Source organism: Taudactylus pleione, unplaced genomic scaffold (genome assembly GCF_031769625.1).
Source record: "Taudactylus pleione unplaced genomic scaffold, aTauple2 ptg000186l, whole genome shotgun sequence".
In the NCBI taxonomy this organism is placed as follows: Eukaryota; Metazoa; Chordata; class Amphibia; order Anura; family Myobatrachidae; genus Taudactylus; species Taudactylus pleione.
This window is the reverse complement of record NW_028284588.1, coordinates 13,216,475-13,288,563: the sequence shown is the minus strand read 5'-3', so window position 1 is coordinate 13,288,563 and position 72,089 is coordinate 13,216,475. Positions and strand designations below refer to the sequence as shown.

General features: G+C 43.4%; 1 protein-coding gene and 1 long non-coding RNA gene across 2 annotated transcripts; one reads left to right on the top strand and one right to left on the bottom strand.

Annotated features, from left to right (window-relative positions):
• Nucleotides 1-23,589: 23,589 nt before the first annotated feature.
• On the bottom strand, nt 23,590-46,806 carry NDUFS6 (NADH:ubiquinone oxidoreductase subunit S6). Its single transcript, XM_088476322.1, has 4 exons — nt 46,500-46,806; nt 31,596-31,649; nt 24,208-24,330; nt 23,590-23,720 (listed from the first exon to the last, which is right to left on the bottom strand). Exons 1-4 carry the CDS (start codon nt 46,683-46,685, stop codon nt 23,652-23,654), a joined length of 432 nt encoding a protein of 143 aa, XP_088332448.1. The 5' UTR covers nt 46,686-46,806; the 3' UTR covers nt 23,590-23,651.
• Nucleotides 46,807-51,255: 4,449 nt separating this feature from the next.
• LOC148519662 (uncharacterized) lies at nt 51,256-52,213 on the top strand. The gene is made up of 2 exons (XR_015878917.1): nt 51,256-51,745; nt 51,873-52,213. It is a non-coding gene; the product is annotated as an uncharacterized LOC148519662 (long non-coding RNA).
• The last annotated feature ends 19,876 nt before the right edge of the window (nt 52,214-72,089 follow it).

Here is a 72,089-nt window from a genome sequence, read left to right as displayed (position 1 = left end):
GTGCACTTGATAACTGCAGTGAGGTAAATGGGAGAATGTGAAGATAGTGACAGGCAAGAACAGTCCAGTATGCAGGTATGGTGAGCTATAACAGAATGCAGGTTTGGTGAGCTGTAACAGAATGCAGGCAGAGGTAATGAAGTCCAGCTGGGTGTGAGTGGAGGCACGGTGCAGGGAAACAGCAGGTTCAGGTACTCAGGCGGGGGAAAAGGTAAATGGAGGGTGCAGGGTGAGTTCAGCAGGTTGGAGCAGGCAAGGTTCAGAGTATTAAGCAATTTAAACAAAAATCAAATTTCTAATCAAATTTCTACTCTACAATATAGAGGTCCGTATATTGAGTTTTTTATCAATCTACCCTACAGGAGTTTAGAAACCTCTGTGAGAAGGCGGACAATGAAAAATTGAGGGACAATCTTTCCAGGGAAGAATGACGAGCAATAAAGGCCCTTAGGGATGATCCTGATATCACCATAAAACCGGCTGACAAGGGCGGTAGGGTCATCATACTCAACACAGCAGATTATATCCAAGAGGCTCATAGGCAACTGTTGAATGTATCACAATATGCTGTGCTGGGCGGCGACCCCACCATCCCATTTCAGAACAAGATGAGGAATTTGTTGGATAATGCACTTGGTGATGGCATAATTGATAAAGACACTTTTAAATTTTTATTTACAACACACCCCTTGGTACCCACTTTTTATTTTCTTCCAAAGATTCACAAGACACTACACTCCCCACCTGGTAGAACTATTATTTCGGGTGTTGGGTCACTAATAATATGTCTTATTTTGTGGACGTTTTTACAGTTCAATTCCAAACACTATGTTCATATATAAAAGATACAACACATTTTTTAAAACTTAAGGGCATAAAATGGAAAAGTAGCTATGTATTTGCTACCTGTGATGTTGAATCTCTTTATTCTAATATCCTTCATGAGGATGGAATTAAAGCAGTGGAGTACTATCTTAAGAATGATCCTAATATTACAGAAACACTTTGCAATTTTGTTCTTTCATGTATACATTTTATTTTGAAACACAATTATTTCACTTTTGATTCAAGGTTTTATTTGCAACGGTTGGGGACTGCCATGGGAACCAGGTTTGCCCCGCGTTTTGCGAACCTATATAGGGGTCAGTTTGAGGAACAAGATGTGTGGAACCAGGACCTCGGGGCGAACCTGGTTCTCTATGGCAGATATATAGATTACCTATTTTTCATTTGGGATGGTGATCAGGATCACTTCAATTATTTTTAGACAATTTTAATCACAATTCTTTTGGTTTGAAGTTCACTAACACTACTAGCCCCACATCTATTAATTATTTAGACATTACACTGAATATAGGGATAGATGGTGATGTCGTGACCAAAATCTTTATCTAAGAGGTTGACCATAGCAGAGATCTAAATGACAAAAGTAACCATCTATAGAAGGATAACATTCCTAAGGGACAGTTCCTTCGTATCACAAGGAACTGTTCCAAACATGAGGAATTTGTGAAACAAGCCATGGCCCTCCATACCTCCTTTTTAGAGCAAGGTTATCCCAAACATCTACTTGATAGAACACTCAGAGAAGTAAATGAGTTAGATTTAGGAAACATGATGCAGGGTAGGGAAGCCAAAGATGGGAACAACGACAGAGCCATGACATTTGTTACTACCTGTAACTCATATACTAAGGATATTAAGAAAATTATTAATAAAAATCTTCCATTATTAAAATTGGATGCATATATAGGCCCTTCCATCATACCCAGCAAAGCAGTGATTATTAAGAAATCAGACAACCTAAGGAATAAATTAGCTCTGAGTTATTTTAAAAGGACTGACATAAAACCAACCAATACTCTCAATTGGCTTCCACCAAAACCCATAGGCTTCCATAAATGTGGGGGCGGTAACTGTACTACATGCAAACACACTGAGAGGAAAATCATCAGCTTCAGGTCGTTTGTCTCAAAGGAATCCTTTCCAATCAAGGATTTCTTTAACTGCAGCTCTACATATGTTATCTATTCAGTAGAATGTAGTTGCGGCCTACAATATGTAGGCCGCACAACCAGATCCCTACACACTAGGTTCATGGAGCACAGGAGAAACCTTATTAAGAAAATAAGAACACATCCACTTTCCAAACACATGACCCTCTGTCAGGAGGAAGGGATTAACAATATCACAGTTAAAGCTATAGATCACGTTAGACCAACTAAAAGAGGAGGTGACAGGTACAATGTTCTATGCAAACGTGAGGCACACTGGATTTTTCGATTAAAAACCATGATTCCACAAGGTTTGAATGACATGGTGGAACTTAACAACATAGGATAGTTCCCATTTTTTCAGAAGGTCAACCTATGGCCATACAGTCCTCTCCCTGTAGGCATCTAGTTAGGTTGGTGGTTGTACCATACAGGTTATCTACTACATCTTGGCTATGCTCTTCTTGTGATCAGTACATATATTCAGATACATGTTTAAGATAGACCATTCTTTGATATATATATATATATATATATATATATATATATGTATATATATATATATATATTTATATTGGTAGATAGTCTTTTTCCTGTTTTAGGTTCTCTCTGTCCCCCAGTGATGCTTTTTTCTATCATGTCTCTTTATATTCAACACATTCAATATCTATTAAAATATGTAGCTATTATTGGCTATGCACATAGCCCTATGGCCCTAGGGTGTTTACCCATAGGGCTCTTTTGTTTCTCACTCCACATCATATAAACCTTAGGATCAGATTTGTTATGTTAATATGTTGATAGATACGTTTTGAATTGATGAACTTTAGAGTGTCCGTTTTATATGCTGTATGGAATGTGTTATATATGATATTGATTAGACTATAGGCTGATCCATCTTGTGGCCACATATCATACTGTACAATATTTAAAAGATATGTATGTGGACCATGTGCTAACATATTGGTGACCTATACAAACACTCAAGTGATTTGTGTATAGGTAGGTGAATATACATACATCTACATATGTATGAAAAATAATTATAATTATTCATGAGAAGCCAAAAAACTAAGATATACGGTAGCTTATGATTACACACAAAAAATACTATATATCTGTGAAAAATAAATGTGATATGGCTCTAAGGTGACATATATTTATATTTATACTGTATCTATAGAATTATAATAATTAAGACAAAATATGAAGTCTACTGGTGATGCTATTTAGGTTTATACTCTCTTTGTGTGGGTGGATGTGTACATACATGCATGCATATGTATGTATGTTTGTATGTGTATATGTATGCATACCTGGTGATGAGGTGACAGAATTCCCAATATTGTGTTACATTATAGAATGATGTATGGTCCCCTCTCTCTCCTCTTCTATATATATATATATATATATATATATATATATATAAACTTAATTTTTATATTTTTAGATCTGTTTCTATTCTTATTTCCATTTATTTATTAATTTATTTTATGTATCTTATTTATTATGATAGCTGCTTTTTAAATTGTAGGTTATTTATTATACAAAAACTGGAAACAGCACTGAAAAGGATGGCTATTATATTATTGACTATGATATATCTCCAAAATAACCTATTTGAGGAACAATATATATATATATATATATATATATATCTCTTTTTTCACAACCAATATCAATATTCCCAACGAATGATCATGAGACCTCGGTCAAAAAGATCTATATGTTGGTTAGTCCCTGGTGCTCCCCATAGTCAATATATAACATGTAGGTGAGAAAAAAGGAAAAGGACTCTTTGTGGGGGCACACGATAGGTACCGAGATGTGGCTGATATAGCCTGTTAAAAATTAACTTTTAATGAATGTATTTAAAAGAGCAATTATCAAAAAATAGACAAACTGATATATATATATATACAACAAGAAACATGTAATTAACTGGAGACTGTTGTCTCTAAGTACAGACAAACTAATATACATACAACATGAAACATATAATATACTGGAGACTGTTGTCTCTCAGTACAAAAATCTGTGAAGATATATTCCTCCTGGATGTTAATAAAAATCCAGGCGATATAATTGAAATAGTCAATTAAATGTATAATATGCTGAACCAGCAATATAATAGAACACCAGTTGAACACAGACCAGGCATGTAAAATGATAAATATAATTCATCTGTATTATATTCATGAATATAGTACTAATGCCTGCATGCACTCTGATAATTAGCCACAAAAATATATATAGATTCTTTGGCTGGTTGCTTACATACTGATATTTGGGTTATATGAATAACAATATTGCATTGAGGTTATTTATTATGTCAGCAATGCACCACTAAAGAGTTTGGTCTCCGCTGTAATGACTACAATGTTTACTTTACAAACCAAATCGTTACTACAAAGTGACAATGAGATCAAACGCTTTCAAGCAACTTTATTTATTCATTAGCTATTGAATACAATGTTACATATCTCTTTGACACTGTATATCCGGAACGAGGTTTGCAGCACACGAGACTGCGTATGTGCAACACAGAGCCGGAGAAAAACACCTGTTACTAATTGATGGCAGACTAGTATTTAAAGTGGCTGCTGGGACTTGAAGGCACACTGTATGAGCAAACCGCCGATAGGCTCAAGGTGGAGAAACGCATAACAAGAGTGCCCACCTGTGGAAAGGCTAATGGTTTATGGGCTGCCGCTCCCTCTGAATATGGTTCCCGGCTTCATCTGGAAACAACACGGTGACTGGTAATCACCACGGTCGGCTTTGTCACATCTATCATGTAGTACCGTGACTGATATAAGGGATACCATTGGGGCTTCTATTTTCTGAGCAAGACGATTACTCACTACACATGCATATTGTTTAAAATCTCTACCAGCAACCAGTAGATGAATATATATATATTATTTTTTTGACAAATATTTTGTTTCTCTAAAGGATACAAATTATCCCTTTCAAATGGAGTTATAACTCGATGATCTTATGCTACAAACATTTTAAAACCAGACTCCATTTTTGATTTCGTGTAGCTAAGCAGCTTTGTTTGGTGTTTTTTAGGAGCTGTAGCACCATACCATTGTAGTGGTGCATGCTGAATTTATTGTATATTTATATTATTGATGTATATGTTTTTTATTTGTATCTATTTTTCATAATTAATTTTTTATTTTCATTTCATTCATATTGTTTTTGTTTTTATTTGTTTATTTTCACTATTTCTAGTCATGATTCTTTCTATTGTATATTATGTGTTATGAATATGTGTCGCTTTATTAAATTACACCTTTTATTTGACTAGCGCCCCACGTATTTTCTTTTTTGCATTCATCTCTTTTGGGATCATTCAGTTTTCCCCAATTGTGGTGGCTGGCTGTCAATTAGGTGGACTCTATTTCAAGTATATATATTCTGAGATACGGTTTATGACTATTTTATTATATAGATGCAAATTTTTTTTGTATCTACTGTATCCTCACAGAATCACAAGTGATAAAATTAGCTCCACTTGTGGATCTTTTAAAATGTGTCAATGACTAATGAATACACCTGTGCAGCCGCTGGGTGACCTGGAAACTGTGTGGGGTCCTGTGGACCGAGATTGAGAACCACTGGTCTAGTGTATGGCCAGCTTTAGGCTTGAAATGTTTCCCAACTAAATAATGGTCTCAAAACACAGTGGCTAACTTCCAATTTAACATAAGTTCTGGTGAGGGGTTGGAACTGGGACCGCATATTACCAAATGTCTAGTTTCACCTATACCCCCATCTCCCCGCAGGGAGGATTAAATAAAAGGTGCCCTGGCAATTAGTGACTTCCCCAATAATGATTTAATTCATGGAGGGGACTAGTCACAGCAGTGAAAGCACGCCTCTGTGACTCCTACTGAGCAACTACCACCCTCTATGTGCATACACAGATACAAATAAACGTATTTGTTTCTTCCACCATCCATCCAGCCTCCTGTATTTCTGTTCTACCACAACACATCCACCACAACACACAGCCATCTGCTCCCCCCATTTTTTTCCCTCCTCCCTCTCCCCACCAATACGCACACACAACCAAGGAGCGCACGTACCCTCCAATCTTACCATATTTTTTTTTTCTATGTGACAGTCACCAGCTGGTGTTGTGGAGGAGCCTCCGTTTAGGCCTAGTAAGAAAATTGATGTGGAGTAGGAGTGGGTGGGTAAGTGGAAGTAGGGGGTGGGTGACTGAGGGCATGTTCTCATAGTTGCAGGGTCACCATCAGTGTGAGTTGTCACCACCTAGGGTGGGGGTTTAGTGTGCCTGCACTAGGCTGACAGCCACATTATACTGTATAATATACATTTTGCATCGCATTATGATGTACATCTTTGTCTATTGTCTGCCTTATTTTCAGTATAGTAATCCATAAGTGTAGCTCTAACTATTTCAGACATGTAAGGTAGTCTGTATTATTAGCACCTTCTTGTATTTAATGTGCTTTCCCACTATTAGTAAATATTCCTGAGACAGACTTAACCAAAAGACAAAGGACCCGAATCAGAGGTGAGTGCTATGTTGATGCCGCACACAAATGGGCGATATTTTCAGCCTGCCGGGAGATGGAGAACCAATTTAGACCTGCAGAAAGGCCATATTAGTGGCGTTCCTAGGATGTAAAGGGCATTACTGAGTGGGGCATAATGTGGCTTAGGGGGAATTACAGTGTGGGGCATAATATGTTGTAAGGGACATTACTGTGTGATGTAACGTGAATGAGGGGTACTACTGTGTAGTGTAATGTGACGAAGGGGCACTACTGTGTGGCATAATTTGAATTGTGGGTACTACTGTGTGTCCATGCCCCTCCCCAGCAAGCCCACAACTGTATTTTTCCGGAGCGCACCCTCCATGCTTCTATTATGGAGTGGGGGCACCTAGGTCTTTATGTACACAGGGCACTAAAATGTGCAGTTACGGCTCTGCTTTGGTGTGCACAGATGTGTCCTTCTCTGCGTTCAGTACCCCTACCCTAAAAAATCCCTACAGTGAACACTATCTAATCCTCTACAACTGCTAAGCTAGTCCTTGGTCAATTGGGAAAATACCTTACCTTTTGTTTGGATGTGATCTACACTAATGAAGTCCCAGCTTTACCTAACACAATCAACCAAATACCAAATGTTTGACTAAGGCACATGTTTAATTCTCCTACAGGATGTGCTCTTTTGTGTGTATTTTAATACAGAGAATAACATACACTTGTATGTTGTTCTAATATTACTTATATGTGTAAGAGTATAGACTAAGCAGTGGGATTAGTTAGGAATAGTAAGGGGAGGAGTCCATGCCAGGAGCCAGATGCTGACACCGAGGTGAGTCTGTGTGCTTTAAAATGCCAGGGCTTATTTTTAGTCCCAGTCCGGCCCTGTTGGTTACTTTGTGTCTTACTGCTTTCTAAACAATCAGACCGCTATCTTACAGTATATGCTGTTTGTGAGCATTTTCTTCTTAAGTAGGAGGAATCGTGTGTCATAGCATCATCTTACCTCTGCTCTACTATATATGTTCCAGACTCCAATGGCACAACTCCAGCAGATAATTGACATTGCGCATAGTGACCCAAGTCTAGTGTGCGGCAGCTCAGCCATGGAAATCCAAACAATGACCGTGCTGTTGTATCCAGAGGCAGTTTAGAGCTCAGTAATGTGATTTGCAAGCAGAGGCACTCTGTGGTCCCATTCTGTGAGCTTGTGTGGCCTTTCACTGCACGGCTGACCTATTGTTGCTTCTGAATGTTTCCAGGGCAGCTCTAGCATGGCAGAAACTAGAGAAACTGACTTGATGGAAAAGTGATGCCCTATGACAATGGTACATTGAAAGTCTCTGCATTACCCATTCTACTGAAAATGTCTGACTACAGAGATTGCATGACTGGTTCTATGCACTTTTTTAGCAATGTGTGTGGCTGAAGTGGCCAAACAGACTAATTAGAAGGGTTGCATATAGTTTTCGCCATATAATGTACTGCTGTCCATTTATCTCACACTATCTCCTCCTCTATTTTTAAAGGAAAAATAAGTTGTTGGAGGAAAACAGGAAGCCAAGTTTAAGCAGGGAAAATTAACATAACCTCAATAGAATTGTGTAATTTGCCCACACAATCAATACTGGCTACATGCAGACCTATATCATACTTGCCTACCCTCCCGAAATGGTCGGGAGCCTCCAGAAAATCGGGTGTCGCTCCTGACCCCCGGAAGTGGGGGAAAGTCTCCCGGCCGGCGCAGCCCACCTGTACCCCCCCGCTTGCGTCTGCTTTCCCCCCGCCGGCGTCACCACTTCCCTGGTCAAAGTGGCTAGGTCGGGTGAGCTGATGACGCGATTCGCGCTGAATCGCGTTATTGTGGCCCCGCCCCCAGCTACACAACGCCAATACAGTATATGCGTTGCGAAGAGGCAGCCAGTTTGTCGGCAAGTATGATGTAAATATGTGTTTGCCTCTAAAAGTTCCAAAAGCTGATCAGCCTTCCCTACCTCTGCGTCTTTTCTCACTTACAGTTCAGGGAACTTCCATATAAAGGAAGAGTTTCTGATAAAAACACATTTAAACCAGACAGCAAACGTTCTTTAAAAATTACTAGAAGTGCAAATCTGCAATACACAATTAAATATATATTTACAATAAATTAAGGCATATGTTACCTAAAGATCACTTCACAGACAGTTATTTTTGTATGTAATTGCCAGAAGGCAATTTGTGGACTGTTTTTTTTTGCATAGGTGATATTGTGATATACTGGAAGTGATGTGCTCTTCTGTAGAGCTCTGCTTTAGTGCTCTTAATGTGATTGCTTCATGCACGACTAGTATTCCTTGTGAGAAATGCAGTGCAGTGAGACCGCATGTTATTATTTCTAAAGTTTAACATAAGCAGTCAGTTTGCACCTTATGCAAATTGTCTCTCTATGCTTCCTTATTTAAATAAAAGTAACTGCTTCAAATATATATTAAGGGGGATGGGAGGTTAGGATTAAAAGTCACAATGCAAGATGATTCATATTTTATATAAACAAGTAATTTTCAATCTGGTAAAATAACATTTTGAAGCAGAAAGAAGGCTGGCCTTTTTGGCTTTGGTAGTTTTCCATTCAGCCTAAAACATTGAGGCACAACCACAACAAATTTTTAAAAAAATATATCATCCTCTGTGAATAAGCAGCTCTGTATGGATGTAGCACAAAATAATTATAGACGGAGAGCTTTGCATTTAAAAATGTAAAACCATAAGAATAACATATAAACAAAGGATGAATGTTTATAGCCTATTTTGAGAATATGCGGTTCCAGTTTTATAAGGTGCAGGATTCAATCAATATGCCTTTCTGGAAGACGCCATCCACCAGGCCCTAGTCTAGGCTGTCCCTAAGTTCCTACCTTATGGATGTGTAGATTTATTCTCCCGTCTGGTCTCCTTAGTGGCCCATCTGGCGGAATGGGTATGAAATACCGCTGGCCGAATGGCCGGCGGTTCGATTCCCGTCAGCAGCAGCCCGACAAGAGCAGAGTTAGAAGCAGCGGAAGCCCGACAGCGCTGGAAATCCCGATCGTGGATAGGTAAGTATCCACTAACCTAACCTAACCCTCCTTAGGGTTGCCTAACCCTAACTTCCCCCCCAAGTGCCTAACCCTAATCCCCCCTCTAAGTGCCTAACCCTAACCACCCCCTTCCCCGCTGCCTAACCCTAAGTCCCCCCCGGGGGTGCCTAACCCTAACCCTCCCTCCCCCTAGCCTAACCCTCCCGGGGGGGTGCCTAACCCTAAGTCCCCCCCGGGAGCCCTAAACCTAACCCTCCCCCCCGCGGCTGTCAGCTTGCGGCGCCCGGCATCACTACGATCGGGATGCCGGGCGCCGGTCTCCCGGCGTCGGGGAAATGCGGGCGTCTACATCTAGACGCCCGGCATTTCACCCTTGCCGGGATATGACAGTCGGGAAGCCGGCTGACGGTATTTAGGCAGTCGGCTTCCCGATTACTTCCCCATCTGGCCACTTCTGGTATCTGCGTTTCTGAACTTCCGGTTTCCGCTGACTTAAAACTAACGCGTTTTGTGCATGCACACTTCGTCAAGGATGGTTGACATGTTAATAACACTCCTTAATTATGCTAAAAAAAAAATTTAATTAAAAAAATGGAAGAAGTTTTCTGTAAGTAGTGATAATAAAGCGGTAACCTCATGCCTAAATAAGTGAAAACTGGTATTTATTTTTTATTTTTTAAAGTAGTTATGAAATGTAATCAAATTTTTTAATACAATGTATGTATATATATATATATATATATATATATATACACACATACATACACATACATGCATACACATACGCACAAATATATCCAGCACTCACTTGACTGAAAAAGATAGAACGGGTGCCTTCCGAAATTGGTCAACATAGCGCTGACCATCCACATAGAAATCCAATACGGCGGCACTCTTGTACAGATGATGCTTACATCATGTTTAATGCAATGTTTCAGCACTTTATTGCGCTTTTTTTCAAGAAACATATATTCTTGAAAGAAGCGCAATAAAGCGCCAAAACATTGCATTTAACAACATGATGTAAGCATCCTCTGTACAGGAGTGCCGCCGTATTGGATAGATATATATATATATATATATATACTTGCAATAGCCAGGCACTCCTTTAAAAATGGCCAAACAACTACCTGGGTGCTCCTGCTTTATAATACAAACTGTCCTTGTGGTAGTACTCCGTGAGAAGTGCAACACCATGCAGGTCACTCCAGGACTTTCCAAATAGTAGTTTAATAGAATCGACGTTTCGAGACCACACAGAGTCTCTTTGTCAAGATGCAAAACAAATATAAGAACAATACAAAATGCTTGCTTACCTTATATACCCAATACAGTAGTCTAAGCTTCCGACGGAGGTGAGAGCAGCGTGCACGCTGGTCTGGAGTCGCACTCCAGATGAGGTCAACGCACGAGGAGACTGGTTACCATGGTAACACCAAGCTCCGTCTCCCTCTCCGGCGGATAGCTAGAAAAAAAAGAGTAAAAACATTGCAGTCAAGCAACTATATCCACTCCCCATATATATTTTTTGATACCTGTATACATGCACGCATGTATCTACAGATACAAAAGGGTCAATCCGATAAATCACTCCTCCTACCAATCAACAATGCGTGTGTAAAATGCAACAATATAACAAAAAACGTTTATATCACTTAACTACTAGAAATCTATGTTTAATACACAAATGAAATACTACAAAAGAGCTACCATTACTTATAGAACAAAAAAACACAATGGATTGTGATGTTAGCCACATTTAGGGAAAACTCCTACTGTATACAATATAATTATACTGCCACACAACCTATAGAGAGTTCCAATTAATTTTTTCATTAAGTCCATATGGGTGCAGAATATTCAAACGCAATATCCACCTACCTGCTCTGTCACCCCCTCTAATTGTAGGGGGGACGTGGTCTATGATCATGTATCTTAGGGATGCCAATGGATGTTGATGTAATTTAAAATGTTTCGCCACTGGCTGTTCTATTGTTTTACCAGCTAGTGCGTGTCTTATCGCGGAACGATGTAGAGCCATCCGTTCCTTAAAAGCCATGTCTCTCTCAAAGCTCTAGGAATAACAGGACTCGCTGTCGAGTACAGTGTAGACCACATAAAAATATTTTGCTCTTTACTATTCCTAGTGTCCTTGGTGTTTTTAAGTAACTGAGATCTTTCCATATTCAAAATTTAATTTTTCATAGTTTTCAGATGCTGTAACCTATATCCTTTGAGAGCTTTGAGAGTGACATGGCCTATTATTGCTAGTGACCAGGATCTTCACTGCTTCAAAAACACCAGGCCACTAACTAGCTACAGAAGGGGACAAAATTTAAGGGACATTTTGGTTAAAGCAGACGTCACGAGTCGCATACCAAATATAGGCCCTTTTGGAAAAGTAAAAAAACCTGGTTGTTACAAGTGTCCATCATGTACCACCTGTGGTTTTTTGAAAGCTGAATTGGAATTCAAACACGCACATTCTAATAGGACTATTTACATCAGACATGTCCTCAATTGTTCGTCTCAATTTGTAATATACTTTATAGTATGCCCGTGTGGCATGTATTACGTATGGATGACCACGCGTGCTTTTAAAGAATGGATGGCTCTACATCGTTCCGTGATAAGATGAGCACTAGCTGGTAAAACAATAGAACAGCCAGTGGCGAAACATTTTAAATTACATCAACATCCATTGGCATCCCTAAGATACATGATCATAGACCACGTCCCCCCGAAAATTAGACGGGGGGACAGAGCACGGGACTTACTAAAATTGGAAGATAGGTGGATATTGCGTTTGAATACTCTGCACCCATATGGACTTAATGAAAAAATTAATTGGAACTCTCTATAGGTTTTGTGGCAGTATAATTATATTGTATACAGTAGGAGTTTTCCCTAAATGTGGCTAACATCACAATCCATTGAGTTTTTTTGTTCTATAAGTAACGGTAGCTGTTTTGTAGTCTTTCATTTGTGTAATAACCATCGATTCCTAGTAGTTAAGTGATACAAACGTTTTTTGTTATATTGTTGCATTTTACACATGCATTGTTGATTGGTATGAGGAGTGATTTATCGTATTGACCCTTTTGTATCTGTAGATACCTGTATACATGTATGCATGTACATGCACGCATGTATCAAAATATATATGGGGAGTGGATATAGTTGCTTGACTACAATGTTTTTAATCTTTTTTCTAGCTATCCGCCGGAGGGGGAGGGGGAGCTTGGTGTTACCATGGTAACCAGTCTCCTCGTGCGTTGACGTCATCTGGAGTGCGACTCCGGACCAGCGTGCACGCCGCTCTCACCTCCGTCGGAAGCTTAGACTACTGTATTGGGTATATAAGGTAAGCAAGCATTTTGTATTGTTCTTATATTTGTTTTGTATCTTGACAAAGAGACTCTGTGTGGTCTCGAAACGTCGATTCTATTAAACTACTATTTGGAAAGTCCTGGAGTGACCTGCATGGTGTTGCACATCTCACGGAGTACTACCACAAGACAGTTTATATATATATATATATATATATATATACAGAAAGGGGTACAATGGCAGCACTCACGGGTCCTTCAAGAGAATAACTTTTCTGCCAAGCTGTGTCAATTCTTGTTCAACGTTTCGGTCGGATAGACCTTTATCAAGTTCTTATATTTTTAATTCTCATTTCACTTCACCAAATTAAACTATTTTGTGCAGATCCATCACATAAAATTCAGATAAAAAAAAAAGAAATAAATTGCAGGTTGTAATGTAACAAAAAAGGTAAAAAGCCAAGGGGAGTGAATACTTTTGTAAGGCAATGTTATATATATATATATATATATATATATATATATACATACATACACACACACTATATACAGTCAGGTGCATAAATATTGGGACATTGACAGAATTTTCATATTTTGGCCTCTATTCACCACCACAATAGCTTTGAAATGAAGCAAACAAGATGTGCTTTAACTGCAGACTTTCAGATTTAATTTGAGGGTAATTACATCCAAATCAGGTGAACGGTGTAGGAATTACAACGGTTTCTATATGTGCCTACCACTTTTTAAGGGGCCAAAAGTAATGGGACTATCAACTCAAAAGCTATTTCATGGACATGTGTGGGCTATTCCCTTGTTATTTCATTATCATTTAAGCAGGTAAAAGGTCTGGAGTTGATTCTAGGTGTGACATTTGCATTTGGAATCAGTTGCTGTCGACTCTCAATATGAGATCCAAAGAGCTGTCACTATCAGTGAAGCAAAGCCATCATTAGGCTGAAGAATCAAAACAAACCCATCAGAGATAGAGCAAAAACATTAGGTGTGGCCAAATCAACTGTTTGGAACATTCTTAAAAAGAAAGAACGCACCAGAGAGCTCAGCAACACCAAAAGACCAGGAAGACCACGGAAAACAACTGTAGTGGATGACAGAAGAATTATTTCCCTATGGACAGATGAGACAAAGATCAACTTGTACCAGAGTAATGGGAAGAGAAGAGTATGGAGAAGGAAAGGAACTGTTCATGATCCAAAACATACCACCTCATCAGTGAAGCATGGTGGTGGTAGTGTCATGGCGTGGGCATGTATGGCTGCCAATGGAACTGGTTCCCTTGTATTTATTGATGTGACTGCTGACAAAAGCAGCAGAATGAATTCTGAAGTGTTTCGGGCAATATTATATGCTCATATTCAGTCAAATGCTTCAGAACTCATTGGACGGCGCTTCACAGTGCAGATGGACAATGACCCGAAGCATACTGCAAAGGCAACCAAAGAGTTTTTTAAGGCTAAAAAGTGGAATGTTATGCAATGACCAAGTCAATCCCCTGACCTGAATCCGATTGAGCATGCATTTCACTTGATGAAGACAAAACTGAAGGGAAAATGCCCCAAGAACAAGCAGGAACTGAAGACATTTGCAGTAGAGGCGTGGCAGAGCATCACCAGGGATGAAACCCAGCGTCTGTTGATGTCTATGCGTTCCAGACTTCAGGCTGTAATTGCCTGCAAAGGATTTGCAACAAAGTATTAAAAAGTGAAAGTTAGATTTAGGATTGCTTAGTTTGTCCCATTACTTTTGGCCCCTTAAAAAGTGGGAGGCACATATAGAAACCATTGTAATTCCTACATTGTTCACCAGAGGCTCACTGTTTCAATCTATTTCCACATATTTAGATGCACTTTTTCAACCTTGCATTAAAGCCAGTCCTGGGTATATTCTTGACACCACAGCTTTTCTGAATCTATTGAGTGGTATCGTTGATATACCACATAATTGTTTTTTATGTAGCTTGGACATCTCTAACTTGTACACCATTATTCCTAACTCTGATGGTTTAGCAGCTGTGAGATCACTTATCAGTGGGAATGCTTTATATAGTGGACCTGACATCTCACTGATACTGGATCTCCTTGAAATGACTCTGACCCATAACTATTTCCTTTATGACGGCAGGTTTTACTTGCAGGTATCTGGCTGTGCGATGGGGTCCAATGTGGCCCTATCGTACGCCAATGCCTTCATGTTAACAGCTGAGAGATATTTTCTTTAGTGATATTGCCATCTCTACCAATATTGTGGCATACTGCCGCTATATTGATGATTTATTTTTAATTTGGTCTGGGTCCAAACAACATTTTGAGGAATTTAGCAGCACACATAATGCGTCTGCTAGTCCGAGTTTAAGGTCAATTATTTGGATGTACAGGTGTCCATGCTAGATGGTGTATTAAAAACATCTTTATTTCAAAAGGCTACTGATCGTAACACATTCCTACATGCTAGTAGTGATCACCCTAAATCATGCAAATACGGGTTACCATTTTCCCAATTTTTACGGGCCAAACGTATTTGCAGTGAGGCAGAGAATGCTGAAAGTCACATTGATAAAATGATACAGGATTTTTTGGCCCGTGGTTATGTTTATGAATCATTGGTCAAGTCCAAACAGAGGGCTATGGCCATTCCACGTGAGTCATTATTAAGCAGTAAACGTGTTCAGGACAAAAAGAAATACATACCTTGGGTTAATCATTTTAATCCATTTAGCAATAAGATTAATAGCGTATCCAAGAAACTCTGGCCTATTGTTCAATCTGATGACAATCTGGGTTTGCAAGAGACCAGTGTCATGTCTTGTTATACCAGAGGACGTAGTATTAGAGATTATGTCATGCGTGCTGATATTTCTGAGCCTGGTGGCAGTTCTGGTAGTATTTCACATTTTTTATCATTACAAATGGACTGCTATAGATGCTTAAATTGCCTGACTTGCAGGTATATGCAAACCGGCAAATATTTTAGTCATCCACATAGTGGAGCCAAAATTTATATTCGACATAGACTGTCCTGCCTCACGAAGTTCGTTGTCTACCTCATAACCTGTCCTTGTGGACTGAGTTATGTGGGTAAGAAGGAACGTACTATTCGCGAGAGAATGGCCCTACATCGGTCTGCGATTAAGGCGGCTCTAGTAAATAAAAGTAGTGACCAGCCGGTTGCTAGACATTTTCTGGCTGCCGGCCATGGTCTGGCTACTTTGAAATTTATTTTGATTGACCATGTCCCTAAAACTTTGCGTAGGGGTGACCGTGCAGCGAGACTGTTACAGTGTGAAACCCGTTGGATCCATAGACTAGGAACCTTATCTCCTCGTGGCCTGAATGAAAGCTTGGGTCTTCATTGCTTTACATAGGTAGTTTTTTCTTTCTATCAGTTACAAAGAAAAGGTATTTAATCTTGATTGGAGAGCTTACTAGCAGTACGGGTCAGCTGAGGGCATTATTCTGACTGCTTTAAATTCGTGGCATGTTTGTTAGTGTTTTTTGTGTAAGTGCATTTTATAAGATGTGTTATTAAGGATGTATTGCCCGATTGTAAGAATCACTCAGTTTTGATTATTTCCCTATGATACTGCATTGTGCTGTTATTGATGTATACACATTTTTTCATATGTACATGCACAGAGCGGTTGCTGGGGCAACGGGTGATGTCGGATGACGTCACTGAGGTGCGATTTCCTGTTTCCCCGTGAGCCGGCGCCGCACATGGTGTAGGTGGCGGGTATTTAAGGTGAGCTTTTTGTATGTGTGTTTTATCCTGATGACAAGGGAATAAAGTACCCTCGAAACGTTGATCTTTATTACCGTGTGTGGAGAAATTTATTGACCGGAGTGCCGCCTACTTCATTGTGCATATATTACCTGTGTTATCCGGGTTACTTGGGAAGGCACCTGGCATTAAGACATATCAACGAGGGAGTGCTGTCCATTTTTGCATATATATATATATATATATATATATATATATATTAGTCGAAGAATGATTGGGGAAATTAAGATGTTAAGAATTCTAGATAGTAAAACCATAATTTATGCTCAATTCTTATAAAAAGGGTTCAAATTCAATGTCGATATTAAGGCCATAGTGTTTGTGTCTTTAAAAATTAAACAATATTGATTTTTTTATTTAATCTATTCAGATGCCAAGTTGCCTCCTCTCCAGTTTTTGTCTCTCTTTTGTATCCCCATGAACTTCAGGCTGGATAGATCTTTGTTATGGCATTCTAAATAGTGTGAGACAGTATGGGCTAAATGTAATAGGGTAAGAGTTTAGCAGTACACTCTCACATTGGTAAAGTTTTAATTTCAAAATGGAAAAACATCTGAATGAGAGATTAATTTGTGAGTTTTTTGAGTCTGAAAAACATGCAAGTTTGAATGACTCTATTACATTGGGCGAGTTTAAAAAGTGTAAAGGTGCGTACACACTAGACCAGGGGTCTTCAAACTTGGCCCTCCAGATGCTGTGGAACTACACATCCCAGCATGCACTGCACATAGTTTTAGCATGCTGTTATATCAAAAAGGTGGCAGTGCATGCTGGGATGTGTAGTTCCACAGCAGCTGGAGGGCCAAGTTTGAAGACCCCTGCACTAGACTATGTGCTCACGATGCGATATTGTGAGCGATTTCCCTTGAACTCTCCCAGACAGCTACCCGGCACTCCAGGACACAATATGGTATCGCAGTAGGCAAGATCCAAAGATGACATGTATGACCAGCGGACATTTTACACGATTTGTCGTTCAAATGCGTCAAAATCATGTAAAATATCATCTAGTGTGTACGCACCTTGAGAGTTTACTGGTAAACTCTCACCCTATTACATTTGGCCCTATGAGTTTGAAGACCTCTCCTTATGTTATACAGGTGCTCCCGTCCTAGTTTTTAATTTTCTTTTCGTTTGCCCTACATCTTGATGTCCGCAGTGACATTTGAGTAGATGACTCCTTCCGTGTCACACGATATATGGCATATATAAGATATACTGTATATACCTGATCACTGCTGGCCAGAGTAATCGGGACACACTGGGGGCAGAGCAACCGGTACAGAGGGGCCGGGAGGTCCCTTTTGAGATTGGCGGCTGTAGGAAGATCATCTACCCAGAGCCAACCAGTGGGTGTCTGACTGGTCACATCAGATGCGACCTCAGGGAAAGCCCAGCATGGTGTGGTTGCATCTGATGTGACCACGCAGGCAAGTGGTTAAAGACACTAAAACCTTATGGCCTTAATATCAACATTGAATTAAAACCCTTTTTATAAGAATTGAGCATAAATTCTGATTTTACGATATATAATTTTTAACATCTTAATTCCCCCAATCACATACTTCGATGTTTTATTTATTTATATATATATATATATATATATATATATATATATATACAGGTTGAGTCTCCCATATCCAAAATGCTTGGGACTAGGGGTATTTTGGATAAGGGAATATTCTGTATTTTGGAATAATTGCATATAATAATGAAATATCTTGGGAATTGGACCCCAATATACACACAGAATGCATTTATGTGTCATATAGACCTTATACCCACAGCCTGCAGATAAGTTTATACAGTAATGTCAATAATTTTGTGGCTCAAACAAAGTTTGTCTACAGAAATGAAATTCATTTATGTTTCATATATACCTTATACACAGAGCCTGAAGGTATTTTTATACAATATTTGTAATAATTTGTGCCTTAGACAAAGTTTGTGTACATTGAACCATCAAAAATCAAAGGTTTCATTATCTGAGTCATCCCAAAAAAATTCCGTATTTCGGAATATTTGGATATGGGAGACTCACCCTGTATATATATATATATATATATATATATATATATATATATATATATATATATATATATATATATAAAAAACTTATATACTTGGTGGCATTTTATGGTTGCTGGCGATGCAGAGGGGTCTGTTATGAGTCGTTGTCTTACATTGGTTTAATAGAACAGTTGTTTGTGGCTAAATATAATAATGACATTAATGCCTGGTCCTTGCAATAGATCAGTTTCATGAATTCACAGGCAGCCTACCAGTGACTTCTGGGCGCCGGACTGGTTTCCTCAACTATTTCATTAATATCATGACTGGTGCCACATGGCTGGAGTTGTCTTGTTCCAAATGAGAAGTGTAAGTGCTGAATACATTACTGGTTGTTCTATGCTGATTATTCTGTGGATTTAATCCACTACCTAAGGTACACCTCCATCACATAGGTGTATACTATTGGTGAAGGGTCTTACAGTAGGTACGAGATTGCACTAGGAGGCGCTCTTTGTCCACTTTTTGTCTCACATTATATATATATATATATATATATATATATATATATATTCAATACATTTGAACTACATTTTAATAAAATGCAATACCAGTTTATTTTTAAGCCTGAGGTTACCGCTATTTTATTATTACTTCCGGAAAATTTTGAAGCATAAATAAGGAGTATATTAGCATGTCAACCTTCAATGACAAAGTGTGAATGCACGAAATGCGTTAGTGGATGACAACGAACACCGGCAGTACGGAAAGGCAGATACCTGGACGTCGCCGAACGGGCGGTAAGGAGACCAGCTGGGAGAAGAAATCTACACATCCATAAAGTAGGAATTTAGGGACAGCTTAGACTAGGGCCCGGTGGACATTGTCCTCCAGAAAGGCATATTGTTTGGAATCCTGCACCTTACAAAACTAGAACTGCATATTCTCAAAAATGGCTATAAACTTTTGTCCTTTGTTTATCATGTTATTCTTACGGTATTGCAGTTACATTTTTTTTTCACATACAAAGTGCTCTATTATTTTGCACAACACATTTTGACTTGCACTGTCTTTTATAAAACATAACCAAAATTAGTACTATTCTATTCAAAGTTTTGGGTCAGTGTCAAAGTGATAAATGACTGAATGTCATAAAATGCAAGACTCAAATAGGCTAAAAAGTTGAATGTGCTTAAAACAGAGCAGGATTAAGGGGGCAGTGGATGACATGGGGCAGAAACAATGGAAATACTGGGTCTTATCCAGGCCTGCTGCTACCGATGCCAGCTTCAGTGTTCTTATCCAGACTGAGCAGAAAGACTCAGCTCAACAGTCTGGTAAGTCAGACAGGTACAGTACCAGCTTCTGGACCAGATGCTCCTATTCTATTTGTAAGGTGCTGATCCTTCTTGTCAGCCTCTAACTAGTCGCTATTGCACAGGTATGCAGAAAGGATCCAATTTGTATGGCAAGTAACAATTTCAAAATTAGCATTAAAAAAACAAGTTACTTTTGCACTATTGTATTTCAATAAGTGTTAAATATTATTTGGTCCGATAGCCTCTTGAATATTTACCACCTGCCAGTAACTATTTATTTTGCTTTCTCTTGTAAATGAGGACCATTGTGCTTTTAAATTTTAGACAATAGCTCCACCCCCACACACACACACCTTAAGGTGGGTACACACCCGACAGATATATCTGCAGATTGAGTGATCTGCAGATTTATCTGTAGATGATGGTTGTTCATACACACTGAACAACCATCATCTATACGACAGCCGAGGGTCCCGCTGGCCGGGGGGGGCGTGTCCACCCCCTCCCCACAGCTGCATGTGTACGGGCGGTCTGCAGACTACCCATACACACTTGCCGATGGACAGATATGTCTGCAGACATATCTGTCCATCGACTGTGCAGGAAAGCCAATGCAATATGTCTGTGAATGACAGACAGACCACCTGTACACACTGGCCAACGGGCAGCAGATATATTGGCCGATCAATTGATCGGCCAGTGTGTACCCAGCATAAATCAGACTCTGGTTTGGGATAAACAGCCAGTGCCATTTCTGTGTATACATGGCTTTGACACGATTGTTAGGTTTCCTCTTTTTATTTACTTTCCTTTTAAAAAAAAAAAAAATCTGACAAATTCCTCCCCTCTTTACCCTTAGAACAGCCATAATTTGTGCATAGACTGAATGTTAAGATTCATATATGGATTTTAAATAGTACTCAACCTATAGCAATTGACAAAATTTAAACTGCAAAGTAGATGCCACAACCTGCCAGCTGAATCCAGTATGATTTTGTTTTTGCCAGATCCAGTTTTGATCATCTGCAGGAAAACTTTCTCCAAACTCAAGTGTTTATGTTGCTTAACCAGCTGCAATCACCTATTATGTTTATAATGCTTGAATATTAAGTGGCAGATTCAATTAAGTGTAGGGAGGGACTGCAAACAACATATAATTAAGAAATGAATATCCTGTTCATTTTTTACTTGTGCTTCCATGGGCTGCAAGCAGGAAAAAAAGTGTTGAATAATATTTATAGCACAATTGATGCAGAACAAAAAATATATAGTTTGTTTAATTCACTACATTCTACCAATCTGCTAGAAAGTCTCTAAATATCATGTGATGCTAAAAAGTTAGAATGTTTGTCAATCTTTTAGAAAGTTATAAATTTTTGCATAAATGTGATCTTAAAGTTTGTTCTTCACCTAAGCCATCAAAATAGATAAAGAGAACCCATTACTTAAACACACAAAGAATTTTTTTTTTTTGTTCAGTAATTGAAATTAAAGGAGTAAACATTAAATTTGTGAAACTTTGCTTTAAAAAAAATGATGTGACCCCTTGAGCAGCAATGACTTCAAACATTTAAGGCAATTTATGCAAATTAAGGAATTTTGACCCATTCCTCCTTACAGACCTGGCCCAACATTTCTATTGGATTAATATCTAAGGCTACATTTTCTAAAAGATAGCATCATTCACTGTGGTTTTTACAACGTAATTTAGAACAGCAATATTAAATGCAAAACCAGGCTTTTTTTTGCAATAAATATTACTGCGGTTTTAAATTCAGGGTCAAAACCACAGCTTAATAATTCTAGTCCCTGGACTTTGATTCTGTCATTCCAAAAAGTTAAATGTCCTATGCTCCAGCCTTTTTTTTTTTTTTTTTTTAAAAGACTGACTTGTTTGTTTAGGGTCGTTGCCTCGCTTTAAGAACTATTTTTTGTGGAGCAGATGGTGAGCCTGACATATTGCTGTAGAATCAGCTGGTACAAATCTAGAATTCATGGTTCTATCATGGCAAAACATCCACCTCCTGTGATAGCAAACAGTCCCAAACATAATACTGTGCCTACACTATTTTGTGGTTGGTATGTTGGAACGCAGAGGTTCCCAAATGCGTTCCTCAAGGATTCCCAACAGTTCAGGTTTTAGAGAGATCCATGGTTGAGCACAGGTGGTTAAATCAAATTGACTGAGGTGCTAATTAAGTCATCTTTGCTCAACCATGGCTATCTCTAAAACCTGAACTGTTGGGGAGCTTTGAGGACAGAGTTTGAAATTCTGATTTAGACAAAAAAAAAATAAAAAGTTATTTTTTAGACTCATCCATCAACAAAACATTCTTCCAGAAGTCTTCTGGCCCACTCTGGTGGTTTTTAGCCAACTTTAACAGATTTGAATGTAATTCTTGGAAAGTATTGGGTTCCTCCTAGCTATCCACCCTTGAATAAGATTCCGTATCATTGTTTACATGTGGTAAACTCACGAACAGTGACATTAATCAAGAGGCCTGCAAATCATATGACATTAACCTGGGATTCTTAGTAATCTCCTGGAAGTGTATATGCCTTGCTCTTGTAGTGATTTTTGATGACCACTCCAGGTGGGAATAACAATGGTGTTGTACTTTCTACACTTTCTGCCTGACTGTGTATTGGTAAAGCCCCAAATTAGAGAGATCAATTTATAACCTTTTCCAGCCCGGTATGCATCACCAACTCTCTTTATGAGGTTCTCAGAAATCTCATTTTAACGAGGTATGGCGTGCGTTCACAAACCTGTGGTTGAGACCAAACTTTGGTAGAGAAGATTTGGGTTTAGGTTTTGATTTTTTTTTAATGACATCCCTATTTCTAATTATCCCAGAGGCTCACAACAAACAAGGTTAAGGTCAAATTTTTGCAGGCATTCATACAATATAAAGGGTTAAAACTTTCTAGCATTACCCTACATTATTGACATCATTCTGCCGATAGCTCACTTAACAGTGTATTTAACCCTTGCAAATCACTGAATCATGTTATGACTAAGAGGGATGGAAAATAATTCAGTATCATGGTAGATGCAGCATAACATCTTCCCAAAAAATTTTACTAAAATAAATTACAGGTTGAGTCTCCCATATCCAAAATGCTTGGGACCAGGGGTATTTTGGATATCGGAATATTCCGTATTTTGGAATAATTGCATATTATAATGAAATGTCTTGGAAATGGGACCCAAATATACACACAGAATGCATTTATGTGTTATGTACACCTTATACACACAGCCTGCAGGTCATTTTAGACAATATTTTTTATAATTTTGTGCATCAAAAAAAAGTTTGTGTACATACATGAAATTCATTTATGTTTCATATACACCTTATACACACAGCCTGAAGGTTATTTTATACAAACTTTTTAATAATTTGTGCCTTAGACAAAGTTTATGTACATTAAACCATCAAAAATCAAAGGTTTCATTATCTCAGTCATGCTGAAAATATTCCGTATTTCGGAATATTTGGATATGGGAGACTCAACCCTAATCTATATTAAGAAAAACATAAATCCCAATGTTTAAATTATTGCACAGATTTAATAGTTTAGGTTTGTACAGAAGTGATGTATAATGGAAAGTCTAATGTTGATGCTTCTGTTTAAACTGAAGTCCACAGTATCCGCAAGTTCCGATTTTTGTTTCTTTGTCCTGTTCGAAAAAAAAGGAGAGATGGTATAACGGATTATAGCTGTGCATATTTGCCTTAAGTTACCATTTCAGCTAAAAGTAATTTGTGATACAAACCAAATATTCAGACTCACTGAGGGGAATTCAATCACTGGTGATGTGCCACACTGCATTGCCCTGCTGTGCATATAGCGACCAGTTACAGTAATGCAGGCATCACAAGTTTTCCTGCGCACCTCTATGGGATACTAGGCAAAACTTGCGCTGTGGATGGACACGATTTGCCATGCTGGAATGGAAAATAGAGTTCAGGCAGCTGAATTGAATTCCCCCCATTGAGAAGCACAGCTGACAAAGTTTAAACTACAGATGCTCAATACTCTAAGCTCAAACACTTCTACTGCAACATTGTAGAGAGGTTAGAAATATGCAATGACTGCTACATGTAGCAAGTTACTATAAAGTAATAAACTGACCAAGCAATGATGTCATTCAAGAATAAACTTACCAAGTTAATATAAACTTTAGGGTGTCCCAAAGCTCCGCCTCCGCCATCACATGACACAATTCTGTGTTCAGCTTCATTAACAGGTTGTTCAGCAATCCAGTTAATAGCAAACTGCTCATTTATCTGAAAGACAGATCAGTACATGTATATATATTTAATTATATAAAATTCCATTTGATTTTCTCTCAGTATGATATAACAAAAGTATTAAAATATGGTATCACATTACATGGTAATCCTGGTTTTAGGTTTCACAGTTCAAAAATTAGTTTTTTTTATACATCAATTTCTATTAACAGCAAACTTATATATCTCTTTATCTAAAACTACACATTTTATAGTATTAAAAATATACTTATAAAATCCATTAAAACATCTCTCCATTACATTACATACAGCACTGCAACTCTAAGTAGCTTCCCGTTTGCTGAGCATAAGTCTCTCTCTGTCTCCTTACGGGGGTATCCTTAATAGGTGCATTAAAATGATGTACTGTTCCCATCTGTTCGTGCTGATGGATAAGACGGCTAACCGCACATAGGCTGTGTTACAGTTTAAAGTAATGTGATGTCTCAGTGACTGACAACACAAATACCTTCCAGGTTACTCTGGCAGACATCAAGGCACCGACTGTGGCAGCTGAAAGACCCCGTCTACCTACTTTGTGGGATGGCCATGCGATGCCTTGACACTTCTGAATGACAAAAGGGCCATACTGCTGTCACTTAATGCATGGCTCTCAAGGCATGGATGACCTTATTATTAATGCTTGGTCTCTGAAAATCAATCCTACTGCAGAAATACGCACACACTCTTTCTAGTGGATAAATGAGCAGGAATGAAAAATAAAACATTTGCTGTGCTTCCAGAAATGTCCAAGTAGTTTACAATTAGCACTGCACATTATCAGCATTGTGAATCACCTCCATCTGAGAGCAAGAGATCACCTATCTGTTTCAGCTTAGGCCTTTTAGCTTGGGCTTCTAGTCCTTGCAATATCGGTTAGTATTGATCAGCATGATAACAACTATTACTTGAAGAAGCAGAACTACAGGGGAAACTGAAGTGTCAGGAAAAACAAATGCAAACAACCCATCATTTTCAAATACAGCACTATACAAAAATAAATATAGAAAATACAAAATAAAAAATAAATAAATAAATGTAGAAGAATAAAAAAAAAAATACAGGCTTCAACTATTCATAGCTATCTTCCCTGAAATTCCCGTGATCAGCTGAAAATGTAAAAAAAAAAAAAAAAAAACCACAACAATGTAAACTTTTATTTGACAAAGACTTTATTAGTAAAACCTTGTTAAAAGTCACGAGATAGCACACTCCTGTCCCCTTCTAGTAAACACGTTTATGTGCCTAATGCACACTGAAGCCTGGGATTAAGCACCATTACATGTAATACCTACTTCTAGCAGCCAGATAGTTGCTCTTAGCCACCTCTCACCTACCCATAGTCGAGCTATTGGCAAACGGTGTTTGGTAACATTCTGTCCTCATTTGAGTTTGCTTCCATACTGTACTGTACATTCAGCTATGACGTACATTTGCATTTAGTTATTTTCGCCTACTAGTCAATTATATTTCTCTTTTCTAGTTCTGAGGCCAAATCTAGCTGAGCTATTATCTAGGGCCTTATGTTAAACATAGCCTGGGGTACCAAAAATGTATTGGTCTTTTACCCATTTGATATGTATCAAATAAAGCAATCTTGGGACTTTGTGTAACTAAAAGTTCTAGCATATCTGGACAGCTACCTCCCCCTGGCAGGGCAAGATGGGGTTCATATTTTCACAACATCTGGCGAGCCATAAGTTGTCCATGCCTTGAAAAAAAAAGGGGTTATGGTTAATTCTGCACACATTATATATTTCACTTTACATCGCACAGTTTTTCCAACAAAAATATCACAATCTAAACAGTCATTGCTCCCTCTCACCCATTGTGCAGGGCACCAAAGAAAAGCCCTGCTAGGATAACGGTTATTCCCATACCAGTGCTATAGAAAGTAGTTACATGTGGAGGGACCAAATACTATTAAAAAAATTCTGTTACACAGCCGAGTCTCCGGAGATGGCCAAGAAAGGAAATGAGGGGTTTGCAGGATGTCTGTTGATAGCATTTTCCTATACAAGTATAGATCAATCTTTGGCTTATCAACCAATAATACAAATTCAGCTAATCAGGATGGAAGGTCTACCCATATTCTATTTATTCATCCTAGATGTCAGCAGGCTGGAAGCATGATTGCTACTCTACATGTGTTCTCTAAGAAAGTTATGCTATGTATAACTTCACATGTTGTCAGATCTAGCACATGACTTAAGCAGAGCAGCCAAAACAATAGTCTCCATGTGGCAGGTAGGCAAGCCTCAAAAGTAACTATATTATGGGGGTTGTGGGGGAGCTAAAACAAGCAGAAGGGAGGTATAAACATTGATTGTGGTTGGAGAATAGCCAATTATTAAAATCACCTCACATCTATCATCCTGAAGTGAAAAACTAAATTGATGATAACCCAAGAGACAATCCTGAGACAACCCGCCAAAGTAAAAGGGACAATTAGTGGGGAAAAAAAAAAAAAAAAAAAAACACTCTCATTCCTCCTACACTTTCCACATTGAATTTCAAACCATTACACAGACCCCCTGAGTACATCATAATACATTTATTAGACAGGGTGTTTTCATTGAAGAATTACCTGCAAAAATAATCACTTAGACCACCAATATAGTTACAAAAGGATATTTCACAGACTGATACTTGGAAGAAGAACCACCTTAAAAAGAAAAAAAAAAAAGAAAAAAAAAAAAAAGGATTGAGACTAATGCAGAGTTAAACACAACTAAAGCCGCCCATACACGGTGCAATATACAACTTGCGATGGGGGATCAGGCGGTCGACATATCGGGTGGTTCCCACACACAGTGCGATCGAGTGGCCGACCGCACAACATGCCGGCAGCCCCCTCCCCTGGGCATGGGTTCACACATCGCAACCCCAAATCAACTGAACCTGCAGTAAGATCTTGAGGTGCGATGTACGACCTCACGGGTCCATCGGACTAGGGCCTGTGAAAATGCACACCGATAATGACGACGGCTATGAAACCATACAGAGAGGGACAGTCCGATTGGAGGGATGCATTCAACTAAGCATATGGGCAAATATATGTTGGGAGCAAAGTGGAAAATAATAACAAAAATAAAAAACTAAATAAAAAGAGTACACCTGAACAAACCATGTTGTAATGCAAGGAGGGCAAATGCATTTATTTATTTTTTAAAACAGAGTAAATACTGGCAGTTTTTGCATGTAGCCCACACATGCTGAACAGATTTATTTTACACTGCAATTTAGATTTCAGCTACGACACACCCCTCCCAAACCTAAATCTCTCTGCACATTTTAATTCTTCCCCACATGCTTTGCAACATGTTTTTTCCAAGTTGCAAAGTTGTTCCTTTTTTTTTTTTTTTATTTGCGTTGCTTTAATTTATGAATGAGCCCCATAGTTCTGTACATGCAGGCAGGATATCCTGCTTGTAATGTTTGTACAAGCTGGGGGGAGCCAGACTATAGAAAGACAGTAAAATGGTCAACAATGTCTAGATAGACACCAGATGTTAGTCAATAAGTCGACTGGGACAAATGGTGGACACAAAAATGGTCACCACTTTATTTTTTTTAGTTTTTCAGGGTTAGGCACTTACCAGAGGGTTATGGTTAGGCACTTACCGGAAGGTTGGGGTTATGCTTAGGCACTAACACTGACTGTTAGGCTTATGCACTTACCCAGACGGTTAGATTTAGGCACTTGCCGGAGGGTTAGACACTAGAATGTACGGTTAGGGTCAGGCACCAACCCCGATGGTTAGGGTGAAGATTAGAGTGAAAAAAATAAAGATCAGGTGTCGACCATTTTTACATGTCGGCCTTCTTACATGTCAACTGTCTAACATCTGGTGTCTATCTAGACACTGTCAACCTTTTTACTATCCATCTGTTAATCCACACCCGTACAAGCTATGTAGCCTGGACCCATTGTTACGCTTTAAAGGTGTCTACATTCACCGACACTCCTTCCTACAAATGAAATACACCTCTAAGAGATATGTTCTGAGACTCGCTCTTAACCTTACGTCATATACAGATGGCCTCTCTAATCTCTCTGACAATTAATATGTAATGCTTCTTCTAGTGTTTCATAAGTTTACATATTGAAGAAGGCTGCTCTTAACATGCTGTCAATGTAAAATTATTTATTCAATTCAAGAAGATATTACTAGCTCATGGGATCTATGAATTCATAGATTCCACCTTTGAGAATAAATATGGTTCTAACCAAAGAACAGTTCTATTATCTAAGCAAGTGAGGAAGTGTGACTGGAAGAGAAGCCCCTAAAACAAGAAAAGCCACAATAATTATGGCTGTGCTAATTGCATTAAGAAAGCCAATCACACTTATTTGATCCAAATAGTGCAGTCCCTTATCTTCCCTAATATTTCCTGATTTTCTCAGCATGGTAACTAGTAGATGAAAGGCAATTTTTAAACTTCTATAGTAGGGTATCACTGAGGTTTAGGAAGTAGAATATGTGAAACTTTCTGATATTCTCAAACACCACATTTCAGATACTGTTCTAAATAGTTCTTGGTCCAGGCAACAGTTCCCTTGGCTTAGGTAATGGCCTGACCAGTCAAATTTGTCTTCTCTACAAACAGTAAGAGGATATGCTCTGTTAAATTTGATATTTTCACTATGCTGTTTATGTAAACTTCTGAAGCCTCCTCCCTATGTGCTCAGATGAGTTATTGTTACTCTAGATTTTTAGCACTTTGCAAGAATTTTGCTTGCCTCTGTGGCAATTGCGCTGGGTACACACTTGGCAATATATCGCTTCATCTATCAACGAGTGATAAATCACGACTACACAGGCAGGTATGTAAAGCCAATAAATCTGTGAACAACGTCGTTCACAGACATATCAGGTCGGCCCTGCACCACAGCCATCTCGCTTTGTGTACATGCGTCTCGCTGCCCGCCTCTACACATGGTGCAGGGACCGCCAACACTAACATCTCAAATTTAAATGCTCGCCCAGTTGTGATGTCAGCTCAGACACATCGAGCGGCTGCTTAGTAAAGCTATACACACTTGCCAAGCAGTGGCTCTGATGGCGCATCGGTCTGCTGGCCGATCAGTTGTCAAAGTATGTCTCCAGTCTTACAATAGGATTTTGGAGTGTCCAAGGAACTCCCTTGTCTAGGTTCTCTTAACTAAAATCAACTTAGAGACTGTCCGGCCTCAACTGGCAATTTTGGGAGTTGGTCTATAGCAGTGATTTTCAACCTTTTTCAACTTGAGGCACACTACACAAAATTGCCAAGGCACACTATCCAGCGATGCATCAGGCGTGTCCAATATAAAAACAAACATTGGCTCCCACTTAAACAAAATATACACACATTGGCCTCCACTGGAATAAAACACACTACATTGGCCATAAAACTCACTACATTGGCCTCCTCAGGAATAAAACACACTACAGTACAAGTGCGCTGAGCTGACCGCCACGGTACACTTAAAAAGCGCTCGTGGCACACTAGTGTGCCATGTCACAGTGGTTGAAAAATGCTGGTCTATAGTGATCAGCTTTAGAATTGACTCTTAATTTTCAGCCAGGATTCAGGTCAACATAATATCTAGAACTTCTGTAGGATTAAAACTTATCAAATTCATGGGAAGAGGAAATCTTGTGAACTAAAATCAGATATCTTTCTGTAATAAAAAAAAAAAAAAGGTCTGTTTCTCCCTGTTTAGCAGAACTCCAATAAGAACTGTTAATTTTGGAGTATGTTATACATAATCATTTGATTTGTTGATTGAGGATTTATGTTGAATAGGTCACCAGGATAAATGTCTCTTCAGCCAAAATTATCATAAACAATCTTTATTCCTCCAAACAAATTGGGCCTCTCCCACTTTCTCAATATTCAAAATGGCTTTGATTGTTTTAATCTGAGGGTACACGCTACTGAAAACTGACATTTGCTCCCATTCTCATCAGCTGACAAATTCTCCTTTCCTAACTCTAAATCTTCTTAAGTCTTTCTCATCCAATTTGGAAACCTCTCTACTTTTGGATGTGGATCACAAGCTATATAGCTTTTGTTCTCCAACTATAAAAAAAGACACACCGCTATGAAATTAGAAAGGAGGACTACCTTCACTAAACGCACCAACCTAATTGCAGATTCAGAATAATACCAAATAAACACCAAAAATTCATAACAATATTAGAACATAAAATAAATGGTAAATTCTGTAAGCACAGCTGGTAGAGGACGCTTAAATGAAAATACTATAAACAGGGAGGCTTTTATACTCCGTCTTGCATTCCTAAAAATACTGAGAAAAGTTCCTACACTCCGATGTTGTTGTATCCTCAAACTAAGATGGACTAGGTCAATGTCTTGCCGATATATGCAATAATATGAAGGGAACAAATTCTAACAAGACAAAAAAAGTCCTTCTATCCACAAATGAACAACTTTAAATTACTTACAGGAGCTGTATTTTTTCAAAAACGTATAATGTGGCAAAAGAAACTCTAGAACAAACTAGTCACTTTCTGATAGAGTAAATAAAACTCTTCTATTTCCCACTGCATGGTCTCAGTTTCTTAGCTTCCAGATGTTCCTCTCAGAGGTGTAACAGTATGTGAAAGTGAAAAGAGAACACATCTAGTGATTACTTCAAGGAGAAACAGTATGGGTGAGTATTTCTAACAGGTCGATAAGATGAAATCAGCCTATAAACATACCATCAACCAGTACCGGATACTGGAAAAAAACAGACACAACAGGATATACTGTATAACACCAATCAAGCAGGTAAGTGGAACTTCCTAGAGTGTGGAGACCTTCTCATGAGGAGAAAAAAAAAAAAGAATACACATTTCCCCCGTTATTAATTTTTCTTTAATTAAAAATGTATTACTCAGCTCTTTGTACAATTTCTACATCAACAACTTGTCAAAAATGTAATATCTAGCTTATTATTATACATGCTAGGTCTCACTTCATACACAAGTACATTGTTAGTAGGGCTATTAAATTGCAAGCTACTATACCTTATTTTTTATTATATCCATTAAGAAACAAAGAAAAACAATAGCTACTTGAACTTGCCCAGCAGGGGAAATGGAAAATAAGGAAAGTTACCTACAAATTTTTTTTGACACATTGTTGTTACATAACTAACAGGTTTCTACTTGATTTTTGGGCATTTGATCACAGAGGAAAAAAAACAACTGTCTAGGATACTGGAAAGTTCTTCAATCAACCAATATAAATCAGTTCTCAAACCTTACCTCCTTCTGCTTCCCAACAAATCGGATTTTCCTGTAGTCATCGTCATCAAATGCCTAAAAGTAAAAAAGTATATCTAATTATCCTTTAGTACATTATCTACTACTAATTATTATTTAAAAAAATATATATAATTGCATTCCCGCTAGGCTGTTTCAGCTGGGTGCCGCACCCTGCCCTATTTCTAAAGGGCATAAAGCACCCAGCCCTCTGGGGCGGCGCCCCGCTGAAACAGCCAGCGGGTGGGGAAAACGGCGGTGCAGCGGTCACCGCTGGTGAATGCGCCCGGCATCCATTCACAGTGACCGCAACGCTTGGGGGCTGCTCGGCATGTCCTTAAATGTCGGGCACGCCCCCAAGAGTGCCGAAAAGGGGACGCATCATAAAGACACACCCCTTATCATTGGACATGCCCCCTTTTCAGGCACGCGCAGAAGTGCCCTTTCTCTAGCCCTGCCCCGCGACGGACCTAGAGTGAACACTATGTAAATAGATATATATATATCTATCTATCTCTTACATAGAGATGTCCAGGTCCTCTTGATCAATTACACCTCTTGTGCCGACTCAGACTTCAAAAGTTTATCAGGGGTATTCAATATGGAGCGAAAACGCCGTTTCTGCGAGGTTTTCGCTTGGATCACGTCATGTTCGCTGCTTTTACTTTTACACCGAATTCAATTTGAAAACTTTTCGCCGGTGCGAAAAGTATATTGCATTCGACCCTGCGAAAAAGTATCACCAAGGAATGGGTGGCGAAAAAAAAGTGCAGAATTGGGGTTTTGGGGTGCAACATTTCGGAAACCACCCTGCAACCTGTGTCAAACATTTTTTGAAAAATACCTCAGATGACCCCAAAAAAAGCACTTTGGGGGCGAAAAAAAAAATTGGGGGGTACAAAGTTAAAAACTCGCGAACTACAATCTAGGGGGGTCCCCAAGTATGCCCCAGGTGCTTTTTTCATTGCAGGTGTTTGCTGTAGGTGGATTTTTCACGTTTTTTAAAACTTCACTTTAGCAACTTTTAAATATGCTCACCCCCATTTTCAAGTACCCAAAATTTGCTGGGACTACTTATTGTCTGCAAAAAAAACCCTTCTAAACACTAATCTTCAGCACCTTCCCAAATCCCCAAAATAGCAGCTATTGATCCCGTTTAAAGACCCCAAAAACCTTCAGCAGGGCTAATCGTGGGTATCCAGAGTGATCCCCCATGTCAGAGCATCGTTTTGGGGGTGTTAGGGTGATTTCCCCAAAAAACAGCTAAGTTTTTGCTGATTTCACATTCGCCGGGTACCGTTTTCGCCGATTTCATATTGAATACGGGTATAATCGGGGGCCCGCGCGATACTTTTTTCCCCGGCAAAAGCTCCGATGTGCGACGAAAACTTCGACACGCATAGACGGCGAAGTTTTCGTTTCATATTGAATACCCCTCAAAGTGTTGGTACAGCAGGGGTGAGGATTAACAGCATGTGCATTAGTTACTGGGAAATACATGACAGTGAAATCATATTTTGTATTTATTTAATTACACTACTGTTAAATTCTCCAGTAACTTATAAGAAGTGGTCACTATACAAATTTGCAGTTTGTGAAACAGTTGGACTTTACTAAAAAAAGTTGGAGGTTTGGTGTGCCAACCCATACAGCCCTGATTAACTGCAAAATAGTACGCTTTAATAGTTTTGCGCAAAAGGGGACAATTCTTTGAAAGTTCTAATAAAAAAAAATGGAAAATAACAAAATCATTGTTTTTTCCTTTGTGGTTTTCTTATTTCATATGGACTGGTGGGGTAAAGGCAAAACATTTTGTAGTTCAATCAGATTATTCATAAAACCACTGAACATTTCAGGAGATGGGTGTTGACAGGACTACACGTGACAAGGTCTTTGTAATGATGTAAGTATGGGGATTGATGCAAACACTAAGGCACGGACACTGCTGGAATGGAGCAAGATCCCTGCAACTTTATGCAGGAAGAGCGTTACATCAAACATACACATATAACATTTCAGAAATTCCAATTTTTTGTATTGTTTTTTCACAAATTGTACTAAAAATATAGAATTCATACAACCCCATGGGCTCAATCAATAATCACAGTCTATTTGAAAAAGCTCCATGGCAGTTTGTAATATTGCTTAATTACATGGACATAAATTAAGATGTTTCTTATGCTATAATGATGCTGTGTATTTTCTATTTGGAATGCATCCTAATAATTACTCCAGCATCTTGATTGGGCTGGGCACTGATCAAGATAGAGGGCACATGTGTGTGCCAAAAAGGGGGTGTGGCCTTTCAGGCATGGCCTTGTGGCACACCCCTTTTCCATCACTTTAGGTGATGTGCCCGCACTGTGAACACATGCTGTGCTGTTCACCTTCTAATCAGTGACCTCCCTCATGCTGTTGCTTTACAGATCTCTTATCGATGCTTCCACCTTCTTTGCCCAGGAAGTGGCTACCTCCCTAGTCAAATGTGCTCGAATGATGCCAGGTGCCTTGAGATCTTCTTTTTCATAGGCAAAGATAACTTCTCTCATCCATCTTGCAGTGATTTGTTTTGTGGGACTATGGCCCTGTCTACTTCCGTATGGTAAGACAATTAAGTGCTTTGTCTTTCTGACTTCACCCACTCTATAAAGTTAGACCAAAATATCTCTAACCAGATCCAGTGTATGTAGCTCTCTTTCTTTGTTATCCTTTGGCTGGGCGAAAAAGAAAGGCTGGTAGTACAATATCTTGATTGAAATGGAAGGACAAGACTACCTTCGGTAGAAATTTTAGATTTTTCCTTAATAAAACTCTGTCTGGCCTAATGTTCAGGTATGGTTCTTCTGATCACAATGCCTGTAGTTAGCTTATTCTCCTTCTTCGAGAGGTACAAATGGTGTCACCATTAAAGTCTTCAGGACTAAATTTAGATCCCATGGGAATATGAAAGATTTGATCTGTGGATGTATCCTCTTGATTGCTTGACAGAATCTCTTCACAAACTCCTCTTCTGCTAATTTCCTATCCAGAAGTGCACTGAGAGCTGATATTTGTACTTTAATTGTTGAAACTGCCAGGCCTTTCATAAATCTTTCATACAGGAACTGTAATATCCAAGGTATGTCTGTTGTCATGGTCTCAGCTTTACTTCCTACAAAGGAGACAAAGGTTTTCCAAATCCTGTAATAAATCTGTGAAGAATTCTTTTTTCTTGTAGTAAAATCTGTACTACTTGCTTTGAAAGCCCTTGTTTTTTTTTTGCTTTTTTAAAAAACATTTCCCGCTCGACCTCCAGGCCGCTTAATTTGAGGACTGTTGGATTCTGGTGCAATAATGGACCCCGAGTTCGGCCTTGCTGGTAGCACCCATGGTTCCTCCACTGCCATTCCTAGAGTTGTTGAAAATCACGCCCTTCTGGGCCAATAGGGTAGAATTGCTATAATCTCTACTTGCTCCTCTTTGATCTTCTTCAATATGCGATATATCAATGGTAGAGGCGGGAAAACATATCCTAGATGAAAATCCCATTGCTGGGACAAAGCATCTATCCCCTTTGTCCCTGGTACATGGTGTCTTGAAAAGAACTGAGGCAGTTTTGTGTTTACATTGGTTGCTATTAGAGAAGAGAAAGGTGTTTCTCCGCCTTGATCATCATTTTTTTAAACCTCTTCCATGAGGGTCTTGCTTCCGGTACCCCCATGATGATTTATTTAGGTAACCACCGTCTCAGTGCAGTATTCAATTAGAGGAGAATCAACCCTGCACCCTTGGGACAGTCCCCCAAAGATAAACAGTGTCAAATTAAAAAAAATAAATAAATTAGAACACCCCAAAAAAGTACTTTCCTTTTTGCGGGCAAAAAAAGTTCAAAGTTGGGGGACGAACTTTAAAACTAGCAAAATAGACTTCTTTCTAGTATGGGGCAGGACTTTTTTTGATTGCAGGTGCTTGCAGGAGGTGGATTTTTTACTTAAAAATATGCTAGCACCCATTTTCAAGTACCCCAAATTTCCTGGGAGAAGTTATTTTAAAAAAAAAACCAAAACAAAAAAAACTGCTTAAAGCTATTCTTCACCACTTGTGTTAATGTGCTTATTGGCACAACTTAAGTACCCCAAATACCTTCATTGGGGCTAATCGGGGGCATCTATAGTGATCCCCAATGTTAGTGCATCTTTTGGGGGGTGTCAGGCGGAGATTCCCCATTTCTGACCGAACTTTTCGCCTGCTTCAGTTTCACCGGGTGCCTTTTCTGCGTCCTTTCTAGTTGAATACGATGAATAGCGGGAGCACGCCCGATACTTTTCCGCATGCAAAACACGCGATGTAGGCGAAAAGCCCGGCATGCGAAAAAGTAACGCGGGTGCGAAACTAAATGTATACGGCCCATATTGTCCGAAAATATCCTTAAATGACTTCCTCTCAGATGACATTGGAAGTAATATATTGCATCCCATACTGCTCTCATCTCTCTTTAGTTTGACGCAAAATAACCTCTCTTGTGCGGTCCAACAACCTTGTGTCACCATTTGTGACAAGTGTGCTCCCCATCCTACAAAATTTGCATCTGTTGTAAGGACTATGTACTGCGGTTGAGACAATTGTATTGACCTTTTTTCCTGATCTATACTTTTCACCAATCCAGAGATCTTTTTACGTCTTGTCTGTCGTACATGATGGAGAAGAGACACCTTCCTGTGAATAAATTTTAGCATGTTCCCTTGCAATTTCCTCATATGCCACTTTGCCCATGGGACCACATCTATAGTCGATGAGATCATACCAAGCCGTCCCATCCAGAAATGCATCTTGCTGCATTTCTGCACATATCCGGTCAGTTTGCATATTTTCATACATCTTTCTTCTGAGAGACTGACCACATAATTCTGGGTATTTATTATCCCCCCAAGAAATTTAATGCTTCGCATTGGATTCAACCGACTTTTTTTTCAAATATATTATCCAACCATGCCTTTCTAGAAATTATAGAATTTGGGTCACCTTGTCTTGCTTCATTTCCCTCGTCCCTTCGACGATTAATATGTCATCTAGGTATGGCCACATCATTATTCCTTGAGTTCTTAGGTGAGCTATAATGGTTACTAGAACCTTGGTAAATGTCCTGGGCGAAGTTGATGGGATGAAGGGAAGACATGTGAACTGGAAGTGTTCTCCTGCCACACAAAACCACAGATATTTTTGATTGTCTATGTTTACTGCTATGGGAAAATAAGAATCTTTTACATCTATCGATGCTAGAAAGTCCCCTTTCGATATGCCTGCTAGAATAGATTTAGCATCTCCATATGAAATTCTTTCCTCAGGACATACTTGTTCAATTCTCTTAAGCTGGGTACACATGTAAAGATTTTCTGTCCAACCATCCAACTAGTAGATTGGTTGGAATGAAAATCTGGTAAGGTATGGGAGTAACTGATCATCAGCAATTTGCTCCTAAATGCCAGAAAAACAGATGAAAATGGTCGTCAGAGAAATTTGTTAAATGTTTGATCCAAACAATTTGTTCAAACAACAGTTTTTGCTAATTTTCTGGCATTTGGGAGCAAATTGCTGATTGTCATTTGCTTTCATACCTTACCAGATTTTCATTCCAACCAATCAACTAGTTCAGTGGTCGGGGAACAGGGGTAAATTACCCCATTTGGGGTAAAACTGAAATTCCTGGGGGTAATGGACGGACAGCCGCGCATGCATATGAATCATTGCATGCCCGGCTGTCCGTCCATTACTCCCAGGAATGGAGGTCACTGGCGCTGGGTGCAACGGCGCACCCGCTGCCCCCGGCGTAAGTGACCTCCAGCCCGGCGCCGCAGGGAGGCTCTAAGCTGGACGCTTGCTGAGATGTTATTACCAGTGGGCGCCAGGCTCCTTCCCTGTAGCACCGCGTTAGCCGGAGGCTGGAGTTCTCTTCTGAACTCCAGTTTCCGTCTCTCTCCATGCGCACTAAGGGAGAGACGTCATGACGTCTCTACCATGGTTCCGAGGAGCAGCCGGGCAGACAGGACGGCGGCGGATGCAGGAGCGAAGATTAAGGTAAGTTTTTGCACAAGCGGCACTACAGGGGTATAACTATGGGGGCACTGCTACAGGGGCATAACTATGGCACTGCTACAGGGGCATAACTGAGGGCATAACTATGGGGGAACAACTACGGGGGCACTGTAACAGGGCCATAACTATGCGGGCACTGCTACAGGGGCATAACTATGTGGGCACTGCTACAGGGGCACTACTATAGGATTTCCTTCCTTTCAAATCAAGGGGGTAACGTCGGCATATCTAAATATATTTTGGGGTAAAAGGTAAAAAAGTTCCCTGACCCCAGAACTAGTTGGATGGTTGGACAGAAAATATTTACGTGTGTATGCAGCTTTAGATCCAGGATAGTCCGGAAATCTCCTGACAACTTCTTTACCAGAAAAGTAGGTGAGTGAAAACCGGTTTTTCTTTCCACAATGGGTACTGGCTTTACTGCTTGAAGTCTGATTAGTTTTCCCAAACGGTCTGCAATAGCAATATTTTCCAGTCTCACAACTGGCATCCTTGATTGTACAAATTTGTCAGGTCTCTGAACTCTATTTGTTGTCCTGTGGATATTACATCCAATACCCATTTGTCCTGAACACAGCGAGTCCATGTGCTGATAAACTGAGACAATCTTCCACCGACTGCTGGTTCTATGGGGGCCTTGTTGTCATTGCTGTCTGGAATTGCCTCTAATAAAATTCAGCAGAAAAGATTGTCTAGTCATCCCAGAATATCTTCTGTTACACTGGTGACCTGGTCTGTAAGTGATACCCGCTTCTCCTAACCTGTGGTAGTCTGTAAGGTTTACCCAGTCATCCTTTGTATCAGGGAATCCAATTTGCTCACAAAAAGGAAAGAGCCCTTGAATTTGCATCAGCCATCCAAGATCGCAACCATAACGCTTTTCTAGCTGCAACGAAAGTAACATAGAAACAGAATTTGACGGCAGATAAGAACCACTTGGCCCATCTAGTCTGCCCCTAAAAGTAGCCATAGATCTTGCTGCAGAAGATACAACATCCAAAGCGGTATTCAATAGCTTTTTGAATATTCTCCAGGTTTCTTAGAAGATATTGCTTTGAGATCTTTTCTTCAATAACTGTATGTAATGATGCACTCCAGAGTCTTAATCTGGAAACAGAAGCTATAGCTATACCATATACAGCAGTAGAAGTATGTAATTTTTTTAATTAATTTTCCATTCTTTTATCCATAGTACCCTTAAATGCAGCACCATCCTCTAAAGGAATGGTAGTTCTTGTCATTAACTCTGTAATTGCAGCATCCACCTTTGGTAGTGCACACCATTTATGCAAATCTTAATTTCTTATATAGGATACAAAGGGGTAAATTTACTAAAGTGAAAGTTTTTAGAAGAGGAGACACTGCCCATAACAACCAGATTCTAGTTATCTTTTAGAAGGTATTTAAATGTTAAGTAGAATCTGATTGGTTGCTATAGGCAACATCTCAACACTTTTAAAAACTCTTACATTAGTAAATTTGTCCCATACTCTCAACACTGTTCACGTTACCCTGTCTCTTGTCAAGGTTCTGCCACTCTTCAATGACAATTTCTTTCATCACCTTTTGAACAGGAAAACTTCTACCCTTTTTACTCTGTCTTCAAACGTTATGCAGTCGGGAAACCGGTGGACCTAATCCCGACAGCCGGCATCCGGACTGTCATATCCCGGCAAGGGTCTAAAGACAGGCGTCGATATGCCGACACCTGTCATTAGACATACGTCGGGAGCCCGACGCCCGGCATCCCGATCGAAGGGACGACGGGCATGCATAGCTGCGCGGGGGGGTTAGGTTTCGGGTTCCCGGAGGGGACTTAGGGTTAGGCATCACCCTGGGAGGCTAGGTTTCGGCTAGGGGAAGGAGGGGATAGGGTCAGGCACCCCCCCGGGAGACTTAGTTTTAGGCAGCGGGGAAGGGGGGGGGGTAGGTTTAGGCACTTTGAGGGGGGATTAGGGTTAGGTACTGGGGGGGGGGCAGGGAAGTTATTCACCACTAAGGGAGGTTCATGTTTGGAAATTAGGTTAGTAAAGTACTTACCTGGGGACGAGCGGGATTCCACTGCTGCCGGGATGCTGGTGTCGGAATGGGTATGATATACCGCCGGCCGTTTCCCGTCAGCCGACAGCTCAACAGGAGCAGAGTGCGAAGCAGCGGAAGCCCGACAGCGCTGGAAATCCCGATCGTGGCTAGGTAAGTATTTGCTAACCTAACCCCCCTAACCCTTCTTAGGGGTGCCTAACCCTAACTTCCCCCCCAAGTACCTAACCCTAACCACCCCCTTCCCCGCTGCCTAAACCTAAGTCCCCCGGGGGGGTGCCTAACCCTAACCCTCCCCCTAGCCTAACCCTAACCCTCCCGGGGGGGTGCCTAACCCTAAGTCCCCCCCGGGAGCCCTAAGCCTAACCCTCCCCCCTGCGGCTGTCCGCTCGCGGCGCCCGGCATCACTACGATCGTGATGCCGGGCGCCGGTCTCCTGGCGTCTACATCTAGACTCCCGGCATTTCACCCGTGCCGGGATAAGACGGTCGGGAAGCCGGCTGCCGGCTTCTCGATTGCTTCCCCTGGTGTCGGGATTCCGATTCCCTTCAAACAGTAAATCATGCTCATCCCTATACTCTGGGACCTTTTTAGAATTCTTGGTTTAATATATATTTTTCAACATGTTTTCAACCGGATCCACATTAAATGCTCTTACATCCTCACAAATCGCTCCAGACTCCTCACTAGATAAATCATCATATACTTCAAAATTACCATATTCAGTTGAGACAGTATCATGTTCAGACCTTTTAGACATAACCATAGTTAGAAACTCCTCTTTAGATACAAACTATTTTTTCATCCAGTCCATTAACTCTTGAAACTGGTTATGCTGCTGAGTAATTATGGGACTGTTGTGAACACAGCTTTGAAAATGGCTTATCACAGGCTGCACACAGACACCTCACATGCTTTTTATTGATCAACTTCTTCTTTGCATGTTAGGCAAAGACACACAATAAAAAATTAAAACACCCTATTACTAGACATACTAAAACCTGCATACCTATGCACCCACAAAGGAGGACTTACCTCGACTGGGCGCTATTCGGCTGTTGGGGTGAAGGCTCAGATTCCATCCTATTGAATTTGCAGACCTCCGTTTAGCAGGTAAATGGATCGGTAGGAGACAGAACACAGCTTTCTACCTCCGATGTGTTGCGCCATTTTAAAGCCCTCTGACCTTAGACCCGGTCAGGTGCATGTGCAGTGACAGCTGCACTGCATTCTGGACTGCTTATCATCAGATCCATCGATGCACGCCTGAGCACTCCAGCCATCTCCACACCGCGGCACCAATCAGGTTTATTCTCACCCGGGAGCTCCAAGCTGAAATGCTCCACCAGCTCCAAGAGCATATCCCCGGACCGAAGCGCGGGTGTCCAGCACCAGTTCCCAAATATCAGCATCCATGATAACGACCCCAGAGCACCAGCCCGCCTCTGCCTGCGGCACAACGGGCGCACTGGGCAAGAGAGAGTTAAGCCTTAGTTAGGTGAAAAAAAATAAAAAATAACAAACTTCCCTACACTACATCTGGAAGAAAAGACAAGGAGGGGCCGAAATATATACAGCAGGGGGGGAGGCGGTCCCTGAAAAAACTTCCTGTCTACACTAGGGGAACAGGTCCTATATCCCAAGGTGAGGCTGCAATGGATGATTGAAGAAGAAATACAAGTGTCACATATCAAATTAATCAGCACAGTCTCCTGGTGCTTTCCAGTCGCATTGCATCTTAAGCTGGGTACACACCTGACAGATACATCTGCAGATGATGGTTGTTCATACACACTGAACCACCATCATCTGGCCGCGGGTCCGACGCCATAGGTCTGCGAATGACGTCACACACTGGCTGATGACACAAGCTATATTGGCCGATCAATTTATATGTGCCAGTGTGTACTCAGCATTAGACACATTTTCAGCACAAAAGGTTGCCCGGCGCTAGCCCCTAATGACCAATTAGGCAACTGGAGGTTTTTAATTAGTTTATTTAGCCCAATAATTACATGTCATTTTTTGAGGTGAAACAAAAAATAATAATGTCCTCAAATTACCCCAAAATTAACTTTTCCGTTAGTTTAGGCTCTGCAAATTAAAAATAATTTTTCAACTAAAAAATAATTGTATCAAAATCACCCTTTCCTAGTTTTTTTGCATTTTTCATTTATTTTGTTTGAGATTAAACAAAAAAAGTTTTTTTTTTTTATCATTTTCTTGCATTTAAAAAAAAAACAAAACACAAGTCAGCCATTTGACACAATTTCAAAACCTCCAGTAACTTCTTAATGGCCACAAACAGCCGTCTATACAGTCCTGCTAACGAAATTATCCATTTTGGGGGATCCAGGATGGTCTCCCCACATTTTCATGCGTTTCTCACAAATCTCATTTGGCAGTCAATTCGCACTCCTCCGCTGCGAGTAGCGCGAATAGGCATTTTTAATTGGATTGGCGAATTCTCGGGAGCGCGCTTCGTGACGAAGTGTGCGAGTTTAAAGAAAGACACTCGCTACTTGCAATTCGCACCTAACTGGATCGAGCCCATAGAGTCTATGAAAAGTTCAAGGACCAATGCATTAAGTGGGCGTTATCACCAGTTAACTGCAACCTTATTGGGGATTTCTGTTCGGGTCTCATGAGACCTGAAAGAAATCCCTGTTAAGTCGGGCTAATTGAATAGCCACCGGCGATCAATTAGAACAGTTTCCTTAACAGGGCTAATTGAATGTTCCCCTAAAGCCCATTTAAGGGACAGGTGGGGAGGTTTGAGGGGCATTTAAAATTCATATGGGGAAGTTTGGGGGCATTCAGGGGCATGTGGGAAAGTTATTGCATATAGGGAGGTCAGAGGCGTTTAAGGTGCTTTTGGGGAGGTCAAAGCAATAAATTATGAAATTCAGGTCATTGAGTTATGTGGCACATCCATCCTAATGGGTTCCAACATCACTCTTACTCCCTAAATCCATCTAATTTAGTATGCACCCACATTCTGCTTAATAATCAAAACCATCACACTACTAAATGGAATGAGTGTGCCACATAACTGCTCAGACCTTCAGTTGCATAGACTGCATGTGTGTATTCCAGTGAGCATCTGTGAATTGGCAGTTTCACCATTTTGTGAGTGACAGTAATCTCACTCCATGAGAGTGCTAAATCTGCCATAAACCAAAGGGTCTGATGGCATTCCATAGCTTTTTCGAGTTTTGAGTGGTAGAGATTCAGCAATTTTATAAAACTTCAGATCATGTGTAAGAACTTAGAAGCCTTAATTGCACATGTGAAACCATAAGGTTTTTTGTCAAAGAAATGTCATAGCTTTTTTAAAATATATTTAATCTTAAAAATGTACATACAAAATTGACATGCCAACTCCGGTGACAAGCTTTTTCCTCACGTCACTATCTGCCCAACTGCATTTCCCTCACATGCCACCCTCTGTCCTCCTGATTTGCCCTCACACCCAACCTCTTTCCTCCTGCTTTGCACTCACAGCCCAACCTCTGCCCATTATCTTTTCTTTGATGTTATAGGGTAGAGGACAGTGAAGACTGGATATCGGGGTGCAGGGCAGTGATTACGAAACAGGTTGCAATGATGTGCTGAAATTTTATGAGTAATCATGCCAGTGATAACAGGATATACGGGGTGTAAGGCAGTGATAACAGGATATGGGGGTGCAGGACAGCAAAAACAGGATATAGTGGTGCAGGGCAGGAATGGCAGGATATGGGAGATCATATCTGTGAAAAAAGGACATGGGAAGTGCAGCGCAATGATGGCAGGACATGACATAAGGAGCTGCTGCACATTGCCGACAGGACATGGGGGTTGCACAACGTGATGACAGGGCATGGGGAGTGCTGCAATGTTTCTGCTCAGTATGTCCAATAACTTAGACTCTTTCAGGTACCACTGGTGGCGGTAGGCCCGTAAGTAATGAAAGTGTGATCTAGGGAGCAGTGGCCGCGAACCTACAAGTTCCAGGTGGTCTAGTGGGGCAGTGTCTGTGGACATATTGGCCTGAATTCCTGGTGGCCTAGTAGGGCAGAACCTACAGACTTGAATGGATCCCTGGTAGGCTTCAGCGCAGTATTGGCAAAAATATAGGCCCAAATCCCTGGTCGTCATGTTAGGTAGTGCCTGTGGACCAACGTTCCCAGATCCAAGGTGGTCTAGTGGTGCAGTGCCTGCAGACCTATGGGCCTGAAGCCCTGGTGGCCTAGTGAGGCATTTCTCTTATGGACCTAAGGGCCCAAATCCCTGTTGGTCTAGTGGCAGTGGCCGTATACCTAAGAGCCCAAATTCCTGGTGGTCTAGTGGGGCTAGAATTTACCTGAAGAGCAGTAGCATGCTTCTTTTGCTCCAAAACTTCTGCTGCCTTCACTGACCCCTCTTCCGTCAGTTCTTCTATCTTCACCTGGTGGGCGACAGCCTGGTTAAGCTTTTCTAATGGCCGCCGCTTCCCAGTGCTTCTCGTTTGTCTTCTGAGGGGTGTTCACCTGAGGCAGCCAGTATTTCCCACCTGAGGGCTTCCGGCACCTATGGTGCTGGCCTCCACCTGGACTTCCAGAAGCTTCACTGACCCCTCTTCCATTGGGCTAGTTCTTCTATCTTCACCTGGTGGGCGGCGGCGGCCTGGTTAAGCTCTTTTACAATGGCCGCCGCTTTCCAGGAATTCCGGCGCCTTCGCTCACTAACAAACTGGCTAATATGAGCCAGTGCCAGGGGTTGAGGCAATGGTGCAGCGAGCTGAATCAACTGTAACTTTCTCAAAAAGCTTAACCCCAAAAGAGGCCCTAATCTGAAACAAGATCTAGCAAAACAAGCCCCTAGTTTTAAATCGTCCTCTCCCCTGAGTGATACCTTCACAAAAATACCTCAAAACTGTAAATTTTATCAAACAGAAAGAGGAAAAGCAATTATATTTTTAACTTTAGATTATTCCAAAAAAAAAAAAAAATTACCTGAAATTTGGCATGTATAACCAAGCGACGGATCTATGAGCACATGCCAAATTTCAGCTCAGTACATCCAAAAACATTTTATGTGTAGCCCCTCAAACACCATGCCCCCATCTCACAAAATTATAATGGTGGAATGCTGTTTATTCATTTCAGCCTTATACACACACACAAATATTACATAAAAATATAACTATTCACAGTCATATTCCCATCAACTTGTCATATAGTGTTCTGTTCACATATAATGTAAATATGCCCCATGCATACTCCACAAATGCAAAAAAATGTACTCCAATATGAAGATTTACATAGTGTTTCCACATGCAGCAGGTTAGGTTTAGGGCTCCCGGGGGACTTAGGGTCAGGCACCCCCCCGGGAGGGTTAGGCACCCCCGGGGGAAGGTTAGGTTTAGGCACCCCCCCGGGGGACTTAGGGTTAGGCAGCGGGGAAAGGGGGGTTAGGTTTAGGCACTTAGAGGGGGCTTTGGGGTTAGGCACAGGGGGGAGGTTAGGCTTAGGCACCCCTAAGGAGGGTTAGGGGGGTTAGGTTAGATTAGTAAGTACTTACCTAGGGACGATCGGGATTTCCAGCGCTGTTGGGATCTCTCCAGCTGTCTGCCTCACGCTGCCGGGATTCGAACTCACGGCCATGCGGCTGGCGGTATTTCATACCGCTTCCGTTTTTTGCGGGTGCACCACCCGACAAGAAACAGCCTACCACCCGGCACTTTGGGAGATGTATAAAAAGGAGCAGATCCTACAGACTCTGCAGCTTTTTCATAATCAGACAACTGGGCCTCTAATAATAAGAGGAGAATTAATATATAAAATGTTATTTCAAGTTTAAATCAATATAATGTCAGGGTTTAAAACATTTTATTATTGCAAAGGCCCCCACCCAGCTACTTCTTGATGCCACCTGGCTGAAAACATTTTCTGGGGAGAACACTGCAAATGCACATATAAGCCAGCACATCTGCAAAGGCTGTCTAGGCAAAGCAGAAAGTTAACCATTACCATTTGGGGTCTCTGGAGGGTGGATCGTTATTCTGGGGCTGGCCATTGAACAGTGGCGGTGTTGCCATAACAAGTTAATCATCGATGGTCAGCTAACAAGCATGTGCAAAGGAATTCTGTTACAGACAATCCTTCCGATACACACAGCAGAATGGAAGCCAGCAGCCATTGAATGAACCAAAGAAGTGATGAGGGCAACCACTGCAATCCAGGCATTGGATGGAAAAATTATTTCCATTGGATTGGGAATGGTTGCCAACAATCGGTTTCCGATGGCCACCATGATCACAGACCGCTCACAGTGTTTTCACACCTGGTTGTGTTTTGCCCGGATTGCAGCCGCTTCTCCACTTTTTGGATTATTTTTCTTGGTATTTGGCAATGTTAAAAGTATTTGGTTTCACCCTTTTTATCCTAGTCGGATAGAATTACCTTTTCAATAAACCAGGCCAAAAACTGGTAGAGACCATGAAACCTTAACATCTGAACGTGAAAACACCGCCCTCACATCCATTACCTGTAGCAACTGTATCAGCTACAATGATGACTGCTACACCACTGAATAGGGCTAAATAAATCATAACACCTGTAACCCGACTTTTGATAAATCCACAATCTAAGAGCCACGATCATCACAAAACAGTATAAGCTACACGGTAACTAGGGCTCATCAGCAGTTAAAAAGGACACGAAGTATTGGGGGGATGGGGATGTTAGATATTCTGTAAGCAAAAAGGGTACTGTCCTGGGAGCTCTACCAGTGGGACATTCATTACACGGGGGCATGTGAGCAAGTCCTGACCTGCCCTGTGTGGGTGACCTTCTCCGTGGTGTTAGGAGCCAGCGCGCAGTGATGACTCCCGGTGTGTATGGCAGCATATCCTGAGGTGCACAGCCTAGGGAAACATCCAGGATAGTTCCCGATCAGTCCCTTTCCCCCAATAGCACGGACACAAGACCGGCCCAACGAACACCAGGAGGCCGCCATGTTTGGAGTCACCTCCGAGCTGTCTCCGCCTTCGGTTTTGCCGTAACCCCGGAAGCGATACCTGTAACGGCATAGGAGAGAGCACAGCTAAGCTGCGGCTCAAGTTTCCTGTCAGCCAATGGGAGAGAGGAAAGAGCATCACGTGTGTGCGGTTTCACTAATAAGGGGGAGATGAATTCCTCTGTGCGCATGCGTGCTGTGTTCGAGCCGCTCGGGTGTGCTTTGCTTTCTCTACCCTGCTGCCTTGCGCGGTGATCTGGGACAGGAGGGACGAAACGCCGCACTCGCTTACAGACACAACCGGCGGGGTGTGACAGGAGCGGCACCAGCAGATGGTCAGTCATGTTGTGGGAGCCCACTCAGGTTATTTTGTTTTGTTTTGTTTTCCTTCCTGGAGCCTGACCGCAGCGATATCGAATCCCCGTGTGTCCCTATGTGTAGCTGCGCCTATTTTATAATGAGTCTTCTACTGTTTTTTCATCTCAGGAGCCAGGTACATAAAGGTCACATCACTGCCATGCTGCTACAGTACAGTCCTGTAAATCAGTGGTTCTGAAACTCGGTCCTCAGGACCCCAAACAGGTCACGTTTTCCAGGTCACCCAGCACTTGCACAGGTGTATTCATTAGTCACTGACACGTTTTAAAAGATCCACAGGTGCAGCTAACTGTTTTACTAGTAATTATGTGAGGAGACCTGCAAAACATGCACTGTTTGGGGGTCCTGAGGACCAAGTTTGAGAACATGTGCTGTAAATCATTCACCTCTCTACTGCCAGGTACACACTAGGGGCGAGATGCGGTCAAACACCAAAAATGCGGGTTTAACCACATTTCTCATATGCCCTAAGTCCCGGAGTGCAATGCACTCTGGGACTTAGTTGTGGTGGGTAATGCCATCTTCCTGACGGCATTACCCATAGAAGCCTATGGCATACTTGCCTACTTTTGAAAAAGCATTTCAGGGAGATTGTGGAAGCACCACCTACAGTATATGCGTGGCAGTATAGTGGACGTGTACTGAAAGATCTGCAAGGTGCTCAGGGAGAGTTGGCAAGTATGGGCTTCTTTTCGCAGAGTGCTGAGAGGGATCCATTTGGATCCCTCCCAGCACCCCCCGGAAGTCCTTCCATCGCAAAGGGCCGCTCTTACTGACAAAGTGGTCCTTTGCAGGGATCTTCATACATACCGGCGTTACCTACGGTAGGATCGGATGAAATATCGGGCACATAGTCTACCTACCCTCCAACATGACCCGTTCCATTAGGTACAAAACACTCTGTTCCTGGACTTCCCATCTAATGTATGATTGCAGTCTCCTGTGTTGAACTAGGTAATTGACAGGTGTTTCAGCACAGGTGTCTGGAACTCCAGGAGCATAGCATTTTGTACCTAATGGAATGGGTCATGTTGGAGGCTCTGTCTCTAGAGTGTACCTGTTATGTCACTGACGATGCAAGCTCACACGTCATCGACAATGCAGCATGGCCCCCACCGTCTTTTCATCGCTGCACTTGCCAATGCCGGTACCCTGTTGGGTTCCGACGCTTACGAGGTTGGTATACACTAGACGTCGTCTAGTGCAGGGGTGGCCAACCAGTCGGAGACAAAAAATAACTGTGCTCAAGTTAAAGAGCTGATCGCATGCGCAAAAATGGGGCATAGCCTAGCTGTTACACGGCCATGCCCCATTTTTTGTGCGCACGCCTTTGGTATGACATTTGCAGGAGCATGACCTTGTCACACCCCCGTTTTTAGTCACGCAGGGGCGAGCCCAGCACGTTGAAAATAGACATTTTACATACATTTCGAAATATAATTGTTTTACTGTTGAAGTGAAAGAAAAAGCCAGAGCAATATAGAAAACACTGAAATAGCCACGTTCATATAAAATACACAGAAACAAGCCAGATCCAAATAAAATACATTTAAAATACACATCCACATAGAATACAAATTGAAATCCAGAACCACATAAAACACATTGAGAAAGCCAGTGCCCATTATGTTGTGCCCCCCAGTAGTTGTGGCCTTTATGCAGTGCCCCCTGTATTTGTGCTGCCAAAGTAGTGTCCCTCAAGCAGTGCAGGCGCACAGGGCAGGCTCCTCGGATGATGTCACCCGCGCAATGCATCACTGGGAATGCTGGCCTCTGAAGCGATCAGAGGTTTCTTTAGTCTCTGATCGCTTCAGAGACCAGCAATCCCAGTTCCAGTGGGGGGGAGCCGCATGCGGCTCGAGAGTCGCTGGTTGGCCATCCCTGGGTGTACTGGCCTTTGAGCTGGGTACACATTAGACTATATCTTGAACGATTTGGCCGATTCCGACGCATCGGAACGTCAATCGTTCATATCGTCCACTGTGTACTGCCAAAGTGTGCTCCTGCAGGTTGTCCATCTTTTGTACATGCAGAAAGATCTAAGGATGTCCCTAGCGATGTCATGCTGCCAAATGCAGCATGGCCCCCACTACCCCTCCTCCGTCGCTGCCGGAATCAGCAAGTGTGTATGCACTTGCCGATGCCAGGTTCCGTAGCTCACAAGATCGTACTGGGTACACATCGTCTAATATGTATCCAGCTAAAGGGGCCTATTTATCAAACTTATCAGCTGCTTATGTCATATGGTACCTATAATTGCATGTGGATAGTCTGAGAGCTGTCTGGGCAGTAGATAAGACTGGTCTGTATTCTGTATAGGAATCGATATTAAATATTTTGAAATTACCGGTATCTGTCTGATTTAGTTGATAACCCATCTGCTTCTGTTATCCCAACTCTATGGGAGAGCCTAGAACACCACAAGAACTTCTACTCTCTCAGCCTACCCGAGAATCTGAGCAGCAGCCTCCACCCTGGACCTGCTGCAAATGGGTTGGGTATGGGATCCCGACGGTCGGGATGCCGGCAGCCAGAATACCGACGGCGGCATCCCGACAGTCAGAATCCAGACACCATTATGTAAGTAGCTAACGCTAATCCTTACCCTTACCCCTCCCTCCCTGATGTCTGAACCTAACACTCCCCCTAGTGCCTAACCCTAAACCTAACACCCCCCCCTAACCCTGATACTTGCCGTCGGGATTCTGGAGCCGGGATTCCGGCCGTCTGCATCCTGTCTGGCAGGATTCTGACTACCTCCCCATTGCAAACAGCAACTGTGCATTCTCAGTATTTAATGCTAATTTTCTTCCTTTATATATCTATCTTCCTTATTGAATCCTATATGCCAGAGGTTCCCAAACTCTACCATTACAGTCCAGGTTTTAAGGATATCCATGCTTAAGCACAGATGACTTAATTAGTACCTCAGTTAATTTGATTTAACCAAACATGAATAACCTTAAAACCTGGACTGTAATGGCAGAGATTGGGAGCCTCTGGTATATGCCGATTCCATATCGATTAAGGATTTTGTTATGGGCTCTCTGATTGGCTATCCCAAATTTGAACTGGCAGTGCTCTTCACTTTTTACCTTTTAGTCAGGACTGATAGCAAAGCAATTGATCTGCAGATGATGGTTGTTCATACACTCTGAACAACAATCATCTGGCCGGGGAGGGGGGGGGGGGGGTGTCGCGCCCCCCTCCCCACAGCCTCTGCAGCAAGTGTACGGGTGGTCAGCAGACCGCCCGTACACACAGCACGGCGGACAGAGATATCTGCCATCAGCTGTGCAGCAGAGACAACTTAATATGTCTGTGATTGATGTTGTTCACAGACAGAGCGCTGGTACATACTGGCCGACCGGCACCCGATACTGGATGACCGGCACCCGATATATTGGCCAATCAATTGATTGGCCATTATATCTGCTAGTCTGTACCCAGTATTCGTCGCTGTCCAACAATCATTCCTTAGCACAGCAATAAGGAAAGGTACTTCTTGAGACCACCATTGATAAATATGACCCTCACATTCCATTGTCAATTTTTAAGCTGTGGCTGCATGCAGTTTTTTTCCAGCTCCCCCTCCATCTCCATCCACTGATAAAGCACCACAGATCTTTTAAGATTTCCATTTTAAAATGGCTGTGGAAGAGTCTGAGCAGGACCAGTAGAATATCTTTAATTTCAGATTTTTTCAACCCTTTGTAGATTCACAAAGCCTCGGACGTTTTATTATTTATGATCTTACTGGTTTTAATATGTAATAGTCAATTGTATTAAAAGTAATTGAAATTATCACTGTAACAAAGTACATTAAATACGGTGAGGTTGATCTAACATGATTTTTTACTTATTTTTTTTCTCCAGCTCTGATCATGGCATCCCTTTTGCTGAGAAGAGCATTGTTTTCTGTGTCAAAATCTTTATTTGTCAGCATGAATCCTCTAAGTTTTTCATCCGTGGCTTTTAGGGCCTGCACGCTTTATACCATCCCAAAGAACATTATGGCCTTCAGAAGTTCTCTGTTTCTCACCAGCAATCACCTCCTGCCAGCACAGCATATCTCAGGGTTGAAAACAAAAAGTGTCCTGAAGAAACGCTGCAAAGACTGTTACATGGTGAAAAGGCGTGGGAGGCTTTATATCTACTGCAAGAGCAATGGAAAGCACAAACAAAGACAAGGATAGCTGACTGTCTGCTGAGAGAGATAGATTTGGACACTTATTTAGTACCTTTACTTTCTGTCATTGGAATATAGAGTAGAAACAGAAATACTTGTACTAATCACAATTTGTGTACAAACATGAGCTTTGCAGTGCCACACCATAGACCCAAATAAAAGAAAACAATTCACCCTGGAGGTGAGAGGATCTTGTTTCAGTGCACACACCTTTTATATGTTGCCAAAAGAAACAACATTTGGATGGTGTAGACTAGGAAATTCAAAATGCAGGTCTATGCAAAATTATGAACAGCGATTAACTCAACGTTTTATTGAAAAAAATAAAATAAAAACAATTCTGGGGTTGTATTCAGCTACAGAAAAGGGATTACTTATGTTTAAGGTTGGTTCACAGGGAAATCCCAAGGACAGAAATTCCGTATAGCTGACTAATCAAGATGCCTTCAAGTTCATATGTTGCCAAACTACCATCATTTCACTTAGTCTACAGGTCAGAGGTATTCAACATGCTGCCTTCCAGCTGCTGTGGAACTATACATTCCAGTATGTTCTGCCACAGTATTTGCATGCCCAAATAGCAAAACTGGCAGATCTTTCTGGGATGTATAGTTCTACAGCAGCTGAATGTTGAATACACCTGCTATAGGTAATTCAGTAGTAATGGACAGGTTTGTAGTCATTATTTATTTTGGGACAAATCATGGTTGATATTTATATGACTTTATTTCATTGTACAAAGTGCAGCAGCAGCTTTTCACAGTGTGCAAATTAGACATTCATTACATTTAATAATGTAACACAACTTCTGTAGAACTTGTAGTTATAAACTTTGCTCCTTGGTACCTGTCTACAATAGAACTGTGGGCCTGATTCAGAGCCGAACGCTCTGACCAGAGCGCTCACTCTGAATCAGGGCCCTCCTCCATGAAAATGGAGCGTCCTCCCGGACGCTCGCATAGCTGTGGGTGACCACCCACAGCTTATGCGAGCGTCCATGATGATGGTCGCGATGGTCAAGACCAGCGCGACCATCGGGCTTGCGACGGAGACCCTGCCGCAAGCCCTGGAGTGATTTTGGCTCTGACATCACTAGTGATGTCAGTGGGGCCGGCTTCAGATGGCAGCCACGCCCACCAAAGGGGACGTGCTGTCAATCAACATCGACAACACACCCCCTTTGGTGCGAGACACGGAGCGACGGAGAGCCCGTCACTATCCGGGTCTTGCACATGCGCACGACGGAGCTCCCTCTGTCGTGAGCATGCGCAGTGGGGCAACATCGACCCGCTTGCGAGCGTCCTGCGCTCGCGAGCGGGTCTGAATGACCCCCTGTGTCCCTTAGTACAAAGGTGTAAATCTATATTTAGTGGCTGTGAAATTTGGGGAGCCATGTGTGGCCCATTGTCAAAGGCCACAGATAGGTCTAAGAGGATGAGCAAAGAGAAGATCGTTGGTGACTTTAGTAAATACAGCCCAAGAGGTGTATTTACCAATGGTCAGTTTGGTAAAGCCACTTATCATTGATGACTTTAACCATTAATTTGAAGATAGCAACAGGAAGCAAAACTAAACAAGCCTGATTTAGCTTTGATTCCTGACAGTCAAAGCCGCAAATAAGTGACTTTTACAAACCACCTCTTAGGTGGTTTACTAATACCCCTTTTACACCGGAGCTAAAACCAGGGTTTTTGAAGGGTTAACCCGGGCAGCTCCCTGGTGTAAAAGGGCAGAGGGTTGGATCGCCGGGTCGAGTAACCCGGCAATCCAAGCCAGGTAACTAGCAGGGTTTAACACGGGCGTAGCCCGTGAAACCCTGCTATGGGAACAGCGCATTCCGGGTCACGATGACCTGGAGTGCGCTGCTAGCCGGCCGATTGGTCTGGCTTCAGTGGCACTTGGAGATGATGTCCTCTCCAAGCGTCCACTTTCACTCCGCAAAAGCCGGGTCTATGCAGACCCGACTGCGGTGTGAGCGGCGCTGACTCTGGAATATCCCGAGTCAGCGCCGGCAAAATTCTGGGTCTGATCCGAATAGGACCTTTGTTCCAACTCCGGGTCAGACCCGGAATTTAGGTGGAAAAGTGGTATAAGTGAAACATAACGAATAGAGGCCAGATGGGAATGGTCAGGAATAAGTGTCCTCACCAGAAGAGGTTTCTTGATGGATGGTGTGAATTTTAGAGGTGGCAGAGAAGGGAGTTGAAGGTGATAAAAAGGCAACAGGGATTAGAAAATTGAGATAGGATGCTAAAAGTAAAACTGAATAAGGAGGAAGTGAGTGTAAAGGTGCGTACACACGGCGATATTACTGAGCCACTGCACGATTACGACATCGTAATCGTGCAATCGCTCAGTAAACGTGCACAAATCGTGCACTTTTATGTCAGAAACGACCAGCGATGTGCACTCCTGCTGGTCGTTTCCGACATTGTCCATCGCCTGAACATGCAGCACAATCTGCCGATAACAGATTGGCATGTTCAGGAATGATGGACAGTGCCTGCACTGAGCGACTGATCGTTCAGTGTAGACACTACAGGGGATCAGGAACGACGGTACGATTATGATGTCGTAATCGTACTGTCTTTCCTGATCGCCTAGTGTGTACGCACCTTAAGAGCAAGATCTCCGGTAACTGGTCTGTTTGGAGTGCTATGGTTGGGATTTGGATTGCCCTAGATTAGGGGTGGGCAATAAGTGTCCCACAGCTGTTGTAGAACTACACATCCCAGTATGTTTTGCTATTTGGCTATGCTAAAACTTGCAAGGCATGCTGGGATTTGTAGTCCAACAGCTGGAGAGCTGCTTATTGCCCACCCCTACCCTAGGCTAAGAGTGATGGTAGCAGACTCAAGGGCACAAGTGTGAGTAAGACTGCCTGATCCGGCCAACTCAGGGTAGTGATAGGAGAAAGGAGTGTTTCAGTGTGGTAGAACAGATGGCAGGGTCACAGGCAACAAGATCTTGATGGATGGTTTAGGTGATGGGAGTCATGCAGCAAGGTTGGAAGCGGCTGTAGCAAAGGAGATATCTGGCCAATGATGGCTAATATGAGGTGGAAAAGAAAGTTGAAGATGGCCAGGTGCGAGAATAGGAGATCTAGGGAGAGAGAGTGGATCTGAGTGGAAGTACACTGAGAGGCCACATGGAGAATAAAGTAAGACATTTTGACGCAGCAAAGTCTGCAGGATTTTCAATTGGGATATTGCCAAGAAATAGGTAGGGCTTATCAGAGAATAGTAAGTGGGGAATCCAGGCAGCAAAATTATGTTATTTGGGAGACCAGTCCAGTGAATGGTATATGATCGCAGCATGAAAATGTATGTGGTAAAAGAAGCAAATTGAATGTTCATCAAAGGTTAAAAAAGGGGATTCAGAAGCAATGACCAGAGAAAAGTGAGACAGGGGAAAGTTCACATTACCTGCCTTGTCAGCTTCCAGATGTGTGGGTGTGAGAGAAGGAGAGGTCCTCTCGAGACAGATCTGCATGGGAAGTGGTGTGGGAAGAGGGATGCCATGTTTTGGTGATGGGAAAGAGGTTAAGAGAAGTGCAAATGAAGAGATTGTAAATACGGGCTAGTTCTATAAGAAACATCGCTATTCCATCAAAAGAGACCTTCAACTGTTTCCCAAAAGTAATTAAAAAAAATTATTGCCAGTGAAACTGGCTCAATTCTGAAACCTAAAATTTAGCCTGTGTATTTAGCTACAGCATTCAGGTAATTGAGATGTTAAAGATTACACCCTGGAAAAATGAAATGAAACTTTTTCCAGCTTTATTAATACATTATAACCCTCAACACGATATTACACAAATAAATATTTAATTACTAAAATACCTGTTTTGGCTAATGATCATACAGTTAAAGTGCCTACACACTTAGCGTTATTTTACATTATTTGCCTGAATCCAACGCATCGTGATGACAAATTGTGTAAAATGTACCCAAATCGTGAGTGTCCACTCACGATGCGCCTCCCTGCAGGTCGTACATTGCATCTTCAAATCTGCAGTACTGTACGGCAGATCTGACAATCTCAGTCACAATGCACTGGAATAGTTAAGGTGCCCATCCACTAGATGACTAAATTGAGCGATTGAACGATAACTATCAGTCAATCGTTCATAAATCGTTTTAAAAAATGTCTAAAACGACCAGCGATGCGCGTGCCAGCTGGTCGTTTAGACATCTATCATCGTGCAAACATGCTGGACAACCTGACAATAACGTCAGGTTGAGCATGTTTGTAGATGATTGATGCGCCTGCACTGAACTACTGCTCATTCAGTGCAGGCTCATCACAGACTGACAAATGACTGCACGATTACAATGTCTTAATTGTGCAGTCATTTTCATGTCTGCTAGTGCATGGGCACCTTTAGGAGGCACGATAGATCGTTTGTCACATTGGACAGTTTTTAACACCAAATTGTGCCCACTACTGCCGGGGAGCTGCTGGTGAGAGTTCAAGGGGAAATCGGACACAATGTCTGATCGTGAGCACATAGCCAAGTGTGTAGGCACCTTAAGGGGCATATTCAATTGGGTGCGTGAATTACAAAAAACCTGCACCTGTGAGGTTTTTCCTGCAGGTGTGGGTTATTTGCAATTCAATTAGGTGCATGGTTTTTCCTTCTACAGTGTTGTTTTCATCCAGCGTTGGGAGCTGGCTCTTCTGCAGCACGGTGAGCATGTCAGTGTGTGTGGTGCTTTTAAGTGTGTATGAGTGACTGTGTGTGTGCATGAGTGTGTGTGTGTGTGACCCCCGGTGTATGTGGCCCCCCCGGAATGGGTGCTGGGAGAACTACATTTACCAGCAGCCCCTGGAGCCTCCCAGCAGCCCCCTCTCCAGTGTGAAGATAGAGGGGAGGCCATCGGGAGTCACGGGAGCCCCCTGGTTAAGTGAACAATTCTTTTTTTTTTTTTTTTTACGCTGCGCTGTGTTTTCAGCTCTGACCACTATTTTTTTAATTGAATACCGTGTGTATCGGGAACATACATACCCGTGGTATTCCTAAATTGGGCACAAGGTTTTTTCCTCGCTAAACCTCGTGCCCAATTGAATATGCCCCTTAGAGGGGTTGGGTACAGAAGGTCAACAATCGCAATGTTTACAGTGAGTATGTCAACCTCACAATGTAGGTGCCAGGATCCCATCAGGGTTTTAATTCTCCTTAGAAGACCATTAAACCCTTTATCAGCCATGTTGGTTTTGATAAGCTGAGTACCGGTTTCCAGTCACTACCTGTCTGCTGCGCTCACATGACTGCTTCCTCCTATCATCTGCCAGAGCACCCTATTTAAAGCTGCACCTGCCACTAGCACGCCGCCGATACCATGGGGAACATCACTCTGTGTGCTTGCAAGCTGCTTTATCTCTGCTGCCTCTGAGTCAATCTAATCTACTCAGCAGCATGGGGAACTTTAGTTCTCTGTGCTTTGCAAGCTACTTTGCTGCTTTTGAGTCAGTTTCATCTAATCTGTAGCATGTGGAACAATACTCCTCTGTATGCTCACTCACCAGTGTGTATCTCCAGACTCCGATCCACTGCCTGAACCTACGCTCCTGTCAGCTGGATCTCTGCAAGCTGCTGCAACAGTCTGGGGGCCTGATTCAGCATGGATTGCTATTCTGCTAGAACGCACCACTGCAGTTGATAATATTAGCGGTGAAATGCAACTGTTTGCAATCGCTATGCGATCACAGCTTACCATAAGGACGCCCACTTCCCCTTACACACATCCTTATACTTCGGCAACATAGCAAAATAATCAGAAACATCAAGTAACATCGGACCCATACGCACAGTTAAGGCAGGTCAGACCTCACTCAGGAATTGCTAACTTCAGGTCACGCTATGAGGCCCCAGGTTTTAGGGCGAGCACCCCACACCCCCACAAACGGCACTTACTATCAATCACTGTGCTCAGGGTCTGCGTAGCCTCTGCAAATGTATTTCCCATCGCAATTGCTAGTTCGCGCACGCACTCTGTGATGCATACGTAATGCAAATGAATCAACCAATTGCGTGCGTCTTTGCAACTGTGATCCTTGCTGAATCAGGCCCTAAGTCTGCTTCAGTTACTCTGCAGCATAGCATTGTTACCAGTATCCAGTCCAGTTCAAGCTGCCTGTTCTCCGGATCCAGTCCGGTGCAAGCTGCTGTTCTCTGGATCCAGTCCGGTGCAAGCTGTTGTTCTCCGGTCCTAGTCTGATTCAAGCCTCCGGTTCCTGCACGGTTCAAGCTGCTTTCCCTACAGTTTCAATGGAGGTAAAGCTCCAGCTCAAACTGCTGTTTACCACTGGTCACATTTCGGTTCAAGCTTCGGTTCCATTCCAGATCAGCCTGCATAGCTTTGTCCTGTGTCTTTCATTCCTGGTCTAGTCCAGTTCTGCCTGCATAGCTTTGTCCTGTGTCTTTCATCTCTGGTTCAGTCTGGTTCAGCCTGTTTGCTACATCCTTGCCCCAGTCTGTACAGTAATCTGAAGTATCCTGTTTATGCTAAAGACTATTATAGTGCTTTCAAGTGCCAAGTCTTCAGTCTGCTGTTATTCTGATTTCAAGCAAAGATTCTAAACTGCAAGCAAGTCTTCTGATTACATATCGCCTACTCATTGCAAGTTCAAGTGGAATATTCCTGTATTGCACTTCAGACTGTATTGCTGCTCAGTAAAACTACAACTATGTCAGCATCACAGCTCATAACCTGTCTCTGGGGACTCTCTGCTCTTCATACCAATGGTATAACCATCGATGGTGGTTGTCCTGAAGGTTCTCTCTGAGTGTTGGGGTGCATGCTAAGTATCCCCTGGAGTGGTTAACTCCAGTGCTGTAGACTGGGTACTGGATGTATATCCCTCTTTGAAGGTGTAGGCTCCAGGCCCCTGGCTCTGGTAATTGCTTTGAGCTATCTTTTAGTGAATTCCAGGAGGGCTATTGAATATCTACTGTATGTTACTCACTGTTCTGTGCCCTGAGTTCTCAAACACTAGTTACAGCCCCTTACTCCTGCATTCAGGATTAGGGGTTGAGTTCCAGTCAAGTGGTTCCAGGGGCAGACTGGGATCACTCTTCCAGTGATCTCTGAACTCTTAGATGACAATAGGCTATATACCATATGAGTCCTACTCATGAGTAGACTTCTAATCCAGCCTCCACAGTTCCTGTATAACTCGTTAGCCCAGTCCGCTGGTCCTGACTCAGATCTGACTACTCAAACCGTGACAGCAGTGGATCCTTTAAGTCCTGTTAGTTGCAAGGCAGGGCTTCCAGGGCTTGAACTTGCGTCTCCAGCACATCCCACAGATGCTCGATTGGATTGAAATCTGGGGAACTTGGAGACCAAGTCAACACCTTGAGCTCTTTGTTATGTTCCCTCAAACCATTCCTGAAAAATTTTGCAGTGCAGCAGGGTTCAATATCTTACTGAAAGAGGCCCCTGCCATCAGGCAAAACAGTTGCAATGAATGGGAGTACTTGCTCTGCAACAATGTTTTGGCAGGTGGTACATGTCAAAGTAACAACCACATGAATGCCAGGATCCAAAATATGTATTAACATTTTTAATTTGTGTAACAGTAACTCTTCTGTGGGATAGGGCAAGACAGGCTAGCCTTTGCTCCACATGCACATCAATAATTATTGGCCGTCTATGACCTTGTCACCGGTTCACCAGTTGTCCTTCCTTAGGCCACTTTTCATAGGTACTGACCACTTCATACCAGGAATACACCATTTTGGAGATGCTCTGATCTAGTCGTCTAGCCATCATAATCTGGCCCTTGTCAGAGTGGCTGAGTTTCTTATGTTCGCCCATTTTTCCATGCTTCTAACACATCAACTGCAAGAACAGACTGCTCACTTGTTGCCTAATATATACCACCCCTTGACAACCATTTTAAGGATATAATTAATGTTTTTCACTTCAGCTGTCAGTGGTTTTATTGTTATGGGTGATTGGTGTATATCTCAACGTCATACGGTTATCTTATTTTATTGTTTACATTTACAACATCATACTTTCATTTGCTTGGATTTAGCCAAAAAAAGTATATATGCAGCATATCTGTGGACAATGTAAAATGCTAACAAAATGCATCTATCTTTTTCTCAGCACGTTGCCTTCCAGAGGCATATATAGTAGATTGTGGGTCCTATAGCAACATATGTAAGTGCCCTGAGAGAGGGGGGCCGAGGGGTACTCATTCCCTGTGCCCCCTCCCAAAAAAAAAAACGTTTTTGGTCATTCATGTGGCAATGTAAATACCTCACAACTTTCTCCAAAAGTGCTAATTGCAGGATGCCAAGACAGGCCCCTTAGGTCTATCCCACCAAAATTGGGTGTGGGAGGTATTCAATAGAGGTATGTTTGCTTTGTATTTATACCCGTCACCCTATGTACAGTACTATGTATTGTGTTTCCATATGTGTGTGCGTGTGTTTATATATCTGTCCCTATTCTCCTTTGTATGTGTGTCTCCCCTCTGCCTCATATATGTTTCTATCTCATACCTTGTGTTGTGTGCCTCTGCATTTTGGGTGTCTGTCCCTACCTTTCTCCCTCTTTGTGCGTATGTCTATTTCCTTTTGTCATCTCATGCCATTTGTGCTCCAGGCGCCTCTTAGAGGAATCTCCAGCTGCCCAGGACACACTCTATGCTCATATCACATGCTCCTAATATCAGCAACTTCAGAGGTGCAGAATAACTGATAAACTAGTTAATAGCCTTCATTAAATTTGAAAAAAAAAGGAAAAAGCATTGTATTAACGATATTAAATGTTGCCTTTAGTGGTACAAGTTCCACCACAATATTTGTTAAATAGGCATCCCCACGTAAACATTTGGTAACCCTTTTTGGAAATCTTGCATTTGCCCCTTTAAATCCTGTTATATGATGCAAAATATGAAGACTCGGGACAAAATAATAGCCTTTCATTTTTTTCAGTTCATTTTCAGTATTTTTTTCAAAGTACCAAAATATTGTCACTATATAGAATTTTAAAAATGCTCATATTATGACACAATTGGATTTTAAGTGTCTTGGGAACTATTCTTGCTTATATAGCCTAAATTGAAGCAACTGTCACAAATGTTCTTTCCCTAGCAAGAGTAAATGAAAAATGGGTCAAAACTACAATTCACACAATTGCTCCCTTTAGACAAAATAGTAACATGAAATATATAGAAAGCTAGTTTTCCTGTCAAAGAAACTAACAAACAGGAAACTTCGAATGGGAATGTAAACTCCACAGCTAGTATAATATGATTGTCTTGTAGAAGCAAAATTACAGAACAAAAAATAAGACTGATGGTAAAAAAGCATAATAACTCTATTGGGTCTACTTATGATCCCCTGCAATTTTACCCTGTTAACTATCACTTCTTATCACTGCATATCATGAATATAAGAAAATAGGTATCAAGCAACTTATGAAGGGTCTCTTGCCTGGGCACTGGCTATCACTTTACTTTTGGTTTGGACCCAGCTTGATTAATGTGCGTGGAATGAACATTATCTATAAAAATAAGTGAAAATGTACCCTATATGCTCCAATGGCTATCGCCATGTAAAGCTTGTGTTATCAAAGCTAGGCTTTTTGCAGTCCCCATATAAAACTAGGAGGGCTGCTTTTACAGTTGTAAAGAAAGAAATGGCTGAAGAAATATTCTAATTATGTTGCTGTATAGCCTCTATAGAAGGTACATGTAGCCTGGACATCACTATTTTGCCTGCACAACTAAAAGGGGTGTGAGTAAAAACTAGCAATGTTTCTGGCTCCATAATGATGTTTTCAGGGAATGCCATATCACCAGAGCTGGATTTAGACCTCGTAGGGCCCTAGGCAAGATACCGGTTTGGCCCACCCCCCTCAAGCACTATATTTTTAGGATCCAGACCTAGGTGACAAGGATAAGACAGTTGGAACAGAATAGAGGTGACAGGATCAGGACGGTGGTGTCAGGGACTGTGGGGACAGGGCAGTAAAGAGGTAACAGGACAGAGAGCATGGCAGGATAGTGGTGACAGGACAAAGCTGACAGTGACAGGAGAGAGGTGACCAGGACAGTGGGGGCAGAGGAGACAGGGACATGAAAGAGGTGACAGGGCTAGGCCAGAACAGAGGTACAGGACAGAGGTAACAGGGACATGAAAGATGTGACAGGGCTAGGCCAGAACAGAGGTACAGGACAGTGGTAACAGGGACATGAAAGAGGTGACAGGGCTAAGCCAGAAAAGAGGGACTGGACAGAGGTAACAGGGACATGAAAGAGGTGACAGGGCTAGGACAGGACAGAGGTAACAGGGACATGAAAGATGTGACAGGGCTAGGCCAAAACAGAGGGACAGGACAGAGGTAACAGGGACATGAAAGAGGAGACTGGGATAGGCCAGAACAGAGGGACAGGACAGAGGTAACAGGGACATGAAAGAGGTGACAGGGCTAGGCCAGAACAGAGGGACAGGACAGAGGTAACAGGGACATGAAAGATGTGACAGGACTAGGCCAGAACAGAGGGACAGGACAGAGGTAACAGGGACATGAAAGATGTGACAGGGCTAGGCCAGAACAGAGGGACAGGACAGAGGTAACAGGGACATGAAAGAGGTGACAGGGCTAGGCCAGAACAGAGGGACAGGACAGAGGTAACAGGGACATGAAAGAGGTGACAGGGCTAGGCCAGAACAGAGGTAACAGGGACATGAAAGAGGTGACAGGGCTAGGCCAGAACAGAGGGACAGGACAGAGGTAACAGGGACATGAAAGAGGTGACAGGGCTAAGCCAGAACAGAGGGACAGGACAGAGGTAATAGGGACATGAAAGAGGTGACAGGGCTAGGTCAGAACAGAGGGACAGGACAGAGGTAACAGGGACATGAAAGAGGTGACAGGGCTAGGCCAGAACAGATGTAATAGGGACATGAAAGAGGTGACAGGGCTAGGCCAAAACAGAGGGACAGGGACAGAGGTAACAGGGACATGAAAGAGGTGACAGGGCTAGGCCAGAACAGAGGGACAGGACAGAGGTAACAGGGACATGAAAGATGTGACAGGGCTAGGCCAGAACAGAGGTACAGGACAGAGGTAACAGGAACATGAGAGATGTGACAGGGCTAGGCCAGAACAGAGGGACGGGACAGAGGTAACAGGGACATGAAAGATGTGACAGGGCTAGGCCAGAACAGAGGGACGGGACAGAGGTAACAGGGACATGAAAGAGGTGACAGGGCTAGGCCAGAACAGAAGGACAGGACAGAGGTAACAGGGACATGAAAGAGGTGACAGGGCTAGGCCCGAACAGAGGTACAGGACAGAGGTAACAGGGACATGAAAGAGGTGACAGGGCTAGGCCAGAACAGAGGGACAGGACAGAGGTAACAGGGACATGAAAGAGGTGACAGGGCTAGGCCAGAACAGAGGGACAGGACAGAGGTAACAGGGACATGAAAGAGGTGACAGGGCTAGGCCAGAACAGAGGTAACAGGGACATGAAAGAGGTGACAGGGCTAGGCCAGAACAGAGGGACGGGACAGAGGTAACAGGGACATGAAAGAGGTGACAGGGCTAGGCCAGAACAGAGGGACAGGACAGAGGTAACAGGGACATGAAAGATGTGACAGGGCTAGGCCAGAACAGAGGTACAGGACAGAGGTAACAGGGACATGAGAGATGTGACAGGGCTAGGCCAGAACAGAGGGTCGGGACAGAGGTAACAGGGACATGAAAGATGTGACAGGGCTAGGCCAGAACAGAGGGACGGGACAGAGGTAACAGGGACATGAAAGAGGTGACAGGGCTAGGCCAGAACAGAAGGACAGGACAGAGGTAACAGGGACATGAAAGAGGTGACAGGGCTAAGCCAGAACAGAGGGACTGGACAGAGGTAACAGGGACATGAAAGAGGTGACAGGGCTAGGACAGGACAGAGGTAACAGGGACATGAAAGATGTGACAGGGCTAGGCCAAAACAGAGGGACAGGACAGAGGTAACAGGGACATGAAAGAGGAGACTGGGATAGGCCAGAACAGAGGGACAGGACAGAGGTAACAGGGACATGAAAGAGGTGACAGGGCTAGGCCAGAACAGAGGGACAGGACAGAGGTAACAGGGACATGAAAGATGTGACAGGACTAGGCCAGAACAGAGGGACAGGACAGAGGTAACAGGGACATGAAAGATGTGACAGGGTTAGGCCAGAACAGAGGGACAGGACAGAGGTAACAGGGACATGAAAGAGGTGACAGGGCTAGGCCAGAACAGAGGGACAGGACAGAGGTAACAGGGACATGAAAGAGGTGACAGGGCTAGGCCAGAACAGAGGTAACAGGGACATGAAAGATGTGACAGGGCTAGGCCAGAACAGAGGGACAGGACAGAGGTAACAGGGACATGAAAGAGGTGACAAGGCTAAGCCAGAACAGAGGGACAGGACAGAGGTAATAGGGACATGAAAGAGGTGAAAGGGCTAGGCCAGAACAGAGGGACAGGACAGAGGTAACAGGGACATGAAAGAGGTGACCGGGCTAGGACAGAACAGAGGGACAGGACAGAAGTAACAGGGACATGAAAGAGGTGACAGGGCTAGGCCAGAACAGAGGGACAGGACAGAGGTAACAGGGACATGAAAGAGGTGACACGGCTAGGCCAGAACAGAGGGACAGGACAGAGGTAACAGGGACATGAAAGAGGTTACAGGGCTAGGACAGAACAGAGGGACAGGACAGAAGTAACAGGGACATGAAAGAGATGACAGGGCTAGGCCAGAACAGAGGGACAGGACAGAGGTAACAGGGACATGAAAGATGTGACAGGGCTAGGACAGAACAGAGGTACAGGACAGAGGTAACAGGGACATGAAAGAGGTGACAGGGCTAGGCCAGAACAGAGGGACAGGACAGAGGTAGCAGGGACATGAAAGAGGTGACAGAGCTAGGCCAGAACGGAGGTACAGGACAGAGGTAACAGGGACATGAAAGATGTTACAGGGCTAGGACAGGACAGAGGGACAGGACAGAGATAACAGGGACATGAAAGAGGTGACAGGGCTAGGCCAGAACAGAGGGACAGGACAGAGGTAACAGGGACATGATAAATGTGACTGGGCTAGGACAGAACAGAAGTAACAGGGACATGAGAGATGTGACAGGGCTAGGCCAGAAGAGAGGGACAGGACAGAGGTAACAGGGACATGAAAGAGGTGACAGGGCTAGGCCAGAACAGAGGGACAGGACAGAGGTAACAGGGACATGAAAGATGTGACAGGGCTAGGCCAGAACAGAGGTACAGGACAGAGGTAACAGGGACATGAAAGAGGTGACAGGGCTAGGCCAGAACAGAGGGACAGGAAAGAGGTAACAGGGACATGAAAGATGTGACAGGGCTAGGCCAGAACAGAGGTACAGGACAGTGGTAACAGGGACATGAAAGAGGTGACAGGGCTAGGCCACAACAGAGGGACAGGACAGAGGTAACAGGTACATGAAAGAGGTGACAGGGCTAGGCCAGAGCAGAGGGACAGGACAGAGGTAACAGGGACATGAAAGAGGTGACAGGGCTAGGCCAGAACAGAGGTAACAGGGACATGAAAGAGGTGACAGGGCTAGGCCAGAACAGAGGGACGGGACAGAGGTAACAGGGACATGAAAGAGGTGACAGGGCTACGCCAGAACAGAGGGACAGGACAGAGGTAACAGGGACATGAAAGAGGTGACAGGGCTAGGCCAGAACAGAGGGACAGGACAGAGGTAACAGGGACATGAGAGATGTGACAGGGCTAGGCCAGAACAGAGGTACAGGACAGAGGTAACAGGGACATGAGAGATGTGACAGGGCTAGGCCAGAACAGAGGGACGGGACAGAGGTAACAGGGACATGAAAGATGTGACAGGGCTAGGCCAGAACAAAAGGAACGGGACAGAGGTAACAGGGACATGAAAGAGGTGACAGGGCTAGGCCAGAACAGAAGGACAGGACAGAGGTAACAGGGACATGAAAGAGGTGACAGGGCTAAGCCAGAACAGAGGGACTGGACAGAGGTAACAGGGACATGAAAGAGGTGACAGGGCTAGGACAGGACAGAGGTAACAGGGACATGAAAGATGTGACAGGGCTAGGCCAGAACAGAGGTACAGGACAGAGGTAACAGGGACATGAAAGAGGTGACAGGGCTAGGCCAGAACAGAGGGACAGGAAAGAGGTAACAGGGACATGAAAGATGTGACAGGGCTAGGCCAGAACAGAGGTACAGGACAGAGGTAACAGGGACATGAAAGAGGTGACAGGGCTAGGCCAGAACAGAGGGACAGGACAGAGGTAACAGGGACATGAAAGAGGTGACAGGGCTAGGCCAGAACAGAGGTAACAGGGACATGAAAGATGTGACAGGGCTAGGCCAGAACAGAGGGACAGGACAGAGGTAACAGGGACATGAAAGATGTGACAGGGCTAGGCCAGAACAGAGGTACAGGACAGAGGTAACAGGGACATGAGAGATGTGACAGGGCTAGGCCAGAACAGAGGGACGGGACAGAGGTAACAGGGACATGAAAGATGTGACAGGGCTAGGCCAGAACAAAAGGAACGGGACAGAGGTAACAGGGACATGAAAGAGGTGACAGGGCTAGGCCAGAACAGAAGGACAGGACAGAGGTAACAGGGACATGAAAGAGGTGACAGGGCTAAGCCAGAACAGAGGGACTGGACAGAGGTAACAGGGACATGAAAGAGGTGACAGGGCTAGGACAGGACAGAGGTAACAGGGACATGAAAGATGTGACAGGGCTAGGCCAGAACAGAGGTACAGGACAGAGGTAACAGGGACATGAAAGAGGTGACAGGGCTAGGCCAGAACAGAGGGACAGGAAAGAGGTAACAGGGACATGAAAGATGTGACAGGGCTAGGCCAGAACAGAGGTACAGGACAGAGGTAACAGGGACATGAAAGAGGTGACAGGGCTAGGCCAGAACAGAGGGACAGGACAGAGGTAACAGGGACATGAAAGAGGTGACAGGGCTAGGCCAGAACAGAGGTAACACGGACATGAAACATGTGACAGGGCTAGGCCAGAACAGAGGTACAGGACAGAGGTAACAGGGACATGAAAGATGTGACAGGGCTAGGCCCGAACAGAGGTACAGGACAGAGGTAACAGGGACATGAAAGAGGTGACAGGGCTAGGCCAGAACAGAGGGACAGGACAGAGGTAACAGGGACATGAAAGAGGTGACAGGGCTAGGCCAGAACAGAGGGACAGGACAGAGGTAACAGGGACATGAAAGAGGTGACAGGGCCAGGCCAGAACAGAGGTAACAGGGACATGAAAGAGGTGACAGAGCTAGGCCAGAACAGAGGGACGGGACAGAGGTAACAGGAACATGAAAGAGGTGACAGGGCTAGGCCAGAACAGAGGGACAGGACAGAGGTAACAGGGACATGAAAGATGTGACAGGTCTAGGCCAGAACAGAGGTACAGGACAGAGGTAACAGGGACATGAGAGAAGTGACAGGGCTAGGCCAGAACAGAGGGACGGGACAGAGGTAACAGGGACATGAAAGATGTGACAGGGCTAGGCCAGAACAGAGGGACGGGACAGAGGTAACAGGGACATGAAAGAGGTGACAGGGCTAGGCCAGAACAGAAGGACAGAACATAGGTAACAGGGACATGAAAGAGGTGACAGGGCTAAGCCAGAACAGAGGGACTGGACAGAGGTAACAGGGACATGAAAGAGGTGACAGGGCTAGGACAGGACAGAGGTAACAGGGACATGAAAGAGGTGACAGGGCTAGGCCAGAACAGAGGTAACAGGGACATGAAAGATGTGACAGGACTAGGACAGAACAGAGGGACAGGACAGAGGTAACAGGGACATGAAAGATGTGACAGGGCTAGGCCCGAACAGAGGTACAGGACAGAGGTAACAGGGACATGAAAGAGGTGACAGGGCTAGGCCAGAACAGAGGGACAGGACAGAGGTAACAGGGACATGAAAGAGGTGACAGGGCTAGGCCAGAACAGAGGGACAGGACAGAGGTAACAGGGACATGAAAGAGGTGACAGGGCTAGGCCAGAACAGAGGTAATAGGGACATGAAAGAGGTGACAGGGCTAGGCCAGAACAGAGGGACGGGACAGAGGTAACAGGGACATGAAAGAGGTGACAGGGCTAGGCCAGAACAGAGGGACAGGACAGAGGTAACAGGGACATGAAAGATGTGACAGGGCTAGGCCAGAACAGAGGTACAGGACAGAGGTAACAGGGACATGAGAGATGTGACAGGGCTAGGCCAGAACAGAGGGACGGGACAGAGGAAACAGGGACATGAAAGATGTGACAGGGCTAGGCCAGAACAGAGGGACGGGACAGAGGTTACAGGGACATGAAACAGGTGACAGGGCTAGGCCAGAACAGAAGGACAGGACAGAGGTAACAGGGACATGAAAGAGGTGACAGGGCTAGGCCCGAACAGAGGTACAGGACAGAGGTAACAGGGACATGAAAGAGGTGACAGGGCTAGGCCAGAACAGAGGGACAGGACAGAGGTAACAGGGACATGAAAGAGGTGACAGGGCTAGGTCAGAACAGAGGGACAGGACAGAGGTGACAGGGCTAGGCCAGAACAGAGGTAACAGGGACATGAAAGAGGTGACAGGGCTAGGCCAGAACAGAGGGACGGGACAGAGGTAACAGGGACATGAAAGAGGTGACAGGGCTAGGCCAGAACAGAGGGACAGGACAGAGGTAACAGGGACAGGAGAGATGTGACAGGGCTAGGCCAGAACAGAGGGACGGGACAGAGGTAACAGGGACATGAAAGATGTGACAGGGCTAGGCCAGAACAGAGGGACGGGACAGAGGTAACAGGGACATGAAAGAGGTGACAGGGCTAGGCCAGAACAGAAGGACAGGACAGAGGTAACAGGGACATGAAAGAGGTGACAGGGCTAAGCCAGAACAGAGGGACTGGACAGAGGTAACAGGGACATGAAAGAGATGACAGGGCTAGGACAGCACAGAGGTAACAGGGACATGAAAGATGTGTCAGGGCTAGGCCAAAACAGAGGGACAGGACAGAGGTAACAGGGACATGAAAGAGGAGACTGGGATAGGCCAGAACAGAGGGACAGGACAGAGGTAACAGGGACATGAAAGAGGTGACAGGGCTAGGCCAGAACAGAGGGACAGGACAGAGGTAACAGGGACATGAAAGATGTGACAGGACTAGGCCAGAACAGAGGGACAGGACAGAGGTAACAGGGACATGAAAGATGTGACAGGGTTAGGCCAGAACAGAGGGACAGGACAGAGGTAACAGGGACATGAAAGAGGTGACAGGGCTAGGCCAGAACAGAGGGACAGGACAGAGGTAACAGGGACATGAAAGAGGTGACAGGGCTAGGCCAGAACAGAGGTAACAGGGACATGAAAGATGTGACAGGGCTAGGCCAGAACAGAGGGACAGGACAGAGGTAACAGGGACATGAAAGAGGTGACAAGGCTAAGCCAGAACAGAGGGACAGGACAGAGGTAATAGGGACATGAAAGAGGTGACAGGGCTAGGCCAGAACAGAGGGACAGAACAGAGGTAACAGGGACATGAAAGGTGACAGGGGTAGCCCAGAACGGAGGGACAGGACAGAGGTAACAGGGACATGAAAGAGGTGACTGGGCTAGGCCAGAACAGAGGGACAGGACAGAGGTAACAGGGACATGAAAGAGGTGACAGGGCTAGGCCAGAATATACAGAGGTAACAGGGACATGAAAGATGTGACAGGGCTAGGACAGGACAGAGGTAACAGGGACATGAAAGAGGTTACAGGGCTAGGCCAGAACATAGGGACAGGACAGAGGTAACAGGGACATGAAAGAGGTGAAAGGGCTAGGCCAGAACAGAGGGACAGGACAGAGGTAACAGGGACATGAAAGAGGTGACCGGGCTAGGACAGAACAGAGGGACAGGACAGAAGTAACAGGGACATGAAAGAGGTGACAGGGCTAGGCCAGAACAGAGGGACAGGACAGAGGTAACAGGGACATGAAAGAGGTGACACGGCTAGGCCAGAACAGAGGGACAGGACAGAGGTAACAGGGACATGAAAGAGGTTACAGGGCTAGGACAGAACAGAGGGACAGGACAGAAGTAACAGGGACATGAAAGAGATGACAGGGCTAGGCCAGAACAGAGGGACAGGACAGAGGTTACAGGGACATGAAAGATGTGACAGGGCTAGGACAGAACAGAGGTACAGGACAGAGGTAACAGGGACATGAAAGAGGTGACAGGGCTAGGCCAGAACAGAGGGACAGGACAGAGGTAGCAGGGACATGAAAGAGGTGACAGAGCTAGGCCAGAACGGAGGTACAGGACAGAGGTAACAGGGACATGAAAGATGTGACAGGGCTAGGACAGGACAGAGGGACAGGACAGAGATAACAGGGACATGAAAGAGGTGACAGGGCTAGGCCAGAACAGAGGGACAGGACAGAGGTAACAGGGACATGATAAATGTGACTGGGCTAGGACAGAACAGAAGTAACAGGGACATGAGAGATGTGACAGGGCTAGGCCAGAAGAGAGGGACAGGACAGAGGTAACAGGGACATGAAAAAGGTGACAGGGCTAGGCCAGAACAGAGGGACAGGACAGAGGTAACAGGGACATGAAAGATGTGACAGGGCTAGGCCAGAACAGAGGTACAGGACAGAGGTAACAGGGACATGAAAGAGGTGACAGGGCTAGGCCAGAACAGAGGGACAGGAAAGAGGTAAGAGGGATATGAAAGATGTGACAGGGCTAGGCCAGAACAGAGGTACAGGACAGAGGTAACAGGGACATGAAAGAGGTGACAGGGCTAGGCCAGAACAGAGGGACAGGACAGAGGTAACAGGTACAAAAAAGAGGTGACAGGGCTAGGCCAGAACAGAGGGACAGGACAGAGGTAACAGGGACATGAAAGAGGTGACAGGGCTAGGCCAGAACAGAGGTAACAGGGACATGAAAGAGGTGACAGGGCTAGGCCAGAACAGAGGGACGGGACAGAGGTAACAGGGACATGAAAGAGGTGACAGGGCTACGCCAGAACAGAGGGACAGGACAGAGGTAACAGGGACATGAAAGAGGTGACAGGGCTAGGCCAGAACAGAGGGACAGGACAGAGGTAACAGGGACATGAAAGATGTGACAGGGCTAGGCCAGAACAGAGGTACAGGACAGAGGTAACAGGGACATGAGAGATGTGACAGGGCTAGGCCAGAACAGAGGGACGGGACAGAGGTAACAGGGACATGAAAGATGTGACAGGGCTAGGCCAGAACAAAGGGATGGGACAGAGGTAACAGGGACATGAAAGAGGTGACAGGGCTAGGCCAGAACAGAAGGACAGGACAGAGGTAACAGGGACATGAAAGAGGTGACAGGGCTAAGCCAGAACAGAGGGACTGGACAGAGGTAACAGGGACATGAAAGAGGTGACAGGGCTAGGACAGGACAGAGGTAACAGGGACATGAAAGATGTGACAGGGCTAGGCCAGAACAGAGGTACAGGACAGAGGTAACAGGGACATGAAAGAGGTGACAGGGCTAGGCCAGAACAGAGGGACAGGAAAGAGGTAACAGGGACATGAAAGATGTGACAGGGCTAGGCCAGAACAGAGGTACAGGACAGAGGTAACAGGGACATGAAAGAGGTGACAGGGCTAGGCCAGAACAGAGGGACAGGACAGAGGTAACAGGGACATGAAAGAGGTGACAGGGCTAGGCCAGAACAGAGGTAACAGGGACATGAAAGATGTGACAGGGCTAGGCCAGAACAGAGGGACAGGACAGAGGTAACAGGGACATGAAAGATGTGACAGGGATAGGCCCGAACAGAGGTACAGGACAGAGGTAACAGGGACATGAAAGAGGTGACAGGGCTAGGCCAGAACAGAGGGACAGGACAGAGGTAACAGGGACATGAAAGAGGTGACAGGGCTAGGCCAGAACAGAGGGACAGGACAGAGGTAACAGGGACATGAAAGAGGTGACAGGGCCAGGCCAGAACAGTGGTAACAGGGACATGAAAGAGGTGACAGGGCTAGGCCAGAACAGAGGGACGGGACAGAGGTAACAGGGACATGAAAGAGGTGACAGGGCTAGGCCAGAACAGAGGGACAGGACAGAGGTAACAGGGACATGAAAGATGTGACAGGGCTAGGCCAGAACAGAGGAACAGGACAGAGGTAACAGGGACATGAGAGATGTGACAGGGCTAGGCCAGAACAGAGGGACGGGACAGAGGTAACAGGGACATGAAAGATGTGACAGGGCTAGGCCAGAACAGAGGGACGGGACAGAGGTAACAGGGACATGAAAGAGGTGACAGGGCTAGGCCAGAACAGAAGGACAGAACAGAGGTAACAGGGACATGAAAGAGGTGACAGGGCTAAGCCAGAACAGAGGGACTGGACAGAGGTAACAGGGACATGAAAGAGGTGACAGGGCTAGGACAGGACAGAGGTAACAGGGACATGAAAGATGTGACAGGGCTAGGCCAAAACAGAGGGACAGGACAGAGGTAACAGGGACATGAAAGAGGAAACTGGGATAGGCCAGAACAGAGGGACAGGACAGAGGTAACAGGGACATGAAAGAGGTGACAAGGCTAGGCCAGAGCAGAGGGACAGGACAGAGGTAACAGGGACATGAAAGATGTGACAGGACTAGGCCAGAACAGAGGGACAGGACAGAGGTAACAGGGACATGAAAGATGTGACAGGGCTAGGCCAGAACAGAGGGACAGGACAGAGGTAACAGGGACATGAAAGAGGTGACAGGGCTAGGCCAG

Excerpts from the sequence above, each read along its gene's own strand:
- NDUFS6 (XM_088476322.1), bottom strand. The coding sequence starts at position 46,685 with ATGGCGGCCTCCTGGTGTTCGTTGGGCCGGTCTTGTGTCCGTGCTATT. Across the intron at positions 31,650-46,499 it reads AGGTCACCCACACAGGGCAG|GCATTTGATGACGATGACTA; the intron begins GTCAGGACTTGC and ends TTTTACTTTTAG. Across the intron at positions 24,331-31,595 it reads TTGTTGGGAAGCAGAAGGAG|ATAAATGAGCAGTTTGCTAT; the intron begins GTAAGGTTTGAG and ends TCTGTCTTTCAG.